At 32.6% G+C, this 72089-nt stretch overlaps 5 protein-coding genes across 7 annotated transcripts in view; 2 read left to right on the top strand and 3 right to left on the bottom strand.

The window, feature by feature from the left end:
* LOC114397510 overlaps positions 1–3227 on the top strand; it is an 8643-nt gene extending 5416 nt beyond the window's left edge. For 2 of the 3 annotated variants that reach the window (XM_028359572.1, XM_028359573.1), the window contains exons 3-6: positions 291–942; positions 1066–1265; positions 1354–1598; positions 1801–3227. In XM_028359572.1, coding sequence (XP_028215373.1) covers positions 291–942; positions 1066–1265; positions 1354–1598; positions 1801–2594 — 1891 coding nt within the window. In that variant the 3' untranslated portion in view covers positions 2595–3227. Of the gene's footprint in view, positions 1–290; positions 943–1065; positions 1266–1353; positions 1604–1800 lie in introns of those variants that run through there. The other variant, XM_028359574.1, reaches the window with a different exon arrangement.
* A 22354-nt stretch (positions 3228–25581) lies between these two features.
* LOC114396193 lies at positions 25582–26959 on the bottom strand. Its single transcript, XM_028358101.1, has 3 exons — positions 26913–26959; positions 26422–26826; positions 25582–26340 (listed from the first exon to the last, which is right to left on the bottom strand). The coding sequence occupies exons 1-3, from the start codon at positions 26925–26927 to the stop codon at positions 25657–25659; spliced, it is 1104 nt and encodes a 367-aa protein (XP_028213902.1). The 5' UTR covers positions 26928–26959; the 3' UTR covers positions 25582–25656.
* Positions 26960–27089: 130 nt separating this feature from the next.
* On the bottom strand, positions 27090–27926 carry LOC114397277 (serine/threonine-protein phosphatase 7 long form homolog; the record flags this gene model as incomplete). Its single annotated transcript, XM_028359362.1, has 1 exon — positions 27090–27926. A coding segment is annotated over exon 1 (837 nt), but the record flags the coding sequence as incomplete, so codon positions are not given.
* A 2745-nt stretch (positions 27927–30671) lies between these two features.
* LOC114397612 (oxysterol-binding protein-related protein 3A-like) lies at positions 30672–35093 on the bottom strand. The gene is made up of 10 exons (XM_028359730.1): positions 34705–35093; positions 34156–34249; positions 33540–33656; positions 33359–33431; positions 33139–33257; positions 32799–32920; positions 32296–32472; positions 32003–32147; positions 31238–31416; positions 30672–31134 (listed from the first exon to the last, which is right to left on the bottom strand). The coding sequence occupies exons 1-10, from the start codon at positions 34821–34823 to the stop codon at positions 30891–30893; spliced, it is 1389 nt and encodes a 462-aa protein (XP_028215531.1). The 5' UTR covers positions 34824–35093; the 3' UTR covers positions 30672–30890.
* A 30186-nt stretch (positions 35094–65279) lies between these two features.
* Positions 65280–69272, top strand: LOC114395696 (RHOMBOID-like protein 1). Its single transcript, XM_028357528.1, has 6 exons — positions 65280–65740; positions 66357–66520; positions 67181–67344; positions 67452–67711; positions 68437–68569; positions 68916–69272. Exons 1-6 carry the CDS (start codon positions 65394–65396, stop codon positions 69036–69038), a joined length of 1191 nt encoding a protein of 396 aa, XP_028213329.1. The 5' UTR covers positions 65280–65393; the 3' UTR covers positions 69039–69272.
* Positions 69273–72089: the final 2817 nt, after the last annotated feature.

Genomic DNA, 72089 nt, shown 5'->3' with positions numbered 1-72089 from the left:
TTTTGTAGTATATGTTTAGCATTTTCTTGCTTGGTGTGTTTCTAGTTTATGTTTTTATAGAACATTGGAACTTGGAAGTGTGAAATCATATTTCTCTTGTTGAAAATTTGGTCCTTGTTAAGTTCCTTTATCTTAAACTTGTTCATAAGTTCAAATCATTTCCTTGTTGCTATCTGAATTTTGAAACCAACAGCAGACTAGCAAATGAATGATTTAAAACTTAAGTGGTGATCTGCACAATTAGGTTTCTGATACTTATGTTGTGTAGTTGAACTTTGTTCTCTATGAAGGTACTGGTGCTCGTTTGGCCCTGAAAATTATGGGGAGGGAGGAGGTATATTACCTAGTCGAAGGTATCGACTTAATACTCGAAATCGTGCTGCTAGACCTCAATCAATGCGAGGTTGTACTTGTCATTTTGTTGTCAAACGTCTTTATGCTCAGCCATCACTGGCACTTATTGTATACAATGAGAGGCGTCATATTAACAAGTCTGGTTTTATCTGCCACGGACCACTTGATAGAGATGCCATTGGCCCAGGCGCCAAAAAAATTCCGTATATTTGCAATGAAATTCAGCAGCAAACTATGTCCATGATATATTTGGGCATCCCAGAAGAGAATATCTTGGAGAAACACATAGAAGGAATTCAGCGATATTGTGGTTCAGATGCAAAAGTCAGTAGCCTTGCTTCTCAGTATGTCCACAAGCTAGGGATGATTATCAAAAGGTCTACCCATGAGCTGGATCTAGATGATCAAGCTAGCATCCGCATGTGGATTGAACGCAATAGAAAGTCTGTATTTTTTCACCAGGATACTTCAGAGTCTGACCCTTTCATCTTGGGGATCCAAACAGAATGGCAGCTGCAACAAATGATTCGTTTTGGTCATCGAAGTGTTGTTGCAGCAGACTCTACGTTTGGTGTGAAGAGACTTAAAGTAATATTTGTTTTTCAATCATCACTTTTAAGTTATGGTAGATCTAAAAGAAATACAATTATCTTGTTCGTATTGCAATATATTTTCAATCATCCTAACTTAGTTATCTTTTCATATTGGCAGTATCCCTTGTTCACACTACTTGTTTTTGATTCAAGACAACATGCACTTCCTGTCGCATGGGTCATTACACGTAGCTTTACAAAGCCTGATGTGTCTAAGTGGTTGAAAGCTTTAATTGATCGAGCTCGTAGTGTTGAGCCTGGATGGAAAGTCAGTGGATTTTTAATTGATGACGCTGCAGCTGAAATTGATCTTTTGAGGTAAGATTTATTGCTTTGAAATGAGTTTGGTTAAAAATTTTATAGTGCTGCTGTTTAATTTTCTTACTTCTATTAATTGTTTTTACAGAGATATATTTTGCTGTCCTGTCCTATTTTCACTATGGCGTGTTCGTAGATCATGGCTTAGGAATATTGTTAAGAAATGTAGTAATATTGAGATTCAGCGGGAGATTTTTAAGCGTCTTGGGAGAATAGTGTACAACATTTGGGGAGGTATTAATGCATCGCTTGCCTTGGAACAATTCTTGCTGGATTTTGTTGACCAAACTGCTTTCATGGAATATTTCAAAGTCATGTGGTTGCCCAAGCTTGGTTAGATCTTTCTCCTTTTCTCTCTTGCATGCACATAAAATGTCTGGTTTGACTGAAGGCATATTCACATGCATGCATGCAAGCCCAATATTACGAATGAAATGTTCCTTACCATTTTACTTCCGAAGTTATGGGTTAGTCAGTTTGTCATTGATTTGATATATTTACTCACTTTCTCCATGCCCTTCCTTCTGTTCTGCAGAAATGTGGCTTTCAACGATGAGAAATTTTCCATTAGCAAGCCAGGAAGCTTCTGGAGCATTAGAAGCCTATCATGTTAAGCTGAAAGCCAAACTTTTTGATGATTCACATCTTGGAGCATTGCAAAGAGTAGATTGGTTAGTCCACAAGTTAACAACTGAGTTGCATTCAAGCTACTGGCTTGACCGGTATGCTGATGAAAGTGATTCTTTCCAGAATGTGAAGGAAAAATATATAGCTTCTACATCATGGCATCGGGCACTTCAAATTCCGGACTATGCTGTTTCCTTGGATGATAAAGACCACCTCTTTGCCAAGGTTGTGAGCCAGAAAGATAGTAGCTTAACACATATAGTGTGGAATCCAGGATCTGAATTTGCATTCTGTGATTGTTCTTGGTCAATGCAAGGTAACCTTTGCAAGCATGTTGTCAAAGTAAACATGATTTGTGAAAATCTTAAAGGTTATCAACCATCCATGTCTTTCCGGTCTTTTCAAGAGGTTTTGATGGATCTATGGAAAAAGCCAGTGGATGATTCTTTTGCGTTGGATCTGTCATTGGCTTGGACCCATCAGATGCTAGATCAAATTCAAAAACAAGTTGAACTGAATAATTCTACTGATATTGGCACTGTAGTTAACAATATGCCACTGAAATGGGTTTCTAAGAAAGGCAGAACCTACATTGGCAAACCATCATCAAGTTTGGCTCTTCCTCATGGTAGCAGTAACACAAAAAGTGTGGTTGTGTATAAGAAGAATCGGAAACGGAAAAGATTGTCTCGATTAAGATGACCAATTTGGCTGGTACCAGTAGTCATCATGTTTGATCTAGAATGTTTGGTCAATGCAAACTGGAATTCATTTCAAAATATTCTGCAACTTTTTGAATATGTGGCACTCTAGTCCTGTTGCCTCTTGTCTTTGAGGTTGCAGCATCTATTAAAAGATCAGCATATGCTCTTACGCTGATCAGAGAACAGTTATTGCTGTAATTATATGAGCATGGTTGGTAGTTGGAGATCAAATGGAGGAAGCAAAGAACTTCTTGTGCGTATGTTTTGTTCAGCCTTTATACCTGGCAATAGTTTTAGGTGATCACCTGGGAAGGGTTAGTTGTCAAATTTTCTTAGAAAGTGGAAGCCATTCCAGAACTTTTCAATTTTTATGAATTTCCCCTCACTTTCATAGTCAATAGTCATGCTAGAGTAATCATTTTTTTTTTATATTTTTTTACATTGTACCATCTTTTGAATTTGAAGTCCTTTCAAGTACTCAGTTCATTGTAGAGGATAGATCATTCCATGGATCATGTCTTTTCTTTTAGTTTTTGGCTTTGATATTCTCGTTCTTTGATTTATATGTTATGTACATATACTATTTACTGACATTATTTGGAATAAGTTGCAAGGTATTAATATACTTTAATTAGTGAGGATTTGAAACTTATTTTATTTGATATTTAGTTGGTAATCTTCATAGAAAAGTAGTGGAATCGAATACATCAAGGAGCGAATACCTTGCTCTACTTGTAAAAGAAACAATTTGACTGCATTGTAAACATCTGTATTGAAAATTTGAATAATTAGATTAAAATTATTCAATTTGACTGCATTTAAACATGCATTAAACAATTTGACTGCATTGTTAAATTTATCATAAATAATAATTATAAGCTAATTATTATGAAAGTAATTATGAAAAGTATTTGAAATTTTGAATAATTAGATTAAAATTATTATCAATCTGATTTGAAATTATGAACAATTAGTTACATATTTTTTTAGTATATATTCTGATTTGAAATAATTAAATTAATTATTTATATATATATTTTAATTAAGATGATTAAGATTATTTTAAATTAGGTGAGGTGACAGGCAAGACATTGAATAACGAGACTTGACATTCAAACAACAATGTAAGAAATGAATTAACATTATAAATAAATTCATATTTGGTGTCTTAATTTTTAAAATAAGTAACAATTGATGAAAAAAATTAAGATTTTTTAACTGTGTAAATAAGTTCATAATATTACTAATTAATTAGGAAATATTAACATAATAATAATATATATCAGTTTTCTATTTTTTAATTCTTGAATTTTCTTTATGTGAAATAATTTTAAAATAATTAGATATATGATAAGAAACTAAATTAAAACATTTTTATTAAAACAGATTGAAAATTTTAAATCAATTATGGAAAAACATTATTCAAAATAATTAAAATTAAATAATTGAAAGAAATTAAAAGCAATAAACCCAATGCTAAATAGTTGCTAAAAAACACAAGCCCAAATATGCGCTCCAGCTACATCTTTCTAACTCCAGATACTTAGATCTGTTGTCGTCTCTCTTGTGATATTCTACTCGACCCACGAATAGGTTATTCCTAAACGAGTCATGAAAGGTATAAAGAATATACCCTATCTCCACATTTTATCAAGAACAAGGTCGAGGAATAAAGAAAACTGTTAATTCATATAGAGCCATCGAACCGATCTAACCAACAACTAGAGTTGTGTGCATTATATAAACAAAAAACAAATGGCCTAAATCATTTAATACAACAGTATGAACATGATACCAAGGTAAACCCTTGAAAATACCCCTTATATCAACAAAAAATAGACACTTGTGTAACTTTATTGCACTTAAAAAATTTATATCATGGACTCTAGCCTTTCATTAGTTTTTCTCATAAAATGGAACAATCATATTTAATGAAATAAAAAGAAACAGATATATACCCTGATGAGTAACAATATGCAATGGTGGGAGCCGATTGTGGTTTACACTTTTTCCTGTGAATATTTAAGTAAGTAGTAGAAAGAGAAATCAATGGTCATTGTCATTATCATCAATTTAAAATGATTTAAATTTAAATTAAAAGATAAATAAAATCAATGGTATAAGTAAAAATAAATAATTAAAAGAAATTAAAACCAGTCGAAACCAATTTTTGTCATAGTTGTCATAGATTTAAATTAAAAGATCAATAATAATTAATGGATCAAAGGTTAACCGATCATAAAATAAATGAGAGAAGGCTGCAGAAACTAAAAGAAATCAATAAATTAAAATTACTAATTTAAATATTAAAGTAAATAATTAAAAAATTAAAGTTAGTAATTTTGAGAAAATTTAGTAAGTAAAAGAAATCAACCAAAAAAACAATTAAAATTAGAAATAAATAATTAAAAGTAGGAAAATTAATTATCATTCATACTTATTATCAATCTAAATTTAAACTATTGAATCAATAAAAATTTAAGGATAAAAAAATTTAAAAAATAAATTATAATATAATAAATGAGACGAGAATGCATTAAGTAAACGAAATCAATCATTAATCAATCAAAATTAAAATGTATTAAAGAATTAAAAAGATAATTAAAAACATTAAAGGAAATTGTGATAAGAATTTAAGATGAGATGGAATATGTAAAAGAAAGACTTTTGTTATATTCATTCTCCTTTTTTTTTTCTTCTAAACACTCCTCTTACTATCATAAATACTCTCTACACCTAAAATACCCCTATATCATTATTCTAAAAATTACTTTTCAGAATAATGTTTAAATTTGTGGCTTCCGGAAAGTACTTTCTTGAATACAAAAATTTAAACATTCTGAAAAAGTAAATTTTGGAATATATAACAACATGTTCTAGAAAGTACTTTCCAATATAATGTTTAAATTTTTGTATTTCAGAAAGTACTTTCCAAAAGTATAAAATTTGTAGAAAATACTTTTCAGAATTTAATAAAAAAAAATGTTTTGCATTTGTTCCAAGATTTAAAAAGATAATCATCTCAGTAAAGTGAAACACAAAGAAAACATTCTAATGTGTTTATACCCTACCTCTTGAACCTCTAACCAAAGTACACAACATGTGCAAACTATATGTATAGAGATTTAAAGCTTATAAGCATTTTTCCTAGTTTGTGGTAGGAGAAAAAAGCTAGCGGATAAGTAAAATGAAGAAAGTGAGTAAAAAAGGAAGACTGAAGCAAGATGTCAAATTGGAGTGACAAATGGAGTGAAAGAGAGGAAGGATTCTAATGAAATAGAGGAGGAATATTTTGTTGTCGTGGAAGGAATGCATTGTTGGGAGGGGAGTGTGCGAATGTGTGAAGGAATGAAGAGGATTTAAAATAAGGTCATTTAAGTAATTTGAGTTTAAGAAGAAGAAATGGTGTAGTTAGAAAAAATGGATAGTGGATATAGCAAGTGACAAAAGAAATCAACCAATACTAATGACTTACCAAGACCCTATAAGGCCCAAGCAACACTGATGATTGACCGATGTCCAATTAAATCCAAGTGTGACACTAATGATTGTCAAAGACCCTACTAGGCTAAATTGTAAAGTTAAAGACTATTTAATGCCCAACAAAGCTCATTGTAACACTAATAATTAAGTTAGGCTCAATTAGGTTAAAGTTTAGCACCAACAATTAACTAAGGCCAAATAATGTTTAAGTGTAACAACCATGGTTTCTCAAGGTCCAATAAGGTCCAACTATAACACTAATGACTGGCTATGGCCCAAGTGTAAAACTAATGACCTACTAGCTCCTGTAATGCTTAAAGTGTAACATTAATGATTAACATTGTCCCATAATTTTGTAATTTTTGTATTAGTCTAATATAAATAGTAAGCTTGCCACTTGGGCTTTATTGGGCTTGGTTAGACATCACTAGATCACATGGATTCATTGAGCTTGGGTCAAGCATCACATGATCACTAGACTTAAGTCAAACATCATTAGGCACTACCATTGACACTACCAAATTTGTTATTGACATTGCCAAATCATGAGAAATCCCTCTTTTTTCCACTCACCAAATTATTCTCACCCCTTTTCCTTACCCACACCAAAATTACACCAATCCCACAACCATCAACCTTCATCACCAAACTGCCCAAATGGGGGTGCGCATGTGTAGAGGGCTTGAAAGCTTGAGGTCGAATGCAAATTTGGCCTGGTTGTTGTAGTTAATGGTGAGATTAGGGAGAATTTGGGTGTTATAGGTTGCTAGTGGTGAAGGACATTGATGTTGCTGGTACAATTGTGGTCGCACTGGGATGGTGTGCGTACAATGAAGTGGTGTTGGTGGCAGTGTGTCAATGGCAGGGTGACGCAGAGGTGTTGCATGCATAGATTTGTCGGTGAGGGATGTCGTTTGGGACATTACAAAGGTGTGTGAGAGAGAGAGAGAGAGAGATGCTAGCGATGTGATGATGTTGCTGGTATGGTGGTGATGGCGGCACGACACACGCTGATATGGTGATGGCAATGCACAACGTAATGATGGTCTGGGAGACTAGCGGCATCGATGACGTGATTGGCTATTATTTCTTATTAATAAATAAGTTCTATATTTAAAATTTTTAAATTAATTTTAGATTTTTTTCAATAATATAAGAAAATAATAAAATTGTTAATATAATTTTTTATCCAATCCTAAAAAGTCTTAATTATTCCAAATTTACGTGTGCATCACACTAGTATTATCTAGCTACATAAAAAAAAAATCCTATTATCAAACTAAATAAATCATAATTAATTAATTCTAATTAAGATTGACTACTACTAGAAAATATCATGCATGAATTCAAACCAAATTGAATCACATGTAACTTTTAGTTTGATTTGGATGACTTTTTAAGTAAATCAAATCAAACTACACCTTTTTAGTTTGGTTTGGATGATTTTTTAAACAAAAATTGAATCAAACTGCACCATGAACACTCCTATTATATGAATACTTGAAAAGGAATTTAATGTGTTATTCTATTTTTAAAAAAAATTAATTAAATTATTTTGAATCATTAGATATATTATAATTCAATGATTAATATATGTAATAAGTCTGTAGAGTAAAATCGTACTATTTATTAATTATTTCTAGAATCAAAGTAATTATAAATATATAATTTTCATTAATAATTAAAAAAAATCAAATAATTTAATTCATTAGTTAAATTTAATTAATTGGTTTGCACAAATGTTAAATTATTATTATTATTATTATTATTATTATTATTATTATTATATCAACTTCACTGCATTCTAATTTGTAATTGTTGATTTCTTTTTTGAAATTTATTTATAAAATCTGTTGGCAAAGAATGCCAAGGAGAATACATTTGAAGAAAAGATGGAGCAATTGATGCAAAATCATAAACAAGAGATGATACAACAAAATGAGCGAATGCGTAAGCAAGATGAGTAGATGCAACTTATCTTAACTCATTTTCAGATTAAGCTTCTCTTCTGAGGCCCTACTGTACCTACTACCTCTGTAGGTGACACTCAACTAGATGATGTTTATGACATACTAGATGACCATTGATTGCATGCACTGGCGGGGCTATAGGGACGGGGAGCCAAGGCTCCCCCAAAGTTTTTCAAAATTTTAAACATATGTCTATAATAATATGATTAATACAAAATTTAATTATTTATAATGCTTAGTTTCTTTTACCTTAACTCAATTAACTTACAATTTAGGACAAAGATTCTTTCTTTTCAATGAAAATTCAAAGCCCGTCATCTCTTTCGGTCCATTATAATTTTAACATTTTTAAGGATTTTTTATACTTTTTTCTTAACACAAACTTACATATTAGTTGTTTCTCTTAAATTCACATTTTTTATTCTCTGAAAACCTAATGTGTAGCTTAGTTTCAACAATACCAACATACTTGTTTTTTTATATTTGCACGATTTATCTTCATAAGAATATATGTGTTTTCATTTTCAATCTTTAGTTGTTTTTAAATATATATTATTTCAATTGTGTTATTGACTTTTTTTTTTTGTTTTGATGTAAATCTAGTGATCCACTAACTTTTATAAGCATTGTTATTGCTCTCATTTTTCACTTTGATGTTATTGTTGTGCAACCTATGCTTTCATAAAATAATCACTTTCCTTCTAAAATATGTAATGCCTAGCATATAACGTTTTTTTTTCTATCTTAATGCTAAAAAATTTTATGCATGTTCAAGTAGGTGATTATAGATTTTATCTATTTTTATTCGTATTAATTATGTAAAAAATTTATCATTTTATATAATTGATTATTTTTTTTCTCGACTTTGTATTTATATAGCAACTTAATATGATATTGCATATTAAAGATATGCATTAAAATTTATTTTGGCTCCCCCTAAATTTTAGTTTAAGCCTCACCACTGATTGCATGCTTAGTTTTATTTTATGATATTTGATATTTTTTATTGCATGCATGTTGGTACTTCTTATTTTTTGCTTATGGTATATGTTGGTACTTTTGTTTGATATTTTATGTTTTTGTAGTTTATCATACATTGTATTAGGGTATCATATCTTGTTAGTTGATACTGCGTTGGATAACATATTTTGTTAGTTGATATTGTGTTGGATATGATATTTTCATATATATATATATATATATATATATATTTATTTATTTATTCAGGTACATTCTATTTTATAATTTTAGGTGTTATTCATAATTATAAAGCATGTCAAGAAATTTAAAGAAATAAAAATTAAAAAAATATACTACTGCAACGAAATTAATGACAAAAATATTTGGAGCTAAAAGCTTAAGCAAACATTAATCAGCTTAGCGATTGTTTCCAGCAACCGATAATTATTATTGAAATAATTTTTTTTCTTGCAACAATTTTTTGGAGACCAAGTAAATTTGGCTGCTATTGGCAAACATGTTAACGACCAAAATTAACAACTGAAATAAGGAAATAATATTTTGAAAAAAATCATTTTAAATCTAGAGATGGATATGGAGACCGCCTAGTCGGTATCTAATTTGGTCATAATGGAAGGAAGACGACCAAAAGTAAGGTGACCGATATTTTTGGCATATGCGACTGAGTATGTAATGGCTATTCCATGACGGACTAATATTCGGTTGCTAAATGACTAGTGTTTTTACCCACCATTTTTATGTTGCTGTTTCGGTCCCTAATAAGAATTGCAAACAATTTGGTCAATTTAGAGACAGATTTAGGTGGTCTCTAAAATGACTTTTTTGTACTGAAGGTAAATAAAAAAGTTGATTTTTTATATGTATTTATATTAAATACTCATAAAACAGTTTTGTAACCCAAATTAATCCTACCTAACTCAAACATGATTCTCTCCCATGAATGACTCTAGTGGTCTATGTAATTACCAAAAAATTAAAACTAATTCAATTTATTATATTATTGAAGAAATAATTTAAAATTATTTTGTAACTACAATATATTTAATAAACCAATTTTTTGTATATTTATCTAACAAATATAAAAATTATTATATAAACATTAATCAACACAAATTTCATTTAGGATTTTATTAATCATAGAGTAAAAATATTATTTTATAATAAACATATTAACTAACTATATTTAAATATATACTCAGAAAAAAGTTTTTGTCACCTATATCTACTTAACTCAAATGGATTTTTCTCACGTGAATGAAATTTATAGTCTCTATCAAAAAAAATTAAAACTAAATTAATTTATACTATTAATAATGAGTCAATTTAAAAGTATTATGTGATGGGAATATATTTAATAAATAATTTGTTATATATCTGATTATATATCAACATAAAAAAGTTATAACTATTATATAAATATTAATCAACATTAATTTTTTGTGTATGTACGTAGTTTGATGCATACATTAAATCAACAAAAAAAAGTTGGTAAAATTATACAATAATAACATAAAATTATATAAATTAATAATTAATAAATAATTATACAAATTGATTAATATGATAATTGTATTTTTATATAATAAGAAAAATATATATTAAAGAGTGAGGGAAAGAGTTGGAAAGAAGAGTGAGAATATTTTTTTTCTGAAATGAAAAAATGAAAGAGGGAAAAGCATGATAAAAGAGGAAGATAGTGGGGCGAAAGAGAGAGGAAAAATTGTGAAACATGTATAAATAAAAGAAAAAAATCAAGTGTCTTTGAGATATGCCTAAACAAAGAAACATTGAGAATGGTTAACACTAGTGAATACATGTCTCAATTCAATGAGGTTGGGAATTGTTACAAATATTATCTTATTCGTAATACGTAAATTTTTTTGTTAAATGAAACTCAAATTATATTCAAATTGGTTGCAGGATATGGCTATAAATAGAGCTCAGTAATCTTTACATGAAAATCATCTCAACCTCTACAGACACTCTCAGGCTACTACCAGTTTGATTTCTATGATTTAGGAACAAAATCAAGTGACAACGGCTATAGCAGCTTCATCATCTAGAATAGTTCAAAACTAGCTTGCTAATATACATGATGATGAAGATATCATACCTTCTGATGAAGACACTTATGTTGATGATTTGTAGCTCATCTTTAACAAAACTTTGCTCATTATGTACTTATCAGCTGCACTTAAGTTTATGTTTCTATATTTTGAGTATGCTAAACATGTATCTTTCAAGATACAAATGACTTAAAACTTATGATGATGCTATTTTTGTGATATTTCCTTAAGATTCATGTCTTTCAAAACAAGTTTGCATATCTTGAAGACTTAATTTCTAATGATTTTAAAATGATTACATCTACAATCTATAAAGTATCAAAGACTATTTTTCAAAAAAACAAAGGGAGTTCAGTCTAAGCCACAAACTTGTATATTTTTAAAATCAAAGGAGTTCAATTTATTTAAACACTTTAAGACTTAAATAAGTGTAAGAGGTATCTTTAACCTATGGAATGTTGTCACATTGAAGAGGTATACATTGTGTTTAAAAATTTAGAAGGAACCAACTTATTGTCAAATTTAATTTAACAACCTCATTGGAAATTAAATATTTGCGTACTTTACTGTAAAAACAAGTTTCATCTCATATTTCTCAATAAAAATAACAATCTGATGAAATTACGAATTACAAATGATTCGAATAACAATTTAATTATACAAAAAATATACTTTAATCTTTTCTAATTTTGTATAGCAATAAGCAAATTGTGATTATGCACACACTCACTATAGTTTCTTTTTCCTTTTCTTTTTAAGCTTGAACACGTGACAACAAAATTCTTACTTCCCCTTAATGATTACTAAAGTTGCTGGAAAGAGAAACAAAATAGTATTTTATTCTTGGATGTCTTGAAAGAATAAACACTTATATTGTATTCCAATTGCACTTTTACCTTTCCAATCTCTCACTAGCTAGAACAATTTGTCCTTGTACTTCCTCTCTCTAGAACAATTTGTGCTTGTACTTTCTTTTTTATTGTGTATATTCCTAACACCCACCGCATCCAGTACAGGGAACTCCATCCAAGTAAGTGCATATTTTCTTCGGAAAACACCTTGTTTCCTATAATGTAGGCACTTCTATTTACTTAAATACTTTTTTCATACTCTTTCAATGATATTTATGTAATGTTATCCATATATTTACATTTCTCAACACCTTGTCATTTTTTTTCTATATGTTACAACAATATGGATAAAGAGCTTAACAAGAATCTCACAGCAGTTGCAATGTGTTTCAAAAGAAAATTATTTTTGCTTTAGAAACATGTTAACAAAACACAAATATCAAATGAAAATCTTCAACTTTGGATATAAATTTAAATTTTATAAGAAGTCTTAGAAAAAGTTGTTTATATACTCAGTTGTTATTAACCATGACATTCACTATCAATAATCACAAATGATCAATTAATTCATGACCCAGATGATGATATTGACAATGAAAATTTTGATGATCCACTTGATGTGAACACAAATACTTCAAATGTGGATAATGCTAATCAAGGTATTTGACATCACTTGATTAATGTCCTTCACCCACTCAAATTTGTATACTTATAGGTTCTTTGCTTTCCCAGGATACATTGATATTGGAGATCCACACTATATTTGTCAATATTGTGGGACTAACATGTGGTATGAAAAAAAATAAAAATAAAAATAAAAAACATCTAGCCCAAAGTTTTATCTCTATTATGGGGTTGGAAAGATACAACTTCCAAAAAAATATTAAGCAAATCTACTATGATTTTCACTTTCTTCAAATAATACTAGTGATACAATATAGATATATGAGAAGTAAAAAGTAAAAAAGAATATATATATATATATATATATATATATATATATATAATAAACATGAATATATAATATATAATTATTTTAATTTGAGTGTTTCTAATTAGTAATTTTTAAATATGTTTACTGTAAAAATTAAATTTTATTTTAAATTTTTTGAAATAGTGTGATTTTTATTAAATAGATATGGTTCTTAGATATTTGATAATGAAATTTTTTAATCATGTCTAAGATATCAATTTTAATGATGTAATGTAAATAATGCAATGGTTAAAATAAAAATTATAATATGAAGTTGTCACCTTTTAAGTGACAAAAGTTAGTATTTTTTTAAATCAAATTTGATATTTGATTTTAGTAATTGTTAGTTTTCCCTATTATTATCTCGATCATGTTAAGCTATTATCCACTTTTCATCATTCTAATATTAATTAATTAAAACAAAAAAAATGTTATTCGTTGTGATGATAAAGCTTATAAATTCAAATATGAGAATCTAAAATTTTCATGATAAACTAATGATAGGATCGTTAAAGATTTTTTTTTCTCCTACCTACATAAAAAGTGTCACTGCTGGTTGTAAGTAACTAAGACATAAGCAAGATTTCTTTTTTCTCAAACTGCAAAACCATAAAGAGGGAAAGAAAATAAATAACTATCTATCAAAGAGTAGAAACTATGTTAAAAATGGTGACCTCATAATCAGTAGTTATGTAATGTTAAAGTAATGTGTTGGTTATCCGCCTCCCATTCATCGCTAAATTTGTTGGATGATGCATTGATGTAAGAGCTTTCCTCTCAAGCATGCACAAAAAAAGTGTCATTTGCTAGTTGTAAGTCAATGAAGAACATAATGAGGAAGATAAAGTGTTAAACTAAGAAAATAAATAATGAGCATATGAAAAATTACTGAAAGAATATATATAAGAGAGAACAAAGTGCACTAAATAAATTCTTATTGATAATAATTTGTATAAACAGTTACAAACTTGTATGAACGGAAACTGATAATTGATTTCTAATAATGATTTTTTCAATCATGCCTTCATTGGTTACAAACTTAATTTGAGACAATAAATTAATTCATTACAAATTTGAGTAAGTCCTATATGCAATAATAAATAATTAATTGTGCGGTAAAAAATTAATGATTAAATTTTTTTTATTAAAAATATAGAACTACCTCTAAATGTTTAATAACATGTAACGTTTGTATAAAAAAAAAAGTAAATAGTTTATTTGAAATTATTCACTTTTTGATGATATAAAATAAAAATATATTGATGATAATAAAAATTATTCAATAAAAAATATATTTTAGCTTTTCTCATTTAGATGAAAGTCAAATTATTTAAAAGTCAAATAAAATAAAAATATAATAAATAAAAAATATATTAAAAATTTGATTACAATAATTATTGAATTTTTTTGTTTAAAATAAGAAAGTCTAAAATACATTTTTTAATATAATATTTTTATTCAAAAATTTAACTTTTATTTTATATCTTCACTTGAAAACATCATATTTCTTAACAACCTGAATAAATAATAATTAAATATTTTCATTAATTATTTTGTAATTAACATTTTTCATTAAAACATATGACAATAAATGAAATTTTACTCTACATTTTAAAAAAATAATCATTAATTTAAAAATTAATCATAAAAATTAAAAATGAAAATTTATTTTTTTATTTCTTGACCTTACAATATTATATTTTTAAAAAAACTTGATTATTTAATAATTTATATTTTTATTAAAAAATAATAGTTAATGTTTTTCTTTAAAACATGAAAATAAATGAAATTTTACTCTACATTTTAAAAAAAATCATAAAAAGTAAAACTAAAAAGTTGTTTTAAAAACTAATTTTCAAATTTTTTGGTAAATTAATAATTTTTAATTTTTAAATTAATACTACATATCTCTTATTTAATGCAATCCGTTTTTTTAAAAGGTTGTTAAGATATTTTGAAAATGCCCACAAATGTTACAGAGTATTTTCAAAATTACCCGCAAAAATCATAAAATTTATTTCTAATAATACTCCTCCTACTTTCTTTTATAAATATAAAGATAAAGATTATTAAAAAAAACACTAAACAAATTAATAAATCTGCATTAATGATCTATGTCTGCCATTACATTACATTTGAAAATTTATTTGATGAAATTCCTAAGACATAACTTATGAGTTTATGATTAAATTAAAATTAAGAAAAGGAAAGAAAACTCGGATACAATATTTGCGCATGTCACACACATATAATCACTAGTTTACCATTATCAAACAATGTTAAAATCATGCGTACTAAGAAAAAAATGTAATTAAATATTATCTCATTCTCTACAATAAAAAAATATGTTTGGTTCAATGAAAAAAGTGGAAGGATAGAAAATAGAAGGAAAAAAGATAATATAAAACAATATGGTTTTTTTTAATTATTTGGTTGGAGAGAAAATGAAAAGCAAACAACCGTATAAATTTTCTTTTCTCCTATTTGAATGAGTAAAAAATGAGAGAAAAAGAAAATGTATATTTGTAACATAACATAAATACCCTTAAAAACAAAAATTAAATGTAATAAAATTAAAACATAAAATATGCTATCAATAATAAACAAAAACTAGTCGAGATACAACATAAATTAAAAGAATATTAATAAATTGAAAAATTATTTATCACTTTAAATAAAATAAAACAAAATTAGTGATATTTTCAAACATCGGAAAAATACTTTCTCTGTGTGTGCGTGCATGAGTGTAAGGGGAAGAGATCAACTATTAATTTTAATTTTTACTATTAAATGAAAGAAATATGCAAACCTTTATTAAAATAATTTTCTTCTCAACAAGTTCTAACAACACACCATTTAATGCATTATTTCTAACATACACTTTACTATTGTTAAAATTTATTAAAAATTATAAAATTAAGAGACTCATTATCTAAAAAGTAAAATCCATGAAATTATTAATAAATTTCAACAAAAAAATAATGTTCAAAAAGGTATGTTACAAATTAATATGACACTAGCAAATTCACAAAATAAATAAATGTGGTCACTGATATTTCTCTTCTCAAAATAATCATTTATACTACATGTCCATCATATGTATAACTTATTGGATGAATTTGTTTAAATTTATTTGTTGAAATAAGTGTTTATTTTAATAAAATAATTAAATTTTTATTTTTTTAATAAGTTTGTCTAAACTATTTTTACTTTTAAAAAAATTGATTATTTTAAGAAGCAAATCTGATATGTTTTTTTAAGAAAGTGTTTATATAAAAATACTTATTTTAAATTTAAACAAATTCATTCAGGCTAAAAAGGGTGCTTTTTATGAAGATAGATTAGTTAGTCTAATCAACTACTCCCTCCTCCTCACATTGGTGATTTGCTTTTGGAGATTTTCTTCCTGAACCGTGCAAAATTATTCTACACTTAATGTTTTTATAATTTCTAAAACTAACCATGTTAACTTCTTTCTTTTTATTCTCCATACACCATTCATTGTTGTGAGTCATGACCGAGCTCCTCCTTCGTTATTGTGTCTGGTTTGGTCAAGCTCCTCCTTCGTTATTGTGTCTGGTTTGGTCAAGCTCCTCCTTCATTGATAGTTTGTGGTTGTCATGGTGATTGGTGTTGCTATGTAACGGCGGAGGTATATTTTTTTTTGCAACTTCGATCTATATTAATAAACATACGGATTTGCAATCCATATAAAACTTACACATTTGATACGATAAATGTCTCGCAGCCAGGATAGGCGAACATATGCCCCTCTGCATTGAAATGTCTCATCTTTTGCTTCTTCTATACTCACTTCAAGCAACTCAACTAACAACTTCATGACTTGTTCTACATCAGGAACATCAAAGGTATGGAAGACACCTATAATGGACAAGGATGCCACATCATCGAGGGTTATAGTTACCTCTCATATCGGTAAATGGAAACTACTAGTTTTCTTGTGCCACTTCTCCGCAAAAGCATATAAAAGTCCTCTGTCACCAGTGTCCAGCGAACATGTAATCAGAGAACTTAATTCTGTAGCAGCTACTATGCCTTCAATCTCAAGTGTAGGCCTTTCAAATTTCTTTACCTTCCTCCCATGAAAAGCCAACTTCAACTTAGTATGTTTCTGAAAAAAATTAAAATTAATTAGTTCAAGTAAAATGATAAATAGTTATTCAAATATTATATAATTCAACAAATAATTACATCTCCTACCCAAACTTTGACTACCACATGATCAGCATATGACATCAACACTGATGTATCATGGGGTCCCTTGGAAAATCCTTTGTATCAGCACCGACATGATCCGTAACTGGCTCTTGAGGCTGCTCATGAACCTTGTCAGCTGCATGATCCATATGATCAACATCCTCAGCAATAGTTGCAGTTGCCCGTTGCCTACGTGCAAATGTTGTCAGCCTTCGATGCTGAGAGGTTTTTTTTTCACTTCATCACTAACCTGTCTCCCTAAGGTTCTTCCTAAAACTCTACCTAAAGTCTGACATAATTCTCTGGTTCTAACCCTAATCTACAAATTTAAACAGTAATAACAATTAATGGCGTTCAAATAATAGTTGACTTTCATATATCTGGTACAAATTTTTTGTCATTCTATTAATCAAAAACTAACTAACAAATTCACTAATAAATCTTCTAAAACCCTATTGTATTATACAATGTAGTATATTTTAACAAAGGTAATAACAACATTTAAATTAACATTAAATGATTAATGTAACAAACTAAAATATATCATGAAAATCAAACTACAATTTAATTTAAAATATTTTATAAATTACTATTTAATAATTCTTAAATACATATTTTATTATTTTTAAATAATTATTTTAATACTTTTACATATTCATAAATCAATATAGAAATTAATTTTTAAAATTTTTATACTTCACATCACTAATTCTAGTAAACTAAAATATATGATTAAAATCTAATTACAATTTTCTTTTTTATTTCTAATAAATGACTACTTCATTATTTTACAAATAAGTATTTTAATACTTTTAAATATTTATAAATAAATGAAAAAATTCTTTATTTTTATACTTTCAAACACTATTTATATAAATATTTAATACTATTAGTGTAATAATATTTATACGAGTATATCAGGAAAAAAAAAACGTTTGTCATATAATATTAACTTTTCTTGTTAAAATTAATTCTACAATATATTGTTATAAAATATTGAAATTTTTTTTATTTAATTTTTTTTATAAATAACTATGTAAAATATAAAAATTAATTAAATTATTTATTTTAAAAACAATTAAATAAAAATAAAATTTATACATTGATTTTTAAATATAAAAAATTCGTAAATAAATTATTTATTAAATGAGTTAATTATTAAAAAACAACTTAAATAAAAACAAATATAATTAATTAAATAAATTTTTAAAATAAACAACAATAATTATTTATAAAATAACAACAAAATTAAAAAATTATTTTTAAATAAAATAATTAATTCAAATAATAATTCTTTATTAAACAATAAAATAATAAAAAATAATTATATGGATTGAGAATCCGTATGAATGCGGCAAATTTCCTGCATGGGGTTACTTTTAGAAACATTTTCCCGAAATGGGTCTGTTTCTAAAGTAATCCCTGCATGGTGCTCTTTTTTACGTAGAGACCATGCAAATCGCAGGAGGGAATGACGATTTCGTCGTCGACGCGACAGCTGGCACCGGTGTCGCCATCTTCAATGGCGTGTTGCAGGAAGCTTGGACTCGCCAGTTTGACTGGCGAGTTGAGGGTAGGGGACTGTTGTCCTCAGGCTACGTGCAGCAGCTTTGCAGGAGGAGGGACAACTTTTTGGCAGTGGAAAGCGCCAGTGCTACTGGCGATTTGTGCTGCAGGTAGGAGTAGCCAGTAGCACTGGCGATTTGAGCATGAAGTAGCCATTCCCAATGGCGATTTCAGCTCCTTTATAAACCAAAGCTCCGCCCATTTGATGTGCGTTTCTTGTGCGTTTCTTGAAATCATCTGAGAGTTGATATTTTATGTGCCTTTTCTAAAAAATAGTGAGTTTCAAATTGTTTTATTATCCTATTTTGTGTTGAATCCTAAAAACATTGTTGAAGGCAGGTTCAAGGTACAGCTTTAAGGTATAAAAGTTCAAATGTGTATAGTTATTTTTAAATTATATTAAGTTGGTGTTGGTGTAAAAAAAATTGTATTGAATATGAAGTTTATAGTTATTTTATAATTATATTAAGTTGGTGTTTATGTTTTATTAGTGTCTTAAAAATTTATGAGTGTTCTTTGAAGTGTGTTTATGTTGGTGTTTTTTTAAGATGAAGTTATAATATTTTTTAAATTAAATTAGATTAGGTTCATTTGTTGGTGTGTTAAAAATTTATATGCGTTGAAGTTGAAAGTGTTATTTATTTTAATATATTTGTAGTAATAATTTTGTAATTACCTATTTTTATTATTGTGAAGATTAACTATTTATATGTCCGCCTAATTGAGATATTGTACAAATGATTGATGCTATTGATATTTAGACACTTACAAATTACAGACACCATAACAATACGTTTAAATTTTTGTTATATTTTTTTCCGTCAAATCATTTAACGAAATACACCATAAAAATTTATTTGACGATGCTTTGTTGTTTCTCGTATCATATTTATTTGAATATATTTGTAGTAATTTTGTAATTACCGTATTTCATTTTGAAGTTATTATTGTTAAGATTAATTATTTATATTATTAATTTCGTTCATGAATTTTTTTATTTTGTCTTTAAAATTTATTAGTTTGAAATTATTCATTTTTTTTAAGTGTGTCCCATGAAATTTATTTCAAGTTAATTAAATTATTTTAAAAGACAAATTGAATGTGAAATTCCAATAAAGGGACCTTTTGTGATTAGATTTTATTAGTTTGAAATTATTCATTTTTTTAAGTGTGTCCCATGAAATTTATTTCAAGTTAATTAAATTATTTTAAAAGACAAATTGAATGTGAAATTCCAATAAAAGGAGCTTTTGTGATTAGATTTTATTAGTTTGAAATTATTCATTTTTTTAAGTGTGTCCCATGAAATTTATTTCAAGTTAATTAAATTATTTTAAAAGACAAATTGAATGTGAAATTCCAATAAAGGGACCTTTTGTGATTAGATTTTATTAGTTTGAAATTATTTATTTTTTTTAAGTGTGTCCCATGAAATTTATTTCAAGTTAATTAAATTATTTTAAAAGACAAATTTAATGTGAAATTCCAATAAAGGGACCTTTTGTGATTAGATTTTATTAGTTTAAAATTATTCATTTGATTTAAGTGTGTCTCATTTTATAATTTATTTGACGTGTTAAAATATTGTTTTTGTAGGTACACGATGAATTCGATTATAACAGTGTTGTATTTCAATGGAAGGGTATATGAAGATAATGATGGTGTAATATTTGAAGGCAGTAAAAAAGCGATTCAGATTAAACGTGGAATTAGTTTCAATGCTTTGAAGAAAAAAATTGGAGATAAGGTAAAGTTAAAAAATAATGAAATTATTTCTGCTATCAGCTGTAGATTTTTAGTGTCAGGAAAATATATTGCCTTGCAAATTTCTGATGACGAAGACGTTGAGACGATGCTGGAAAGTTTTAAACAACAACAAGAAATGTCAGTTCTAGAATTGTACATAGAAAAGGATGTGGCTGGTGGTTCAATGTTTCATTCTGCAAATTCCCTTACATCATGTGGAAATTATGTATCTAACGATGACACACAACCGCCAACAAATATGAGCAATTTAAATCTTGACGAAGATCATGATGATGATGATGATGATTATCTTGTGTCTAACTCATACGTTGAAGAGTCTTTAGACAAAGATGACAGCGTTGACGGTATCTCTGATACAGACGATGAAGTCACCGACATTCCTCAACCAGTAAGAATTGTTCACCCAGCAGAAGGTATAATTTGCTCAATTAAAAAATTAGACAATACATTTATTATTTGATGTCAATTGAATTTAATGCTAAATAAGCATTATTTGAATTTTTTTTTGAACTGTTAGGTGCACAACGAATTGAAAATCCATTTTGGAATGATGCTTTACATTATAACAATATCAACTGGAGTTATCCTGATGAGGAGGACATTTGCGGTTTGGAGATGCCATCGACCTTTAATGTTGGCCAAGAATTATATGTTGGCATGGAATTTGATAGTAAAGATGCGGTCAAAAATGCACTCAAACAATATGTGATGAAGGTGCATCAAAGTTTCAAAGTTGTTGAAAGCAAATCGAACAAGTATGTGGTTTGTTGCTTGAATAAAAATGCAGAGTCTCCTTGCCCTTTCTATATGAGGGCAATTTTATCCAAAAAAACAGATACGTGGAAAGTCACACAATGGGGTGGACCACACACATGTCTCAATATGACCATGACACAAGATCACGAAAAACTTGATTCAGATTTAATTGCCACTTGTGTAGTAGGTACGTATTTTATGTTCATATTATGTTAATTTTTTTGTTAATTGTCATTTAAATTTTGTTATGTTATTGACAGGCATGGTCAGAGAAGATCCATCAATAAAAATTTCTTTGATTCAAGAGAGGATTAATAGTGAATTTGCGTACAAGGTGTCGTACAAAAAAGCGTGGTAGGCGAAACAGAAAGCCATTGCAATTGAATATGGCGATTGGGATGAGTCATATGCGAAACTTTCGTCGTGGCTAACACACATGCAAAATCATTCTCCTGGATCATATTTTCAAGTACTACATGACGATTTTATCGTTAGGAATACGGTTAGTCGCGAAACCGTCAGTTTCATAGAGTTTTTTGGACTTTTGGCCAATGTAAAGAGGCTTTCAAGTACTGTAAGCCAATCATACAAGTTGACGGCACACATTTGTATGGCAAATACCGTGGGACCCTCTTAATGGCCACATCACAAGATGGAAATGGTGGTGTCCTTCCTCTAGCATTCGCGGTGGTTGAAGGTGAGACGTTGACAGCGTGGTCATGGTTTTTGGCACACTTGCGTGAACACGTCACAGATAAAAATGGTATTTGTCTGATATCTGATCGACACGCGAGTATAAAGTCCGCTGTCGCTAACGAAGCACTTGGTTGGCAACCTCCCCACGGTTATCATGTCTACTGCGTGCGACACATAGCAAGCAACTTCAATCGAAAATTCAATAATGCAAAACAAAAAGAAATGTTGAAGAAATTGGGTAAGATTTCATATTTGATGGTCCCGTTTATTTACCTTTCATATATACTTGTCCACGTTATTCATAACTAATTTTATGCAGCCTACACTCCTTGCAAGCACATATTTGATCAAAATTTAGAAAAATTTCGTGAACTGAGTCCAGCCGTAGCAACATGGATTGATCGCATTTCAAAGGAAAAATGGACGATGGCTTATGATAGAGAAGGACGTCGATATGGCCACATGACAACCAACCTCTCAGAATGTATCAACAAGGTTTTGAAGGATTGTCGCAACATTCCCATAACAGCATTGGTCAAATCAACGTACAGTAGGTGTCGAAAGTACTTTGTTGAGCGTGGCCGCCAAGCGCAGAGACAGTTAAATGAAGGGCAAGTTTATTGTTCAAAGCTTGTTAAAGAACTTAGAAAAAATCAAGAACAAGCGTGTTCGCACATCGTTCGTGTGTATGACATCCACTCCACAAGGTTTGAAGTAGAGGAGACCTTCAATCCTATTACGCAACGTGGCGGACAAAAATGCGCAGTTAACTTGAATGATCATTATTGTCAATGCGGAAGGTATTCTGCGCTTCACTATCCATGTTCACATATTATTGCAGCTTGTGGTTACGTGAGCCTGAACTACTACCAATATATAGATGTTGTTTATACAAATGAGCACATCTTAAAAGCTTACTCCCCACAATGGTGGCCTCTTGGGAATGAAGCAGCTATTCCTCCCTCTAATGACGCATGGACACTAATCCCTGACCCAACTTTAATTCGTGCGAAAGGTCGGCCAAAATCAACAAGGATAAGGAATGAGATGGATTGGGTCGAACCATCTGACCACCGACAAAAATGCAGTAGATGTGGAGCCGAAGGGCATAACAGGCGTCGCTGTCCAATGCAATCTGAGCATGGGAGTTGTTCAAATCATTGATTTATGTATGTTAGTCGAGTGAGTTGTATTTGTTTAAGTTCTCTTCAATGTATTGGATTTGTGGGGTTGAATAAATTTGTTACTTAAAAACATTACTTATTTTGGTTTGTGTACATTACCTATTTGTGGGTTTCAATGAATTCGTTACTTAAAAACACATCCATAAACCCTAACCCTTAAACCCCTAATCCAACCCTTAACCCTTAAACCCCTAACTCTAACCCTAACCCCTAACCCTAACCCCTAATCCCTTAACCCCCTAACCTCTAACCCTAACCCCTAATCCAACCCCTAATCCCTTAAACCACTAACTCTAACCCTAACCTCTAACCCGTAACCCCTAATCCCTTATATGAATGATTTCTCTCTAGTGCAGGATTGGTCATGTTTAAATTTTTTATTAAAATATAAATTATAAATATTTGAACTAATATACTTAAATTGTACAATAAGAAATAAATACAATTTAAACATTCTTCCATATTTAAATTTGACATAAATGTATATAGAGCAGTAGAAAAGTATGTTTGCTTTGGGTTCTGACAAGAGATGCTGCCTCCTGGTGTTTGTTGTACAAGGTCTAATTCATTTCAGGTAATGAACTTTTTTCTTCACAAAATTTACCTTAGAGAAAAATAAAATCGCAAGCATTAATTTGTAGATGCAAAATGGTAGTATCACGTGGGAGAGCTCTATATTTAGCACTAATACCAAATTAGACCTCTACTAAATATGTACGTGCAAGTCTTGGGCACAAAATAAAGCCAGAGGAAATAGGAAGTATTATTATTTGTGGATTATTTTGTTTCCCAAGTGTAAAATACTCACTCAGACTACTTCACCAATTGCCACAGACGTGGATGATAGTGGCGACCTCCGTGTTCTTCCTGCTTTAATTTTTCTTTCTTTCTTTCTTGGATTCATATTTTTTCTCATGCAATGAAAAGTACAATAGCAAGTGGACTTGTGCCAGTGCCAACTCAAAAGCAAGGGAATAAACTCAAACTCCAATGGGGTTATTGATAAAATTCAACCGTTTCCCTTGCTTTGATTAACAAATTATGTTAACTTCACAGCCTTTTGTGTTCAGCCCTAGCATATTCCGCTCTATTAAAAATCAAAACAACAAGAAAATCCAGCTGCTATCTGCGTTTTTGCCCTGGTTGTTTTGCATATATGAAAGGTTCTTTCTATCACACACATATCAGTACTGATTGTCACAAATGAAGTTAAAACTATTAAAACTGACATGTGAGGGAATAGCATATACACACCTTGATAATTTTCGTACTGCTTCAGCAGCAGCATAGATAGCAGTACCATAGGGTGAGCCTAACGTGTGTAGGAGCCTAGTGTGCACCATAATGGAATGGTGGTCTCAGCTCTGTGGCATAGCAGTGGTGGTGGTCCCACCAAAACTTCTTCTACTGGTTGGTTAGGGATGACTCTGCCATGTCTTTCTTTCTTCTTCAAATAAGTCTTTTTAGCTAGTGAGAGAATTAAGGAAGGTGTTTGTGTTGCTAATTACAACGACATTTAGCTTATTTGAGAGTTAAAAACTTTTCGAAAAAAAAATTCATTAAAGCATCAACACCATAACCTCTAACCCTAACCCCTAATCCCTTAACCCCCTAACCTCTAACCCTAACCCCTAATCCAACCCCTAATCCCTTAAACCCCTAACTCTAACCCTAACCCCTAATCCCTTAACCCACTAACCCCTAACCCTAACCCCTATTAACCCTTAAACCCCTAAACCCTAATCCAACCATTAACCCTTAAACCCCTAAACCCTAATCCAACCCTTAATCCCTTAAACCCCTAACCTCTAACCCTAACCATAACCCAAACCCAAGCCACCCAACCCTATCCCTTAAACCCCTAACCTCTAACCATAACCCCTAATCCAACCCTTAACCCTTAAACTCCTAACTCTAACCATAACCCCTGACCTCTAACCCTAACCCCTAATCCAACCCTTAACCCTTAAACCCCTAACTCTAACCCTAACCCTACCCCAAACCCAAGCAACCCAACCCTATCCCCTAAACACTAATCCTATAACCCTGGCCCCAAAACCTAACCCCTTGCCCTAACTCGAAAACCTAATCCATAAACCTAAACCTTTACCATAATCCATAAACCCCAACATTAAAACATATCCATCAACCCTAAACCATAACACCTAACCCTAATCTCTTAAACCTACCCATAAACCCTACACCCTAACCCTAATCCATCAACCATAACCCTAAAAACTAACCATAATCCATAAAACCTAACCATAACGTAAATTTAGTTTTATTATTTGTAAACTTAGTTTATTATTATAGTTTGGTGCGCCACATAAAATTTATTTGTAAACTTATTATAGTTTATTATTTGTAAACTTAGTTTATTATTTCATTTGTGTACTTTAGTTTTATTTGTAAACTTAGTTTATTATTATAGTTTGATGCGCCACATAAACTCTATATATTAGTAAGGCATAATAAATCAAATGCGATAGATTAATTGTCAAAATCAAATGTCTTACAAACAACAACAAAATTACAAAGATACATCAAAATCAGTCATTATGGTGTCCGTGATGTCGTGAGGATGTGCCACATGGTCGATCCCATCTTCGCGCTTGACGATCAGGATTTCTTCTGCCGCCGCGTTGTCTCCCCGCTTCTACTTGCTCAGCCTCTGCAGAAAACTCCTGACGCAAATCAACACCTAATAAGTTGCCCATATCAGGTATTGCTCCGGGTACATTCCATTGCGAAGCAAATGGGGCGTTAGGTGTTGCCATGGGGGCATCGTGCTGCTGTGAAGGAGTCATAGTGGGCCATGAAAAATGAGGTTGTGTTTCCACAACACCACCGAACGAATGTGAGGTCTCAGAAGTATCAGTATGATGACCTGCAAAAGGATACTGATACATCTGTGAAGGATATTCGGAAAATGTTGCTGGCGTGTAATACATTCCATGACCACGCTCCATCATTTGTTGGGAATATTGTTCGGCTTCAACAGGCTCCCTTCGTCTGCCTATGCCCCGAGTTTCAACACTTGACTGAAGAATGTGAAACTTTGGGGCTGGGAATTCACGCTCTGATGCTGGACCATGTGACACTGGCTCAGTGATTCTCTCTTGCTCTTCAGATATAATCGCTAACTTATCGACGTAAGGCACGAGATCATCAACCGTCCACGTGTTCCTCCCTTGTGGTGACACCATATATTGTAAAGTCTCCACAACTTCACCCTGCAATTAGTAGACTCAACAAATTATTGGTCATGCTTAAGAAATTAATTAAAAGTTAAACATTGAAAAACAGATAAATACCAATGCAGCTGTGTTTGCATTGTTTGGGTCGACAAACATCTTTGTTTTACGCCTATACCACACCATGTAGTCTGAGTTATAACCCAGTAGGCCCTCCTGTCGAGGATAAACGTCGACCCTAAACTCTGCTTGATTGTTCCACTGATCAATGATTGGGGCCAACAGGTGGAACCAATTCTCATCTTGTTTTCCTTTGAGCGTTATGCCATGGAGATTCTGCGGTTGCGAAGGACACCCGGGAATGGGTTGTTGCAATCCAAATTGTCGTAAAACTCTATCGGGTTGGTGCCACTCAACAACATGGAAACAAATCAGTGGCACCACCGCAAACCAGGCTACACTTCCAACCACACAAATTGGAGGCAACGCTGCCATCACAGTTGCTGTGTATGGCTCCCAGACAAACTGCATATAACAACACACTTGTCATTTTTCAGTCAAGTGGCTACATATTAAAATTTCATTTAACCATTACATTACGATGTTCTTACCTCATGTCGTTTCATCAGATCCAATTTGCGACGGAAAACTCTAAGATCATCATTGCCAATATGCTGATTTCCACGTCGCAGCCACCTACAATAAAAATGAAATCATCATTGTCAACACGTTCCATCATTAAATATTTTTAATTCAAATCTAATTTTTTAAATGACAAACCTGTGTCCGAGTGGTTTATTTTCTATGATGGGAGGCGTCCTCTTTGGAGCTAAAGTTGTACATCGTTCCCATGCCCACATTTGGATTAAGATGCACATACCTCCGATTGATTTAACTTTGTAATCGGTGGCGCTGCACATCTCTCTATATAAATACGCAAGCACGGCAGGTCCCCACGCATACGTGCTGCACTGTTCGAAGTCACGTAAAAATTGTAGGTACCTTAAGGAAACTTTGCTACTACTTTTGTTAACAAAGAGGACACCTCCTATGAATCGAAGGATCCACGCACGGGTAAACCTTTGTAATTGTTCAACGTTACCCTCATCAATATTTATGTGAGAAAAATGGTGAGCCAGCCAATTTAATTTGACGACACTGCCTTCAAGTTCGCCTTCCTGTGGTCGGACTCCTAATAATTCTTCACATAAGTCGGTCCAATCAAGATTTGTTGAACCAATTAGTGGTGTCCCGTCAGTACGAAGACCTAATAAGACTGACACATCTTGGAGAGTAATGGTAGCCTCTCCGCATCTCAGGTGAAACGTGTGGGTTTCAGGCCTCCATCTTTCAATGAACGCACTAATTAAGGCTGCATTTATCTTTAGGTATCCCATCTTAATTATCCAATAAAACCCACATTGCCGAAGCAGAGGAACAATTTCCTCTGGTATTTGTTCTTCACCTTGATACGTCGGCACTGCTCGTCTGATGTGTAGTTTTCTGTCTGCTTCTCCATTCCAAACATGTTCTGAAACATGCTTGGGTTGCATCCACAAAACGTCACCCTCAATTGGACCAGACCTCGTTTGTATACTTGATGTGCATGATGACGAAGATGCCATTGATCCTACACAATAAAATATAATACAGTAAAATTAATAATAAAAATTACACATAGTCTCCAAATTTCAAATAAATAACAAATATTATAATTATCAATTCTAACTAAAACTAACTTAAGATAAAAAAACTAATAACACATATTCATAAAATTATAATTATCAATTCTAACTAAAACTAACTTAAGATAAAAAAAAAAAACTAATAACACATATTAAATTATCAAATTAAATTAAATTTATCATTTCTAACTAAAACTAACTTAACATAAAAAAGCTAATAACATATATTAAATTATCAAATTAAATTAAATTTATCATTTCTAACTAAAACTAACTTAACATAAAAAAAAACTAATAACACATATTCATAAAATTAAAATTATAAATTCTAACTAAAACTAACTTAAGATAAAAAAAACTAATAACACATATTAAATTATCAAATTAAATTAAATTTATCATTTCTAACTAAAACTAATTTAAGATAAAAAAAACTAATAACACATATTCATAAAATTATAATTATAAATTCTAACTAAAACTAACTTAAGATAATAAAAACTAATAACACATATTAAATTATCAAATTAAATTAAATTTATCATTTCTAACTAAAACTAACTTAAGATAAAAAAGCTAATAACACATATTCATAAAATTATAATTATAAATTCTAACTAAAACTAACTTAAGATAAAAAAAACAAATAACACATATTAAATTAAATTTATCATATCTAACTATAACTAATTTAACATAAAAAAAACTAATAACACATATTCATAAAATTAAAATTATAAATTCTAACTAAAACTAACTTAAGATAATAAAAACTAATAACACATATTAAATTATCAAATTAAATTAAATTTATCATTTCTAACTAAAACTAACTTAACATAAAAAAGCTAATAACACATATTCATAAAATTCTAATTATAAATTCTAACTAAAACTAACTTAAGATAAAAAAAACTAATAACACATATTAAATTATCAAATTAAATTAAAGTTATCATTTCTAACTAAAACTAACTTAACATAAAAAAACTAATAACACATATTAATAAAATTATAATTATAAATTCTAACTAAAACTAACTTAAGATAAAAAAGCTAATAACATATATTAAATTATCAAATTAAATTAAATTTATCATTTCTAACTAAAACTAACTTAAGATAAAAAACCTAATAACACATATTCATAAAATTCTAATTATAAATTCTAACTAAAACTAACTTAAGATAAAAAAAAACAAATAACACATATTAAATTAAATTTATCATATCTAACTATAACTAATTTAACATAAAAAAAATAATAACACATATTCATAAAATTATAATTATCAATTCTAACTAAAACTAACTTATGATAAAAAAAACTAATAACACATATTAAATTATCAAATTAAACTAAAGTTATCCTTTCTAACTAAAACTAACTTAACATAAAAAACTAATAACACATATTAATAAAATTATAATTATAAATTCTAACTAAAACTAACTTAAGATAAAAATACTAATAACACATATTAATAAAACTATAATTATCATCAGCATACAAATAAAATAAAAAAATAATTAAATAAACTCACTGAAAAATTAGAATTGAAAATTTTTTTTCAAACACAAACAGCACAACAGCAACAATCCTTCTTCACAGCACCAGCAAGCCCACCACCAAGCTTCTCTCTTCTCTATCTTTTTCAGGCGTGAATGGCCTACGGGGGAGGGGGGATTTAAAAACCCCAAGCAAGGCAAATCGCTGATCGTGCTGGCGATTTTGTCCAACCAAAACGCCATTGGAGCTGGCGACACCCTGCACCTAGGAACTGCCCATTGCAGGTTGCAGACTGCAGCGTTGGAAATAGCCTGCACCTAGGAACTGCAAACCCCTCAACTCGCCAGTCAAACTGGCGAGTCCAAGCTTCCTGCAACACGCCATTGAAGATGGCGACACCGGTGCCAGCTGTCGCGTCGACGACGAAATCGCCATTCCCTCCTGCGATTTGCATGGTCTCTACGTAAAAAAGAGCACCATGCAGGGATTACTTTAGAAACAGACCCATTTCGGGAAAATGTTTCTAAAAGTAACCCCATGCAGGAAATTTGCCGTATGAATGCTATGGATTCTCAAACCGTAAGGATGCTACGAATTACCAATCTGAAAGGATGTTATATCTTTTCATTTTCTATCAACACAGACAAAATAAACTCACAAGGGGGCTCACGGTGACGACGGGAGACAGGGACTGACAGTGCAACGCAAAGGGAGGGATGAAGACAGTGCAACGCAAAGGGACAACACAACACAAAGGGAGGGATGAATGGCAGGGACTGACAGTGCAACGCAAAGAGAGGGATGAATGAAAGGGACTGGCGGTGCGACGCAAAGGAAGGGACAACGAAGATTGAAACAGCAGGCACAGACACAAGATAGGTTGGGTGTAGGGAGGAGACTTGTTTTAAAATCTTGTTGGGTGCACAAGAATTTTACGCAGTGTAGGAAGAAAATCCCTTTGCTTTTTCCTGACTCTTGGTGTGGCCCTAGTTTTCTTTTTGTCGTCTTTTTTCATTTGTCACAAAAAAATATAAAATTTCTTATGATAATTTAACAGAAGTAATGAACTTGAAGCAACATTATGCAACAACAATAGAGCTGTCTCGTCAAAAGAACAAAGGGAGTAACTATGCAATACTTCTACATACTTAAGGGAGCAAGAAAGGTCCCAAGGATAAAGGAAGATAACTTTACTTTCTCTACTGACATTTATCCAAGCAAAGTGGACTGATGAACTAACATAGCTACTATTAATTAATCAAATACTACAATAACTACAATTATAAACAACCCAAAAACAAAACCAAATTTCAAGCATTCCAATCAAGATACATGGCAAACTTAATAACAAAATGATAGTTCAAAGAATAGAAAGAATTCTACAAGGATGCTTATTATTCAGCATCCAAATTATCATATTGCCAAGGGTTGAATTCTGTTCTGCTGTCAGGCACCTCTATGCACTCAGAACTATCAACAGCAGCGCGATGTTCGGTATATTTACCATTGTATTGGTAAACTTCCAAGTCACCCCAAGGGGTCGGAGTTACTTCATCAGTTAAATCAAACCATCTAGGAGTGAACTTATGGCCCTTGGCCTCTCGGTTTCTCTTCTCAGTTCTTTGCCTCTCCTCCAAACTGAATAACAAGTTTAAGCACATATGGTAAGAGTTAAGATCTCTTAGGTGATGCTCATAGAGAAATATTAACAAACTTAAAACCTTTTTTCATCATTTCTTACCTGCTCTTCTCATAACCAGATGTGGATAGGTCACCCTTCTCAAGGGCCATTCTATCGGGACGTAGACGAGAATCAGATGCCAACAACTTCTTGGGAGCAGTGTCAAAGCTGTTAATCTTGTGTGCAAAATGCGTGTACTGGAATTTGTCCTTCTTGGGGGCATCAGCAACTCTCCAAATCTGTGCAGAATGGGAATGGTTACTTCAAAAAAATAATTCAAATTGATGGAACAAAAGGTGATGACAACCCAACCAAGCAGAAATCATAGAGTGACACTAAATGCTGCCATCTATCCTGAAAATCATACTATTTTATGTGCAGTGAAGCATAAGAAGTTGAGGACTCAAGTGATGGCCGGTATTAGACCACACCTAGAAAAAGCAAAGGTTAAATGCTCCCTAAACACACTTTTTATAGTTCATTTACTAATTTCCACAACTAAGCATTCAATTGTATGAAGTTAGAGCTGACTATTGTCAGAATTATTGCAGTTGATGCAGTACAACCATGTGAACCAAACCAAACCAAAATAATTCAAATCATGTATAAAACCAATAGATATGTACAAAACTTTTAAAAGTATAAATCTTAGATATGCTTACACGCAGTTTTGGATAAGTCACTAATCTCTACTAAAATTTCAGGAAGAGTTAAAATGACATAATATATAGAATAAATTGGCATGCTACTAAGTCATAATATATCATATTTATAATAGTAATCAATAAAATCTGGTGTAACAGTGACGAAAGTTGAATTACAAACCTCTTTCAGCTCTGTGCCTGGAAGTGGTTCTCCCTCTGAGTCACAAAGTTGATAATTCATTGCCTCGTTCCATTTTCCAGTCATCAGTATCTTAGGCTCGTCAGCAGAATTATACACAAATCCATCCACTTCATATCTACCAGCTCTGCAAATGCAAAAATCTTTTTAAGTTGATAAGATATATAACAGCAGCACTGAATAAATTATTAAATTAAAAGTGCACAACTCCACATACTGAGCAAGAAATAGTAGGTTACGAGTGAACATTTGATGGCAAGAGAAAGTAGTCATACCCAAACCAGCCGCATGGTTGAAAATACAGCACCACTTTGTCCCCTGTAGTCAGATTTGTCAGGATCATCTCTCCTGATGAATCAATCCAAGTTCGTCCAAAAATCAAGTTGCTAACTTTTGTAGGAGGAGGCACCAAATCAAGGACCACACCATCTCTTTTGAGAGTAACACGCGTTCTGCATCCAAGTAACAGTATGTTACAAATGAATACAACTTAAAAAAGGTAAAATGTTTACTAATGAACTTTGTAGACATCCATCACACAAAAAGAACTACAAACTAAATTGAGGTAAAAGCATATGGAACATTCTTAAGCATAAGATACACAGTTTACAGTTCATGTCACCTATGTGTATTTTACTTCTATTTAATTACAAGGGAAAGCCATAAACAATACCCAGACTAAGATAACAAAAGAGGACCGAATGGGAGTGTAAAAACATTGAGTTCCACAAATCTCAGTAAAAATGAAGTGTCGTGGAAAAAGGTAGGCAAGTATTACCTTCCAACAGGATATAAATCAGCTGAGTTGCCAAGAAATTTGGTTTTCAATTTTGATGTTATATCATAAGTGAAATGTTCAGTTTCAGCATGCCCAGCACTCATTGGAGGGTGATGGCTGACCTATAGAGATTTGAATCACAAGTCAGAATCATACATAATATAGGAGCATCGTTGAATAAGTAAATAACAGTGAGAATTATGAATACTTCCATTATAATATGGATATCAAGAGAGGCCAAGCACCCTCCCACCCCCCCAAAAAAAATAAAAAAGGCATAAGAAACATGGGAATTTTCTTGATTTTGTTAAAAATAAACAGCACCTTAAACGTAACTCACCTGCTCTGATATAAATGTAATGCCACCATGGTTAACCATTTCATAAGTCTCACCAAGAATTGGATTGAATGGCTTCCATGTTCGTTGATAGGCATAGTAGATGGATATAAAGAATGATGCTGCAAAAATAATCTGTAAGATCAAATTCCATGCAATGTATGCACAAATGACAGAGACGGAGACGAGGGAGAGAGAACAAAAATGTGAAAGTAATGCTTACAAGCATATACTAGTCTCATGTATGGATCCTCAGTCTTATCTGCCATATCTAACAGGTAAGAGTACTCCATAAGCTGTGAAAATGTATTATGACCAATGAGATTGTACTGACAGAGAATTTGCTAAATAGTTTGTGTTAATGTAATAGCAAAAACAAATGCAGCAAAGTATATAAAACAGACCTCAGCCATTTTCTGAAGTATTGTCATTGGCTCAAAAATGATAACCGGAAGTGTCACCATTGATGTGATATCAGAGCCAACATACTTTTGCATCATTTTCCAGTAACCATCTCGCTCCTATTAAGTGTAAGTAAAGGAAATAAACATGCAGAATTGATACATTATAAATATGGAGGAAAAGAAATTCTCCAAAGTTCACCATGAGATAAAATAAAAATAAACTTTTATACCGATAATTAAAGAAACCATTGGTTTACATTGCATATTATCTGTAGACCATAGCATGACTTAGCAAGAAGCTTGCCCCAACATGCCAACCAGACCATAAGATTGACTAAAGTGGAAAACATCAAGGTTCAATAAGCACATTCCCATCCCTTTTAACAAAAATAACAAGCGACAATTCTTATCTATGAATCTAGATTGTTTCAATCAGTATAGAGGAATAACTGCCACGCATGATAAACTTTCTTTGACTTAGATGATTCTTTCATCCCCTATCAATCATCATATTTTGTTCAGACAGTCATGAGTGCAAGCCTTGTGAGTTGTGACCTTTAGTTTTTCTTCACTGCAACTTGCTAATACATTACAAAGATAGTGATAGGTGGTATACCTCTTGTTTCCATCGTCCCTTTTTTGCTTCCTCTTCAGCATCTTCAGTTCCTCCTTCTGGATTAATAACCTCCAGCCCCTCGTAGCCCACCAAACTGAGTAACAACATCAGAAATGGTCAACAAAAATAAACCTTACCAGCTCATGAAACTGAATGAGAGTAACACAAGCTTCAAGAAATAAATCAATCAATTACAAGCCATGTTTCAAGTGATGCTGAAACTGAAAAATGAATACGAAACCACAATTCTGAACATGATCAGAATACATTAAAATAATCAAGAATCTCATAAATTAAACCATGCATCAATAAGTGTGAAACAGCCACAAGCTAACACACACAACAGTGAAGACCATATATCATAATAAATCCAATCAATAAACAAACAAAACCAATTGAGAAAGATGAATTTCCAAAGGAAGCATCATCTAGCAGTGTTAAAAATTTTGATAAAAGGGGAAAATCGATGATCTTGGGACACCCCTAGAGAAAAACATCAAAAATGATAAATTTAACAACTTTCAAAATTCAACTCCAAAGGATTCATACCCATTAACGGATTTGGACATGGCACTGCCAAAATTGGACAAACTGGAAGCAATAGAAGCAAAAAAGCCACCCCCACCACCAGAAGCAGCAGCAACTTGCTTGGGATCCTTTGGAGCCATGGCAATGAAATCCAATCAAAGATGGAAACCCAATTGAGAAAAGAGAAGGGTTTCGAAAAAAATTCGTAGCCAACCCGATCTAATGAGGCAAATCAAATAGGTATACTTCACTTAAATATGGGTTTATTATTTTCTTAAAATGAATGAATGAATAATGAATCTACAAAAGTAAAAATAATATATAGAGAACAGCAAAGAAAGCAGGGATTTTGGTTGGCGGTTCTCGAATTTGAAAAGTCCAACGAGACTGAATGGAAATTGGAAAGTGGGTTGATATTTCTTCGTAGAGGTGATGACACAAGACAAATCAAAGAGGGTTTGTTCTGCACGCGCCAATAGGGCGCGTGGGGTGAGAAGTTGAATTGTGTTTTATGTTCAGAAAATCCAAATTGGCGGCTTTACGAGGAACATGTAATGCTGTTTTGGGATTGCAATCGTGCCCGGCAACTTTGTTTGTGTCATCATGTCGTCTCCGTACATACATACCAAGTGCTTTTTTCTTTTAAAAAAAATGTATATATTTTTTAATCAAAGTACATATAATATGAGTGATAAATAAGGAATAATAATAAGGATCATCCAGTTGAGTGTGTTAAAAATATTTATTAAAAAATTTGAAAAATTATAATATGAGTATATTAAGAATTATGGTGAGAGTATTAGTGCTTATAATTTAGTGATTTTTTTTATTTTTAGTCTTTATAAAATTATTTTTTTATTTTTATTTGTTACAAGTTATATTTATTTTATTTTTCGTCTTTATAATCTTTTAGGTGTCATTTTTTCACAGTTCAAAGTGTTATCTAAAGTATTTTAAAGGCTGATAACAAAACATATTAATTTGCAATGACTAAAAACAAAAAAATAATTTTACAATGACAAAAAAATGTTTATTGAAGTACAAGTGTGAGGTAGAGTTCCACATTAGATTCAAATCGGAAGGTTAAGAACTATATAAGTGAGGATAAGACACACAGACCTGAACCTTAAGATTTTGGGTTAAAGTGTGGTGTCAAGTTCACTCATATGATTTGCTCATGGTCCATTGGTGAAAATCTCTCAAGTGTTTACCCCTTTGGATTTCCCAACAATTGATATCAAAGTCAATAGTTTGACTTGGTGACTTATCAAAAGTTTTCCTGGCGTCTGAGGTCAGACAGCAAATCTCGCAAGTGTTGCGACGGTGCAAGGTACTAGAGCATTAAGGTTTTGAGTTAAAATGTGATTTCAAGTTCACTCATATGGTTTGCTCATGACCCATTGGTGAATATTCCCCTAGTGTTTGCCCCTATAATTTCCCAACAACGCTAAATTACAAGAACTAAAAAAATATTTAAATGATAATAATACTTTATAATAATTATATACTTTTAATTTGGAAGACTTATTAATATGCTTGAAATGAAAGTTGGCTTCACTTAGTCATGATAATTAATATGGCTTCACTTTGTCATCTTCGTCATAACTCTTCTTATAAAGGTAATCACACCATAAATAAATAAAAACTCACCAAAATCATTATAGAAGAAGGATTTCACCTGATGGTTTGCGAATGACTTTATTTCCATATCAATCACTATCCACTTTTCCTATAAGAAAATTCAGCATGGGGTAGGCATTCATCCCAAGCTTTCAAATTCTTACCTACCAAGTACCTTATAAGTTGATATAAAGTTTGATTTACTGAGATGACAGGCATAGCACATGGGCTCAAGCTTTCTCTCACCCATCCTTTTTCCATCAAGCTCTCCACTTGCCTTTGGATCTCTTTTGTCTCTTACGGATTGCTTCTATATGTTGGCTTATTTGGTAAGGAAGCTCCTGACACGAGATCAATTTGGTGCTCTATCCCTCTTAAAGGAAGAAACCCATGAAGGGGTCTTTGTGGAAGACATCTCCAAACTTCTTCAATATTCCACACCTAGTGGAAAAGAATTAGCAATAGAAGACAAAACGCTAATCATGAGGAATTAGTAAATACATAGGTTGCCTAGCTAGCATCACTCATTTCACCTCTTTTTCTCTTATGAATAAGCTCTATATTTTTCTCTCTCGATTTTCATCTTTTTTTTTTTTACAGTTTCACTCTCTTTTTTTCTCCTTTCATGTTGCTTTCTCTTTTTATCACTTTTTCTTTTCTCTTTTTTTCTATCATGTTCTCTTTTCACTCTCATTTTTATTTGATCCTCACAAACCTAACTTGGAGACAAAGGTGTGAGGGTAACCTTTTTCGCTTTATGTACAAATGAATTTTTTTTTATGACTCCATTATGGACAACACCCTTATCATACTACTAAGGCCTTCCAAGAAAGATCCTCACAAACCTAACTTGGAGACAAAGGTGTGAGGGTAGCCTTTTTCGCTTTATGTACAAATGAAATTTTTTTTATGACACCATTATGGACAACACCCTTATCATACTACCAATGCCTTCCAAGTAAGAGATGACTAGCCTCTATAGGGACTACATCAAACAATATTTCATCAACATATTTTCCAATGGAGAAGCATATCAAAACTTGTCTATCTACAACTAGCTCCCCATTCTCACTCAACCATTGTAGTTTGTAAGGCCTAAGGTGAAGGGAAGTTTTCAAAGCTAGCTTTTCAATCAATCTTTGGCTAGCACATTAGTGCAACTACCCCCATCAATAATCAAAGAGCATATTTTTTTCATGACCATGCACCTAGTATGAAAAATATTCTCCCTTTGAGTTTCATCTTTATCCTTACACACACTGCCCATTAACCTCCTAGCCATCAAAAGATCACCTTCCAGGGGTTGTACATCACATTCACTTTCACTTTCACTAGAAGAACTAGAAGAGCTAGAAGAAGATGCACTAGTGATATCCCCATTACCCAACACAACCATAGTCCTTTTGTTAGGACATTGTGAGACAATATGACCATTTCCCAAACACTTGAAACATTTAATAGAACTCGTTTTTGAAGAAGTGGGAGTAGGTTTAGAATTATTTTTACAAAGGGCAGCATCTTTTTCATGAGATATGAATGAAGTTCCTCCCTCCTTCTTGAATGTCTCCTTATCCTTCCAAGTTGAAGTGTCATAGGAGGACTTCTTGTATATTTGCTTCCTCTTCAATTTCTATTCTACCTTGATAGCTTGATGAATGAGATCCTCCAAAGAGGTATAGTGGTGTAACTCTACAATGTCTTGGATCCCCCTATTGAGACCATGCAAAAACCTTGCCATGGTGGCCTCTTGAGACTTCTCAATTTGAGCCTTAATCAAGAAAATCTCCATTTCTTTGTAATACTCATCCACACTCCTATTTCCTTGAGTTAGTATAGGAAGCTTGTTCTGAAGGTCTCTCCCATAACAGGATGACACAAACCTCTCTCTCAAAACTCTCTTCATGTCTTGCCACATATTAATCAAAGGCCTTCTCATCCTCTCAACATCACTCATCATTTGGTTCCACCACAATAAAGCATATCCCTCAAACTCTAGTGAGGCCAATTTGATCTTTTTCTCTTCATTGTAGTTGTAACAAGCAAATACTTGCTCAACCTTCATCTCCCACTCAAGATACACTCCTGAATCACAATTCCATTTAAAAGTAAGGATCTTCACCTTTAGTTCCTTAACCCCTTCCTCTATTTGCATACCTCTATATCTTCTATGATTTCTTCTCTCCTTGTACCTCCCATTCCTCATTCCTCCCTCATCCTCTTCATACCCCTCATCTTCTCCATGAAAAGAATTAGATGATCTGTCATCTCTTCTTCGCTCTATATTTTCACTACTCCTATGTATTCTTCTCAAACTCTCCTCATTCTCCTTTCTCATTCTTGTCATCCTTTCTTCATTTTCATAACTCATTCTTCTTATTTGATCACCAAGTTTAATCATCTCCACCATGAGCCTTACGGTTTTTGGAGATGGTGGAGTAGCATCTCCACTTGTAGAAGCCATACCTACAAGGAAAGTTAGTGCACAAGTAATAAATAAAATAGGACCTCACCACTCAAACTTAGTGTTTTACTCAAGTTCACTTGTGTATCACTCTTTCAAGGCTTTTTCTGTTATAATATGCACTCTTGCTCCTCGTTAGTTCTTAAGCAAAACCTTCAAGCTCAAAATCAAGAAGTATTCAATGTGAAATATTTCACAAATCAAAACTCAACTCAAGAAGTCAAGAATAGAAATACTCTAAGAGAAAACTAAAAAATTTAAAGAACAAGCAAAAATAATGAAAGAAATACTCAGAAGGAATGACAAGGAAGACAACAAACTAGAAGACTCCATAATCAAGAAAAAGAATTGTCCAAGAATTGAACTATAATAGATGTAAATAACCAACAAGACACAATTTTTTTTTTTGAAATATAGGTATGTAAAAACTAGAAGGATTTTGAATGCAAAACTTTTTTTTTGTTTTTTTCCCTCCTTTTATTTATCTCTACACGTTTTTTGGGCACAAAATTCAAATTTGAATGCAAATATGTGATTGGGCAGATCCAAATCTAGACTGTAACAGAATTTTGGCTCCAAATTTGAAAACTAAATTTCTTTCTTCTTTTACTTCTTTTTTTTCCCTTTTTTGCACGAATTTTGATACTATATAGAAAAAGAAGATAAAAAGATATTGATACTAGATAAAGTTCCGAAAAAAAAGAAAGATAGACTCAAATATATAAAACAAAGGAAGATGAAATAATGATATAGAGTTAAACAAAAGGGAAAGAACTAATAAAGAAAGAAACACACAAGAAGAAAGGAAACATAAAGGATAGATAACACCTGGTTCAAGAACCAAATCTTTGATACCAATCGATGAACCCTAGTTTGCGGATCCAATTTTTAGGATTAGCAAACTAGGGAACCTATTTGAAACTCTATGAGTTGATGATGATTTGTCACGGAGAATATAATTTTTTGATAAGAACCTAAGGTTTCACACAAGAACAAGAGCACACTTTCTTACTTAACTGTATTTAATATGAAATTTCATAAAAAAAAACTATCAATCAAGCGTTTAAGGAGTTTATTTATAACTCCTACTAATAACCCTAAAGTAGGTCCAATGCCTCATAACTAATCTAATAATTAAAAGACTCCAAAATAACAATAAAAGGTTGCAGCCTATTATAAGTTTAAAAATAGGCCCAAAATATAATTTAAAATGAAAATAAATCTTATTTTAAAAGTTGGTTAAATTTTTATGAGCTCTTTTTCTTCTCTTTTTTTCATGAGAGAATTTAATTTCTTGTCAAACCTTTCTTAAAATCTCTTACTCTTTGCTCAAAGTGATTGGTCCATCCATGTTGAACTCACTCAAATGAAACTTTTTCTCTCTTTCTCCTTATATAGTCCTCTATCATTTACCAAAGGGGATCCCCTCAACTATTAAGGACTTTATTTGTGTTTCTTTTCCTTTCTTACGAGCATTTATCGCCTTTTGATATATCTTTGAATTAAACTACCGGATCTACTAAAACAAAATAAAAGGTCACTAAATATTCCTATAACCCCAATCAAAATAGATAAACAAATCGTACCTGCGTAATTAGAAAACTCAGTCAAATTACACTCCAAGCTTATTTAAACACATCCTTCAAAAACCACATAGAATTTGAATTTGTCATCTGGTTGGGTTGCCAATACAAAGGAAACTCATTTACAAAAAATGCCCAATCATCCAACTAAGACCTTATCTTAAAAGATCTATTCTCGAAACTTTTAAATGAGACCGTGATTAGCATCAAGATTCTTTTTTGTGGTTATATATTTGTTATTTAGAAATTCTATTTTATTTTTATATAAATATTTATTAGACATTTTTGTTTTCATGCAAGACAATATTTGTGAATTGACTTAAATATATTTTTTATCCCTAATAAATTTTTTTAAATTTTTTTTATCCTTTAATGAAATCTGTAGGAAATTTTATGCTGATTTTTTTGTAAAAAAATTTGCGTGAAATTTTCTCGTGAAAACAAATCACAGGAAATTTTTTCGACAAATTTTATTTTCGCAGGAAACTAGTTATCCATGAAGAAATTACCTACGGACTAAATTCCTAGGAAACAAAGAAAGTTACAGTAGTTATTTTTTTGTCGGCGAAAATTATAGTAAAGTTAGTATTAATTATATCATCACAGTTAATTATTCATTTGGTTATTGTATATACAATTTGTATATAAAAATTCAAAAAAATAAAAACAAATGTGAATTACAAGCATTTAAAAGTATCAACAATTTCGCCAAAAACTCGGATTAAAAATCGCCTAAACGTTTCAAAGCAAACTGTTTTTCTCTTTACATATAATTTTTTTTATAAATGATAGTCGTTTTTATTAGTTAATTTGTTATTATTTTATTTAAGTAAAAAATTTAAAATTTAGACAATTACTTATTATTCTTTTGGTTTCTTTCAATTTTAGGTATCGTATTCGAATACGATAATGCTTCTGAAAATATTCCCTCACGATAGGATGGTTAAGTGTGCTAAGAAAAGTAATGTACAACATGTTATTTTTTAATATATCTATTTTTTACAGTTTAATATATCTTTATCATTAATAAATTTCTTATAAAATCTATTAAATAATGTCAATTTAGCGCGTTACTGCTAATGTGCCTGGAGCCTTGGAAGGGCTTGAGTTGAGTTTTGACTCCGTGTCTCCTGTGTGTATTAAATACTTCCTTCTTAAGAAAAGCATAACACCAACTGTTTATCCAACATACATTAAGTAAATGTACATAAAAATGTTAATTTATTAAGAATTAAAGTATAAATTATGACGAAGACTTAAAAAAATGATGAAACTCCCATTGTTTTAAAACTTCGGGGTTTTTTTTATGCATGTAAAACAACTTAAGTTTTTTCCCCATATGCAAATTAAAATATTTTTATGTCAAAGCAATTTCTTTTTTGTTAAAATAGATTGCATTGATAAGTAATGTTTTTTCTTCAACGAGTTTGAGTTTCAATTGCAATTGTCATCAGTTTTTCTTACAAGAACATTCAGCAAGTCAATTTGACTTTTTACATTATAAAATATGTTAATTCGGTCATTGAATTTTAATAGAGCAAATTAAAGTGACATTTGGTGAAGAGAAGTTTGTTGTAATTACACGTGCACCCTTTTGTCTAAAAGACATTACTTTGACAAAGGTTAACTTTCAAAGTTCATTTACAAAGATGTCCTTCATCTATTTTCAGAAATCCAAAATTGCCCTTGACTTAAGTTTGGAACAGTTCCAACAATCCCTAAATCGAAAATGAATCATAGGGTTTGGTGGTTGTTGTTCAGGCTCCATCTATTCTTCGCATCTGCATGGGGAGGTTGAGGGGGGTAGTTATGGATTTCGCGATGGCATGACGATAGCGTCGGCAAATAAGAGGGTGACGTCTTTGGCACTAAGACATGCCACCACTCTTCACGGACCCTCTCCCTTTTCTTCCTTTGGATCCTCCAAAATTGCTTTGTACTATTGCTGCCTCGGTCTCGACCCTTGAAAACTTGTTGCCCAATTAGTTTCTCCCACAAAGCTGCAATCTTCGGGAATAAATTTGTTTCATCAGGGTGGGTGCCTAATTTGAAGGAAAAAGCCACAATATGATGAAGAAGAACCGTTTTGAGAAGTGGTGTTGATAGGGATGGTAATGGATAGGATCTTCTGATCTTTATATGACTCATTTTCATATACATAGAGGGTAAGCGGGCCGGCCCGTCTTGTGTAAGTTCCGCTCGTATCTACAGCGAACCAAACTAGTCCACTCCATACTTTTACATGGATTTAAAATATTAGTCCGCCCTGTTTCGTGGACCCCGCGGGCCAAGTGGACTCATCGTGGACCTATTTTTTCTTTTAAAACAATGTAATTTTAAAATAAATATATATTTTTCTCTTAAAAAAAACCAATTACACTCAATTATATATATATATATATATATATATATATTAAAAATAATTCTTAATAAATCTCTAACAAATACTTAATTACAAAAGTTTTAACACAATCAAATAAATTTTTAACATAAATGTAAAGAAATTTCAGACTGAGCTTTTAAGATTAATTGAATTTAAAAAAAATTGGTTCATAACCCGTGCGAATCGCAGGCCGATCCATGAACTTAAGCCCGTTTATCTACCTTTATTTACTTATATATAAGGTTAATAATAATAAGCTAATTAAAAATTAATTAAAACAACTACTACAATTATAGTTAATATTAAAAACATATATACATAATATTAAAAACAAATAAACATAATAGTGATTCGTCCAAACTCAAATCATAAATAAATAAAATTACAAAGATAATTATTTAAAGTTAATATTCTAATCATTTAATAAAAACTCTAATTAAAGATTTAGTATTTTATACTCTCTGATAATGATATCTGATAATGATATTGTTAGATATTAGTGATTTAGAATATTAATCATAAAAATATAATTTTTTTTAATAACAAATTATATATATATATATATATATATATATATATATATATATATATATACCCACATAAATTTATGTATATACTCCCGCTCTAATATTACTAGTAATTATTCGTCCTACATGAATATTCTTACGATTATAGGATCTTTGTATACTTTCTCATCCCTAGGTTGTACAAGAATAATAGCAAGAGAAGTTATGATGAACAGAAATGGAGGAGTGACGATGGAAGAGACATTTTTTGGTTAAAATTAGACCAAATTTTAGGAAATGTCACCAATAATATGTTCAATTTAATAATTAATATGAAAAAAATATTTTTTTTAGATGTAACACCAGATTTTAACTCAGTCCCTTACGAAAATTACAATACAGACCAAGAATGTCTATATGAAAAAACATTTTGATCATTGAAATTAACATAATCAATCAATTTAAAACTTACTATTATATAGTTTTTGGTGTATAATAATAATAATAATAAAATTTAAACTTTTAAATAAAATAATAAAATTTAAACCTAAACCTCGTGTATATTATAAACCCTCCATACCTGATATCAACAAACCATTCATTAACATTTTTCAATAAATTCTCTTAAGTCTTAATCATCCAACGAACTTGCTAAATGCTAAGTTCTTCTAGAATCTCTGGACGGTAGGGTAGGCTGTATCATGCATAGGTCCACACATGCCAACGCAAAGGAAGAGAAATTGCCAAAAGAAAAAACACTTCTGTGGGGTTATAAAAGTCCGGCTGGTTTTTATAAAATTGAAATTCTTCAAATTGTTCTAGAAAACAAGGATATTTTTCAGAAGAAGAGTTTTTTTCTTTTATCGTTGAATGAAGAATTTAAAATCAACTCGTCGAAGAAGTTTGAAAGAAAGTCAATAAAATCCACGTCATCATCCACTGAAATTATATAATAGAATTTATTATCTTTTTAATTCTTAATTTTTTAGAATTTTATTTTTAGTTTCTTATTTTTTAACTAATTAATGTCTTTTAATTTTTTTTTCGTTCTTAACTTTTCTCCCTTCCTAGTTTTCGGACCTTAACAGGGATTACAATTAAAGAAAAAAAAATTAAGGAACTAAAACCAATAAAAAGAGCTCAAGGACTAAAAATAAAAATTCTAAAAAATTTAAAACTAAAAACAAAAATCTAATTAAATAATGATATTATTTTCCCCCGGACCTCAGTATTGAAAGGTTCTTGTAGTCTTGTTGTTTCAATGGCAGCCAGGACTATTTCCAGAATTTTAATAATATTTTTCTACACAACAAAACATAGTTTTTCTTCTGTTAATAAACAATTAAAATGCTACCTAAAAATACAATTGTATAATACTGTACGTAGTTATTAACGTAAGGGTAGACACTTTATAAACTAAGGGAAAAAATGAATTTTAAAATACAAAAAATATAATATTATAAAAGAAAATCATAAAAAATTAATTTAAATTCAAGAACATGGCTTTAACAAAAGTAAATTTTCTGTTAAAAAAAAGTAACATTTTTCTGTAAAAAAAAGAAACATTTTAATGCTTTTGTGCTTTCTTGAAAATTTAATATTAATTTTTATTACATGTAAATTTGTTTTTTAAAAACTAAGTGATTGAGTATAAATGATTAATGTGCTTAAGCTTTTTGGCAAAAATAATTATTGGTCAATTTTTACTTACCTCCTGATCGATATCTAGATGAGTCATGATCCATTTCCTCTGATGAACTGGATATTAAGACAAAAAAAACTTGTTTTTGAGATAAAAAATTTCAAACATAAATAAATTTAATTATTTTTTTATAAAGTCTTATTTAAAATAAAATTTACAAATAATTATCCAAATACAAATAAATTTAATTATTTTTTATAAAATTAAATGAATATTTCTTAGCCTAAAAAATTTGCTATCTAAGCAAATCACATTTTTGGGGTTGGGATTGGAGAGCCATATAAGAGCTATAAACCACAACTTCAAGCTCTTTGATATTTTTTAAGTCATGAAAGGTTTTAGGATTTGATACTTCTTCATCTTCATAACTTGACTATTTGCCATTAAACATAACTTTATTATATCTTTTTTATCCTCCTCCTAGGTAGATGAGGTTTTTATGTCATTTCATGTAGCCACTATAACTTGTTCTTCTTTTGAGCCTTTTTTTTTCTAGCTTTTGTAAGCAGGAGGTACTGATGCTTGATATGGTTGCAATTCATTATAGATGATCTTACCTTTTGGTTCTTTCATCCTTTTGAGTGTGTCCTTTTTGAAGAGGAAGCTCTCTCCCTTTCCTTTTCTTTTTAGTGTTCTCTAAATTTTTTTTATATGAATTCTAGTCCATCTTCCTTATAAAGTAGGGAATCATCATCATCTTCATGATTATTAAACTTTCAAGTTATTTTGCTAACCCTTACGAGTTTACGAACTCATTTATCCTCTGCGAGTTGACTCATGTGCAAACTTTCTTTTTAGTAGACATGGTAGACTTGGTACAAACTTGATAGACTCTTGAGTTTACCACCAAGTCAGCGAATTAACAAGTTAAACAAAATTAGACCAAAGGTTAAGGTCAATTTGGGTTGTTTTTTGTGTGTTTAAGGTTTAACATATGTCCACTTGGTGTGTTGTTCTTGAATCGAAGAATGTTCACCTCTAACAACATTAAATCCTTATTCTCTAACAACAACAAACCCTCGAAGTAAATGTTCTACCACTATTATCACCTCCACAAGTTATTATCTATTAGTAATGCATTATCAAACTTGATTATTTAAGTATTGTGGAGTTTATGGTTTACTATTTTGCTTTATTATGTTGTTGGAATCTTTAATTGTTATGCTATTTATAGGTATTTTGTTATTATTTTTTATATGAAGTAGACTCCTACAAGTCTATGAGTTGAGTCTATGGAGATCCCACAACTCTACATAAATTCTCGAGTTTCATAACTATTTGTTGGGTTGTAACATCAATTGTACCATGGTGGAGGCCCAGGTGGGTCAAGTCACAGTCAACTCGTGGCTCTTGGGCTGTTACACTCGTAAGTAGAAAGAGTTGTGCCCTAACTATCAACTATAGCTTTTGGCCTAGTGGTAAGCGCTCGATCCAATAATTGGTATTAGAGTCAAGGTCACGAGTTAGAGTCCTAGTAGGGCAATTGTTGAGGGGGAGATTGTTCGTTGGGTTAGGACATCAATTGTCCCGTGGCAGATGCTTAGGTGGGTCAAGTCACAGTCAACTCATGGAGCTTGGGTTGTTACGCTCTTAAATAGAAAGAATTGCACTCTAATTATCAGCTATAGCTTTTGGCCTAGTGGTAAGCGCTTGATCCAACAATAACCTTGACCATCTTCACTATAATAATCAAAATCAATGACAATATTTAGTGTAGAAAATGATATGTCAACTTTTAGAGTTGCATTGAGTGTAATAGCTTTGCCTATCTTAGGCAGGATTTTATACACGAGTTCTTGTTCATCCACTTCGAGAGTTCCCATTAGTTCATCCATTCTAAGAACAAACAAGTCTCTAGCTTCTTGGATAGTTGTAACTTTGGGTTGAAACTTTGGGAAGGATTCTTAGGATTTTTGTGATATGCTCTTGGTTGGTATAGGTCTTTCCCGATGACTTGAGATCATATGTCTTCCCCAACTACTTGAGATCATCAATGATGACAATGAATATGTTGATAATCTTTTTAAAGGACTCATGCACACTAAACAACTTGTATTGGTGTGTCAAAATTTTGATTTTTTACTTACACACTAGTTAGTCCTTTCACGAGCATTTCACATTGTTCAAGATTTCTTGAGAAATTAGACAACCTATTACCTTGTCATATTCATTTTTTCTTAAATTACAAGTGAGGAAAAATTTGGCTCTTGAGTCCAATAGCATCTTCTACTTCTCTTCAACACACTAGTTGACCAAGCTTGACCTCTATAGTTTCCATTAATTTTGGTTAAGAAACTTCATTAGTGTGTATGATTAGAAGCATAGTTAAGAAGGTGTCTCCAGACAAGGGATATAAGATTTAAGATCGAGCAAGGAATAGGACATGATTGTCTACATTGTTTAGAAGCACACACTAGAAGTAATAAATGCAACAAAAGTCAGGCAGAGTGCTCAAAAGCACCAATTTATAAGCAACAAGCTCTTAAAGAAGACGTGTAAGTATTCATAAGAATAAAATAACTTGAATGAGTTATCAAGTCCACATGAAGGCAAAGCAACTAGAAGCAAAGAAGAATTATATATAATCATTGCAGTAACCAAAAGCAACTCAAGAAGTATCTTGCAAGAGAAGAGTCTTTAGAAGATAACCAATGATAGTAACTAGAAGAAGTCATAAGGTATCCACTAAGACAAATAACAAGCACCAACAACTACAATTCAAATTTCAAATTGTGCTAACTACACATAGTGGAGAAAGAGTAGAGAATGCAATAAATAAAGTTCAAAAGCTATAGAACTTGGAGGAAAAACAACCAACACACATTCAACCAACACACATTTGTATAAAAGGGATAACTCATACAATTTTGAATGTGTTTGAAAATCCCTCTAATAGGAAAAAACTAATAGCTCGAAGGACCTTCATCTGAAGGATCTCATTGCAAAGGAAGGAGGTCCAACAAGAGAGGACAATGTTAGAAGAGTCGAGCTACTTAAGAACACACTTTAGAATTCAAAAGATTTTCCTTTGCCAAAACACTCTAGCTAGGATTAGAGCCAAACCTTTTCTATCTTAAAGGGTGTACATAAACACCTTAACCTAAGGAACCTCAGTGAAGAAGACATCCTAAAATATGTAGTAAAATCTATCCAAATAAATCCCCCCAAAAGAGGGAAACTTAGAAGAAAAATTAGGGAATTGTTGCTTCTAAAGTTATTTGTGAGCACAACAAGGTTGTTGTGAGTGTTAACAATAGGAAGCTGTTTGGGTTTGAGTCTGGAAAGGCTTGTGAAAGAATATTTGAATTGAGTGGAAACTTGCAGAGGCTGAAAATACTAGTGAAGGGCATGCAAATACTAGGAGAATACTATTGAAGGGCCTATAGAGGTTAGAAGTATATAGAGTGGAACATGTAGATGTTAATAGTACTGGGTTGAGAAAAAGCTTGCAGAGACTAGGAAAGAAATTTTTTGGTAAAATGAGCCTGAAGAAGCTTTAGAAGAACATATACCTAGTATAAGTGTGTTTGGTCTTAAAGGAAAATCCTAAAGTGTTGATGCTGAATGTAGTACAAGCTTGAGGTAAACTAATATAAATTTTCTCAGTGTAGTATCCCTCTTTATTGCTTCTCATATTTTTATCTTTGTTGCATACATGCTATAACTTTTGAAAAGAAAAAAAAATCTGATTTTACTTAAGCATAACATTATCCACAACCAAAAGGTTTTACAAATTTGTTTTGATCATCAAAAGTAGTATTTATTTTTCACAAAGAAAGAAAATTAGAATCTGTTTTGAAACATAGTATGTCAGTTTGAATTATTTTTTTTTAGAACAACTTCTTATTGCATAACCTTAATTGTTTTTTATAATTGCTATTTATTATATAACCAAGTATACAAAGAAAAGTATCATTGCTCTTAACCAAACTTCTAATATTAGAGCATAAGCTTAAAAAGCCAAATATCATAAGCACAAATTGTTTATGCAGAAAAGTCCAAAGTCAATTGAATATCACCATTCAATCCTTTTTCTAATGATCATCTGATTTACTTCATTAAGATGATTGATAATTACTAAAACTAGAGATCAAATTAACACGCCTCTAAGGTCAAGGGTTAAAATCAATATATGTTAATTTTAGGAATTAAAATAACTTATAATTAAAGCATGGCTTTCATTTGAAATAATGTACTTTAAAGAGTGTTTTAAAAATTAGCTTGAATCAATTAGTCTGACTGGAAATTGGTGGTATAATGTTATGGCCGAATTCCCCTTTCCTCCAATTCCTAGAGTTCGAGAGCTAGGACTCTCCAGAAGCAAGATGAAGAAGATGAGTTTTATTCATTTTGCCCTTTTTGATTACATAGTAATTGCTTTATATAGTATGTTTGTGAATTGTTACTAACAAAATTGATAAATTCTGATGCTAGGGCCTAACAGAAAAAAGATTCACGAAGATTTCATCCTAACAGAATTACAAGGCTCGTGGGATAATTCCCTTATGGACCACTCTATGCCACGTCAGCTTCCTTTCCCTTTAGACAATAAAGTCCTTCAGGTACTTTGGTTTAGTTCTCTGCCTCTGATTCCTCTCTGTTAATGGTTGCTCTGCTTGTGCCTCTGTTAATGGTGATTGTGGAGCTTCATTCATAACATTCCGCTGTGCTTCGAAAAGCACCTTGTCCTCAAGGTGGTATTCTGCTTTGAGTTCTTCCCACGATTCCCATGTAGCATCATCTGGGTGTAGGCCTGCCCATTGAACCAATACCTTCAGCTTTGGAATACCCCTTTCTGAGTCCCATTTGGTGTTGAGAATCACAAGTGGTGAAATAATAGGATCATTATCAATCGAAGATGGTGGTAGCTCTGCAGTGTCGCCGGTGTCGGAGGGATTATGGCATGGTTTGAGAAGAGAACAGTGGAAAACTGGGTGTATGCGCGAGTGTGAGGGAAGTCGAAGTTGATAAGCTACTGGGCCCACTCTCTGAGTAATCTGAAAGGGACCAAAGAATCTCTTGGTCAACTTAGGATGGGAATCTCCAGTTACTGACACCTGTCGCCGTGGTCTGAGCTTAACAAATACCTAGTCACCCACTTCAAACTCGATATCACGTCTGTTAAGATCTGCAAAGCGCTTCATGTTATCTTGTGCCTTAAGGAGCTTCCTTTGGAGTTTCTCGAATAATTCCTCGCGATTGCTTAAAAAGTCGTCCACTGCATCCACGCTAGAACTCCCTGCAATATATTGAGGAATGGATGGGGGTGGTTTGCCAAAAGTCACCTCATATGGAGTCATCTACGTTCCGGAATGAATGGACGTGTTGTAGGACCATTCGGCCCACATGAGGTACCTACCCCACGTCGCCGGCCGAGAGTGTACGAACGCCCGAAGGTATTGCTCCACCACCCTGTTCATCACCTCAGTCTGCCCATCAGACTACGGGTGATAGGCCGAACTCATGGGGAGTTTCGTGCCACTTAGTCTGAACAGCTCTTGCCAGAAGCGGCTGAGGAATAACGGGTCACGATCGGAAACAAGACTGTGGGGCATCCCATGGAGCTTCCCTATGATTTCCATGAAGAGATGGGCAACATTGAACGCAGTGTGGTGGGAAGGAAGTGAGCCCAGGTGGATTCCCTTCGAGAATCTATCCACAACAACTAGCACCACTGTGTGACCCTTGAAGGCTGGCAATCCTCCGATGAAATCCAACGATAAGTCTTCCCATGGTCGTGCCGGCACCGGTAAGGGGCAGAGTAACCCTGGTGACTTCTGATGGTCACTCTTAGTTTGTTGACAGTCTTTGCAGGCGAGAACAAACTTACGAACGTCGTCCTTCATCCCTGTCCACGTGAAGTTGTCACTGAGGCATGCCAATGTTTTTGTTATACCCATATGTCCCCCTGTTGGGTTTGAGTGAAACTCATGGAGGAGGGGTTCAATGAGGCCGAAGGACTTTGGTAGCCAAATTCGCCCCTTGTGCATGATCCAATCTTGAACAATGATACTATCAGGGTGTTTCTCCGGTTCCTAGTCAATCGAAGCTCGAAGAGTGATGAAGTCTGGGTGTTGGCAGAGTTGCTTCTTAAGTTCCTGCAAAAACACGAAATTTGGTGTTATTAGCAGAAGTAATTGTCCTGGAGTAATGTCTGGAATGCGAGACAAGGCATCTGCCACCGCATTGGCCTTGCCAGAGCGATACTGAATTTTGTAATTATATCCCAATAGGCGCGCCAAGTAGAGTTGCTGTTCTGGAGTTTGAACTACTTGTGACATTAATTCCTTTAAACTCCGATGGTCAGTGAGTATAATGAATTGGTGGCCCAGTGGGTACTGGCACCACTTCTTCACGACATAAGTTATGGCGGCGAGCTCACGAACATAAATCGAAGCGCAGAGCAACTTGGGGCAAAAAACTTTACTGAAGAAGGAAATGGGGTGATTCTGCTGAGAAAGAATGGCCCCCATTCCAATTCCCGATGCATCCGTCTCCACTACAAATGGCAGAGAAAAATCCGGCAGCCGTAAGACTGGGGCGCTGCAAATGACGGCCTTAAGTTTTTCAAAAGCTGCTTGAGCTTCCGGGGACCATCGAAACTTGTCTTTGGCCAAAAGCTGAGTTAGGGGTGATGCAATTGAAGCATACCCCTTAATAAATCTGCGATAGAAGCCGAATAACCCGAGAAAGCCCCTTAAGGCCCTGGTCGAGGAAGGTGTCGGCCATTGCTGAATTGCGCCTACCTTCGTTGAGACTGGTTGAACACCAGACTGAGAGACCACATGGCCCAGATACTCCACCTGTTGTTGTGCGAAAGTACACTTGGAAAATTTGAGGAAGAATTTTTCGGCAAGCAGAATCTGAAAAGCTTGTTCCAAGTGACTCACGTGCTCCTGAAAGGTTCTGCTATAGATTAAGATATCATCAAAGAACACGATGATAAATTTGCGTAGATGTGGCCCAAAGATACTATTCATCGTCGCCTGAAACGATTACGGCGCGTTGCAGAGCCCGAAGGGCATCACGCGAAATTCAAAGTGACCGTTGTGGGTTCTGAAAGCGGTCTTGCCGACATCTTCCTCCTTCATCAGTATCTGATGATACCCTTGCAATAAGTCTAGCTTCGAGAACCATCATGCACCACTTAATTCATCCAGCAACTCATCGATGGTTGGTATCGAGAACCGATCCTTAACGGTGATGGCATTCAGCGCCCGGTAATCAACACAGAAATGCCAGGAACCATCGCGTTTCTTGACAAGCAAAACCGGGGAAGAAAAAGGGCTCGTGCTGGGTCTGATTATCCCTTGTTGTAACATGGTCTTTACTTGGGCCTCAATCTCGCATTTATGAAAATAAGGATATCTATAAGGCCTTACATTTATGGGTTCTGATTGAGGAAGGAGATGGATGGAATGGTTGATGGTGTTAGACAAGTGGCCTCAGATATCTTAAGAAGGGGGGGTAAAATTAAGATATTCCAAACTACTTCCCTAATTTAGAATCTATTTCACTTTCTATTCAAGTTATAAATTCCCTTAACAATGAACTTCTTAAATATTGATTCAAATAAAACAATTTGAATATGAATATAAAGCAATAATAAACAAAGGAGTTTAAGGGAAAAGAAAGTGCAAACTCAGATTTATACTGGTTCGGCCACACCCTTGTGCCTACGTCCAGTCCCCAAGCAACCCGCTTGAGAGTTTCACTATCTTGTAAATTCCTTTTACAAGTTCTAAACACACAAGGACAATCCTTCCTTTGTGTTTAGAATTCTTTTACAACAAGAGATCCTCGGTCTCTTAATCCCTTAGAGAATTAGAAGGAGAAGAAGAATGAATCTCTCTAGAAAGAGATAGATTTTACAGATTGAGCACTCAAATAATTCCTTAATGAATTGCAATTGAATTGGCCAAGGAATTATTAAGAGGACAAAATGATTTTGCTCTTTGAGAGGATAAACACTTGTTGTTCTGAAAAACTCTGAGCAATTTCGTGTTATAAGTCACATATATATAGACCATTGGTGGTCATAAAAAGTCCTTTGAGAAGTTGTGACTCTTAGAAAGATTTTTCTGAAAATCTTGTCTGGTAATCGATTACAGGGTTTGTGTAATCGATTAGAACTTTTAAAATTTGAATTAAAACGTTTATTAACTGCTGGTAATCGATTACCAAAATTGTGTAATTGATTACACAGTCTAAAATTTGAATTCAAATTTTTAGTAGCTGTTGTAAAGCATATTTGGCCACCGGTAATCGATTACATCCTCTGGTAATCGATTACCAGAGAGTAAATCCTTTGAAAAATACTTTTTAATTTAAATTACTTGGCCAAACCTTTTGCTAATTCAATTAGGAATTCCCTTCCTAATATACTAGTGATCATCTTGATGTTGTGACTTGCATTCTTGAAGTACTGTCTTTAAGTTAAACTTGAAAAGCCCATTTGCATCAATTGCATCATATCATCATGATCATCATCAAAACACCAAAGGCATTTGCATCTACAATCTCCCCCTTTTTGATGATGACAATACAAGTCCTGAAATCAAGATTCAAGAGCAAGCAACAAACAATTGTATATATATAAAAGTTACGTTTACTCCCCCTATGTTTCGGAATTTATGATCACTTGAGATTACTTGATTTCAAAATTTGTTAAGCTTTTCTACATACCCCATTTTTCTCCCCCTTTGGCAACATCAAAAAGCCAAAGTACTCGGGAATCAACACAGATATAATAATGGAGTAGAAAGATATAAATATCAGAGTATAAGGCATAACCAACCAAACTCACAAATAAGAAATAACCAAACTAGAATCCTAATAATTCAAAACTTCAAAACCACATAATGTCAAAGCAGAAAAGTCTGAAATCCAACTACGACAAGATAAATAAAGTACTTAACATAATAATTTAAACTTCTAGGAAACTGAATAGCCAAAATACATGGCTTAAAAAAACATATAATTAGAAACTAAAGTCTAAGAAGGCGAAGGTGGTGGTGGAAGATCGAAACTCTGACGAATATAACCTACATCCTCTTCAAGCTGTGTGAGGCGAATGTCCATGCCGGCAAAGCGTGTATCTAATGAGTCAAAACGGTCACCAACATAAGAACGAAGACCCCGTAATTCGGAGAGGACTTCATTCATGAGTGCTGAATCATCGCGCTGAGGAGGAGGTGAAGGAGTACGTTCATCTTGAGGAGGGAGTGCATCCTTCTTCAGCCATTGACCATTCTGATCTTTACGGTACCCAAAGGAAGTCACAGCACCAGCACCAATTGCAAAGGAATGCTTGACTTGAACAAATGGTTCATCATCAAGCGGAATTTGAAAATGACGCAGAAACAGAGTAATCAAATGTGGATAAGGGAGAGGTGCATTGGCCCGTAATGCCTTATGCATTCGGTACCGAACCAAATGAGCCCAGTCGATCTGACGATCGGTAAGAAAAGCGCACATAAGAATCAAATCCTCCTCAGAGGCTTGTGCTAAATTTGAAGACCGAGGAAGCAAAATCCTAACAATTATATAGTGCATGATGCAATTATCAAATGTTAATGACCCAGCCAGCAATCTACCAGTCATTTCAGCCTGATCATTGCAGACCATGCGGCGAGCATCATGACTAGAATAATCAAATTTCCAGTCATCAACAATGGTGCCCTCAAAAGGTGCACCTTGACTGGGTAAATGAGTCAAAGAAAAAAAACAATGACTGATCAATGACCATAGAAATACCATGCACCTCAGAGATAAGAATGCCATCCTGAATTTTTAAATTGTAGTAGAAGACCTTTACAAGTTCAGGATAATGTGGCAGTTTTAATGACATGAAATCAACAAGACCAGAATTTTGAAACACTTGATAGCAATCAAACGTTTCATCATTAAAGAACTCTACATCTAGGTACTTAGGGTCTAAGATGATCCTAGAAGAAAATTGAGAGAGGTACCGTAGACGCTGATCATCAGAAGAAAACAAAGTTGATGATCTTGGAGATGATAAAGATGGATGAATAGGTGTTGTGGATGCTTCAGATGGTTCATGGCGGTGATGGGCAGCAGTAGCAGCGGTGGAGGATGATCCCTTTCTCTTCTTCGATGGCTCTGCCATTTGATGAAGTTTTTGTGGATTTTAATCGGTGGAAGTGAAAGAGGAGTGAAAAAGAGGAAGATTGGGCTTTACGGGACGTGATTTGGTGAAGAATTGAGTGAGATTCGAAGATTTGAAGATTTAGGTATGGAGGAGACGTAAGGAGAGGTTGTGGCTGCGCAGCAGCTCTGATTTCGTGCATATTTATAGATGAGGACGAGTTGTAATCGATTACAGGGATTGGTAATCGATTACAGGACCAATAATCCTTTTGGTAATCAATTACAGGATGTTGTAATCGATTACAGGCTGCCTGTTCATGTGTAATCGATTACACTGGATGGTAATCGATTACCAGAGTCTATCCTAGGCTAGTTTCTTAAGAAAATATCTATGTTTATGCTAAAACACATCCAATATGATTAATTATCACTACTAATGCACTTTATTCAATCATTCAATCATTACATACACAAGAAATCATAAATTCTATCATAATAACAAGAATTCAAACAAGATAAATCAAAATAATCTATAAACAATCAATCATAAGATTAAATTAATCAATCAATCCTTATTTTTCTAAATCTCTAACATCTAAGAGGCCTAATTCTCTTCTAATAGAGAAGAACACTTCCTTGGGGAGAGGTTTTGTAAAAATATCAGCAAGTTAATTCTTAGTATCAACAAACTCTAATACACAATCTCCCTTTAGGACATGATCTCTAAGAAAATGGTGTCTAATCTCTATATGTTTAGTTCTAGAGTGTTGAACTGGGTTTTTGGATAGATTTATGGCACTAGTATTATCACACATAATAGGTATGCGATCAAGAAGGATGCCATAGTCAGATAATTATTGCTTCATCCATAAAATTTGTGCACAACAACTTCCGGCAGAGATATACTCCGCTTCAGCAGTGGATAAAGCAACACTGTTTTGTTTCTTACTATGCCATGAGACAAGAGCCGATCCAATGAATTGACAAGTTCCACTTGTGCTTTTTCTATCAGTTTTAGATCCGGCAAAATCAGAATCAGAATATCCTATTAAGTTACATGTTGAATTCTTAGGATACCATAATCCTAAATTGATTGTACCTAATAGATATCTCATGATTCTCTTTACTGCACTCAAATGTGATTGTTTGGGGTTGGATTGAAACCTAGCACACATGCATACACTAAACATAATATCAGGTCTACTAGCAGATAAATAGAGAAGAGATCCGATCATACCTCGATATTGTTTTATGTCTATAGACTAACCAGATTTATCTTTATCTAAGTAACACCTAGTGCTCATCGGTGTAGACATGTGTTTTGCACTTTCCATCCCAAATCTTTTGATCAATTCCTTGCAGTACTTGGATTGATTGATGAATATACCTTCTTGAGTTTGCTTGATTTGTAATACCAGAAAGTACTTTAGTTCTCCCATCATTGACATTTCAAATTCACTTTGCATATCAAGGGAAAACTCCTTGCACAATGAATCATTAGTGGATCCAAAAATTATATCATCAACATATATTTGAACCAACAGAATATCATTATGCTTTCTCTTTATGAACAATGTGGTATCCACTTTACCTCTAGAGAATTCTTTTTCTAGAAGAAAATTGCTTAAGCGTTCATACCATGCCCTAGGGGCTTGTTTCAAACCATAAAGAGCCTTTTGTAATTTATAAACATGATTTGGTTTATCCGGAATTTCAAAACCAGGGGGTTGTTCAACATATACCTCTTCTTGAATTAAGCCATTTAGAAAAGCACTCTTAACATCCATTTGATAAAGTTTAAAATTCATTATGGATGCATATGCTAAAAGCATTCTAATGGCTTCTAATCTTGCAACAGGAGCATATGTTTCTTCATAGTCTATTCCTTCTTCTTGATTATACCCTTTTGCTACTAATCTGGCTTTATTTCTAATAATTATACCATGTTCATCTAATTTATTTCTAAAAACCCATTTTGTTCCTATGACAGGATAATTTTCAGGTTTTTCTACTAATTTCCACACATTGTTTCTTTCAAATTGATTCAGTTCTTCTTGCATGGCAATGATCCAGTTATCATCTATTATGGCTTCTTTTATATTTTTAGGTTCAATCATAGATACAAAAGCCATATTATTGCATAAATCTTTAAGAGAATGTCTAGTTGTTACCCCTTTTGAGATATCACCAATAATGTTATCGAGGGGATGATCTCTTGAAGCTTTCCATTCTCTTGGAAGTTCATCATTGGATTTGACTTCTTCTGGAGGATCTTCATTGTTTCCTTTATCATTTCCTTTGGAATCTTGTTCATGAATATTCATATGTTCTAAAGAATCTGCAATATCATCTAGCATATTCTTTCTTGACAAGATAGCGTTAGATTCATCAAAGGTAACATGAATGGATTCCTCGATATTCATAGTTCTTTTATTATATATCCTATATGCTTTGCTTTGTAATGAATATCCAAGAAAAATACCTTCATCAGATTTTGCATCAAATTTTCCTAGATTATCTTTACCATTATTGAGCACAAAGCATTTGCAAGCAAAAACATGTAGATGAGAAATATTAGGTTTTCTACCATTATATAACTCATATGGGGTTTTCTTTAAAATGGGTCTTATTAAGGCCCTATTCATGATGTAACATGCAGTATTGACCGCTTCAGCCCAAAAATACTTTGGAAGAGAAGTATCATTTAATAAAGTTCTAGCAATTTCTTCCAATGACCTATTTTTCCTCTCAACAACTCCATTTTGTTGAGGGGTTCTAGGTGCAGAAAAATTGTGTTCAATACCATGTTCATCACAGAATAATTCAAAGTCTTTGTTTTCAAACTCACCCCCATGATCACTTCTAATGGATGCAATCTTAAGATTTTTCTTGTTTTGTATGACTTTAGCAAGTTTTCTAAATGCTTGGAATGCATCACTTTTATGTGTAATAAATAATGTCTAAGTATATCTAGAGAAATCATCAACTATAACTAGGGCATAGTAATTTCCTCCAAAACTCATGGTTCTAGATGGACCAAATAAATCCATATGTAATAATTGTAAGGGTTGAGTGGTTGAAACAACATTTTTAGGTTTGAATGAGACTCTTGTTTGTTTGCCCTTTTGACATGCATCACATAGTTTATCTTTTTCAAATTTCAATTTAGGCATACCAACTACTAAATCTTTTGAAATTAATTTATTTAAGTGATCCATGTTTATGTGAGCAATTCTTTTATGCCATAACCATGGATCATCATCTTTGCTAAGAAAGCAATGATTGTTTACTAGTTTTATGCTTAAGTCTATCATGTAAACATTATTGACTCTATGTCCTACATGCTTTATATTAATGTCATGCTTATGTTCTATAAGACATTTCTGAGAATCAAATGATACTAGATAGCCTTTGTCGCATAATTGACTAACGCTAAGCAGGCTGTGCTTAAGGCCTTCAACAAGTAGAACATTTTCAATGGAGTTTGAAGAATTTGTACCTATTTTACCAACTCCAAGGATTCTACCTTTGTTGTTGTCACCATATGTTACATGCCCGCTTTTCTTTGGAGAGATATGTGTAAAATTTGATGCATCTCCAGTCATATGTTTTGAGCATCCGCTATCTATGTACCACTTCTTCCTCAAAGACACCTACATAATCAAGTTTTTGACTTAGGTACCCAAACTTTATTGGGTCCTTGCATGTTAGTATAAACTGAGGATCCTTTTGGGACCCATATCATTTTAATGTTACTGTAATTTTTCTTGAAGTAGCAAGTTGATATTCCATGTCCTCTTCTTTCACAGTAAAAACAAGTGATAGAATTAGAATTACATTTTTGTCTGGAAGTAGAAAAGTTTTTATGAAACTTTTGTTGTTTTTCAGATTTATACCCTAGTCCATTCTTATTGGACACATATCTTTGCTTACTTAATATAACATCTAAATTATTTTTACTATAAGAAAATTTTGCAAGTGAACTTTTCAACTCTTTAATTTCTTTTTCATATTTATCACAACAACTACAAGAATCTGATATTTTCTTGTCAGAAATAGTGGCGATATTAACTTTTTCATTTGTTTTAGAAACTGAGACTTCATTTCTAAGAAGATCTAATTCTTTGTTTAATTTTGAAATTTCATTTTCTAAATTTGAAATTGTTTTCTTTGAAGATGAAACTAACTTTGCAAGTTTAATTGACTCTTTATGCAGATCAACAAATGCTTCTTGCAATTCATCAAAAGAAATAGATAAGTTGTTTGAAGATGTTACCTATTCATCACTTTCATAACTTCTAGCCATAAGGCAGAGATTTATCTCTTAATTTTCTGAATCTTCAGAAGATTCCATGTCATTTTCATCCTATGTGATGTATGCTTTCTTCAGTTTCTTTTCACTAAGATTTTTCTTTTCAGATTTCTCCATCTTTTTCTTGAAAATGGGACAATCAACCCTCAGATGTCCAGGTTGATTGCATTCAAAGCATTTTAAAGTAGTGGATGAAGTTTCTGTCTTTCTCTTTGATTTAAAATTGGGTCGCCTCTGATTTCCTCTTACTTTAAGAAACTTGTTGAATCTTTTTACAAAAAGACTTAGATCATCATCATCATCTGGATAATTTTCCTGATCATTTTCTTCTTGAATTGAGGATGATGCTTTAAGAGCAATTCCTTTCTTTTTCTTGTCATTTTCTTCATGTTGGTGTAATCTCAATAATTCCATCTCGTGTTCCTGCAACTTTCCAAATAAAGTGGCAAGGGACATGTCAGACAAATCTCTTGATTCAGTAATAGCCGTTACTTTGGGTTGCCATTCTCTACTTAAACATCTTAACACCTTGTTTATGAGATCCTCATTTTGAAATTCTTTACCTAAGGCTGCTAGATGATTTACTATATGTGTAAATCTCTTTTGCATGCTTTGAATATTTTCATTTGCATTCATTCTAAATAGTTCATATTCATGAGTTAGTGCATTTATCCTAGATCTTTTAACATCTGTAGTTCCTTCATGTGTTAATCGAAGAGTGTCCCACATTTCCTTAGCACTCTTACAATTTGAAACCCTGAAATATTCATCCATTCCCAGGGCAGATGTTATTATGTTTTTGGCTTTTAAATTGTATTGTACTCATTTTCTATCCTCTTCAGACCATCTATCTCTAGGTTTTTCTATAGTTATACTTTCACTTGATGAACTGCCATCTATTGTAATTCTTTCTACTATGGTGGGTATATAAGGCCTTATTTCTATGGCTTCCCAAATATTTAGGTCTATTGCCTCTATAAAAATTTGCATTCGGGTTTTCTAGTAGTGGTAACCCTCTCCATTAAAGATTGGAGGTCTATTGATAGAATTCCCTTCTGGAAATAAGGAGTTTGCTGAGGCCATCTTTTTCTTGAAGCTTCTAAACTTTATACAAGAATGAAGCTCTGATACCACTTGTTAGACAAGTGGCCTCAGATATCTTAAGAAGGGGGGGTTCAATTAAGATATCCCAAACTACTTCCCTAATTTAGAATCTATTTCACTTTCTATTCAAGTTATAAATTCCCTTAACAATGAACTTCTTAAATATTGATTCAAATAAAAAAATTTGAATATGAATATAAAGCAATAATAAACAAAGGAGTTTAAGGGAAAAGAAAGTGCAAACTCAGATTTATACTGGTTCGGCCACACCCTTGTGCCTACGTCCAGTCCCCAAGCAACCCGCTTGAGAGTTCCATTATCTTGTAAATTCCTTTTACAAGTTCTAAACACACAAGGACAATCCTTCCTTTGTGTTTAGAATTCTTTTACAACAAGAGATCCTCGGTCTCTTAATCCCTTAGAGAATTAGAAGGAGAAGAAGAATGAATCTCTCTAGAAAGAGATAGATTTTACAGATTGAGCACTCAAATAATTCCTTAATGAATTGCAATTGAATTGGCCAAGGAATTCTTAAGAGGACAAAATGATTTTGCTCTTTGAGAGGATAAACACTTGTTGTTCTGAAAAACTCTGAGCAATTTCGTGTTATAAGTCACATATATATAGACTATTGGTGGTCATAAAAAGTCCTTTGAGAAGTTGTGACTCTTAGAAAGATTTTTCTGAAAATCTTGTCTGGTAATCGATTACAGGGTTTGTGTAATCGATTACAGCTTTTAAAATTTGAATCAAAACGTTTATTAACTGCTGGTAATCGATTACCAAAATTGTGTAATCGATTACACAGTCTAAAATTTAAATTCAAATTTTTAGTAGCTGTTGTAAAGCATATTTGGCCATCGGTAATCGATTACATCCTCTGGTAATCGATTACCAGAGAGTAAATCCTTTGAAAAATACTTTTTAATTTAAATTACTTGGCCAAACCTTTTGCTAATTCAATTAGGAATTCCCTTCCTAATATACTAGTGATCATCTTGATGTTGTGACTTGTATTCTTGAAGTACTGTCTTTAAGTTAAACTTGAAAAGCCCATTTGCATCAATTGCATCATATCATCATGATCATCATCAAAACACCAAAGGCATTTGCATCTACAGATGGAGCACGAAGGGGGTAGTGATGTGGGTGTCTGAAAGAGAGTAGCGAAGGTATTAAGCAAGGTGTCAATCTCTGGGTAGTGTGTTTGGGTTGAAGGAAGCTCAGGTGGGATTAGGCTGATATGAAAATAGGCATTGGCACTCACAGTTCGAACGATACGGCGGAGTTGTGGTGGTGTTATTGCTTGCAAGGTATCATCAGTATCGCCTTTTAATTCCACCATGTGTCCGTTTGAAATGAATTTCATGGTGAGGTCGTTGTAGTCTGTCAAGACTGGACCTAAAGACTTAAGCCACTGGACGCCGAGAACAATGTCAGCACCGCACAAGGGCAATGCGTGAAGGTCCATGGTGAAGTCCTGGTTCTGAATTGTGATTGTCACCCCCGCGCAGAGCTGCTGATAGAGCACCTCATTGCCATTTCCGACCACCACGCGAAGTGGTTGTGTGGCCTGTGCCGTGAGGCCCAATGGACGGACGAGACGGGTTTGCATGAAATTGTGCGTGCTCCCGCCGTCGATTAACACAACCACGGGTTGGTTAGCGACCCGGCCCACCATTCGTAGAGTTTCTGGGGCTAATTGACCCGATAGGGCGTAGAAGCTTATCTGGGCCTGGAGCGGGTCAGGGTCACTATTAGTGGCTTCTTCTTCAATAGGGTTTGAGCTTACGGCCGCATCATTTGCTTCAGCGATGAGAAGGAAGAACTTGGAGGAGCACCTGTGCCCTCGCGAGAACTTCTCATTGCAGTTGAAGCATAGCCCCTTTTCACGGCGTATCGCCATTTCTTCTGGGGAGAGGCGTTTGAGTGGAGGAGGGGGAGGTTTAGCTGGTGGCGGCAGAAGGGCAGGAACCACTGGTGAAGGCACAACGATTGTGGATGCGGGTGGCACGAACGACGACCGTGGTGGCACGGGTGAGCCAAACCTTCCGCAGTTCGCGTGGTGCTGGTCTGCCAACTTTTCCTCATGCAGACGAGCCAGGGCCGCGACATGTGTGAGGGTGAGGGGTTGTGAAACCTGCACCTCACGGCATATCTCCGGTATTAGACCGGAGATGAAGCAGCTGAGTAAAAAGGAGTTTGGAAGCCCTATGGTTCTGTTGGCAAGGGTCTCGAATTGAGATAAGTACGTCACGACCGTACCGGTTTAGGTGAGCTTCGAGAGGAGCCCTGTGGGATCTTCATACTGAGAAGTCGCAAATTGGCCTTCAAGGGCTTGCAAGAACCCCAGCCACGAAGAAATTTGCTCGCTCCGCGACATCCATTGGAACCATGCGAGGGCGGGTCCCTCCATGGCAAAGGCAACGACGGTGAGGTGATCTGGTTCAGGGGTGGAGTGGTAAGCGAAGAACTGGTTTATCTTGAACATCCAGCTTGAGGGATTAGACCCATCGAAGCGGGGAACGCCTAGCTTCATGCGAGGTAAAGGGTTTGTGGTGTGAGGAGGTGTCGGGTTAGCTGAGGAAGATGAATGAGAGGGGGTATTGTGTTGGTTGGCTTCAATGGCAGAAACTCGATTAAGTAGATCGTCAAGTTTGTTTGAAACGTTAAGGTGGTTGGTGGCTAATTTGGCAATGGCTTCCTCAATTCGTTCCATGTTGGACTTGGATCGAGTGGATTCAGCCATGGACAACTCTCAATGAAAGCACCAAAGTTGTTATGGCCGAATTCCCCTTTCCTGCAATTCCTAGAGTTCGAGAGCTAGGACTCTCCAGAAGCAAGATGAAGAAGATGAGTTTTATTCATTCTGCCTTTTTTGATTACATAGTAATTGCTTTATATAGTATGTTTGTGAATTGTTACTAACAGAATCGATAAATTCTGATGCTAGGGCCTAATAGAAAAAAGATTCACGAAGATTCCATCCTAACAGAATTACAAGGCTCGTGGGATAATTCCCTTCTAGACCACTCTATGCCACGTCAGCTTCCTTTCCCTTTAGACAATAAAGTCCTTCAGGTACTTTGGTTTAGTTCTCTGTCTCTGATTCCTCTCTGTTAATGGTTGCTCTGCTTGTGCCTCTGTTAATGGTGATTGTGGAGCTTCATTCATAACATATAACCTATCTGAGCCACTCATTAGACCAAATATTCCTTTGACCTAATTTGATCCAACTAATTCTACAGTTAAACTGGTGAACCAGTTCAATTGAACTAGTGAGCCATGGTTAAACCAACATTTACTATTATTTTAAATATAAGCTTTAATGAAAATAACATAAAAATTATTTAATAAATTAACTTACCACCAAATCACCACAATTAATTAATTAGTAAACTTATCATGTCGTTTAACTATATCTTGATGAAGTCCACAATAGGTAAAACATTGACTTTATGGCAACAATATTTATCGAAATTCAACATTTAGAGTTAGAGATACTGATAATTAATATGGATAAAGAAGTGGAAAAGACGTGGCAAGAGCGTGGGCACAAGGCGTGATTTGAGCTTATAATTAAAATAGATCATATTTCTTTAAATTGAATAGAACATGCTTGTTATCTTTCAGTATATGGTTTTATTAAATAGAATATTATTCTTATAAATTGAATTGAAAGTGTTATGTTATCTTTTTTAACAATAAAATTATCATTGAATGTTATCTTTGAACGTCTTATCTTTCAATGTTTTTTGTATAACCATGATCTTTCAATGTTATCTTTGAATGAGTTAAGATACATGTTGTATATTTGTTTTTATTTAGTTGTGTATTTCTTTATTCATCTTGTATACGAAATGAGTTTATTAATATGTATAGTATTGATTTATGTTGAGTATAATTTTTAATGTCGTTAAAAACTCGTTATATATTTTTAAAACAAAATTATGAAATTTGATCACAATTAATATTTTGTTATAGTAATTATAATGTAAAGGATAAAATGAGTCAAAATTTAAAAGGTTGGGGCAAAATGTGTTAAAGAAAAAGTTGGATGGTGTGAAAAATATTAGGTTATAAAATGTGTGAAAAAGGTTAATAACAACGCATGAAATTTTGAAAGCAGAGTGCAAAATGTGAAATTTAATTAGTTTGTCACATTAACAAATGTTGGTTACTATGTCAACCATCATGTGTACCTTTATATTATTATATGTATGTCAGTTCATCATTTATATTAACATTACTTGACACATCAATGATCGTTATTAATTGTGATCAATTAACAAGATGATAAAATATGCAAATAAAATAGTTGAGAAGCAAAATTTGTAAAATCATGAAACATAGCTGACAAAATATGCAATTAAGCCAAATTATTTAACTCTTGTGGGTATTTCTATTTCACTACAGTATATTTACGTCACTCAAACAAACCCTATTTTTTTATCAGTTGCAGACCCAAAATTTGTTTTGTTATGGGTGGAATCATGGAGTCAGCCTGTTTCAACTTTTATCTCATCCTGTGTATCTTTGTATATGTCGTTTAATCCAGTGACAGAGATTCTATTTCGAGAACCTAAAGCATCCAAATGTCAATTGGGCAATAACATGTTTTTTTCAATGTTTTGTTTTTCCAACAAAGTCATGGGACATTGGTGTGTCCGTATTCTGGTTCTTCTTCACCAAAAGAAACCTCCAAGCAGAACCCTCCAAATGTGGCACTAAATAACGAGAAGTAATTGACAACATGATTGTGCAAGAAAAAAATATATAAACCAATGTGAAATTATGAAATGAAGCCTTTGATCAAATCAATCATCACCTTCATTACATTATTCCCACTTGGCTATGCCTAGAGTTTGATCAAATTTGGCTAGAAAAAAGTGTTCAAGAATTTAATCTTTTCTTTATTTTCTCTCTATGCATATTGCTCCACATAGTTCAATGGCTATGGAGGGAGAGCTACAACCATCACAAGTTCAACTCAGGGTAAACTCTAGGCAGTGGAGGAAAGTGGTAAATGTACATTCAATGGAGATAGACCCATCTTTCACTTCAAAAGTTGAACACAGGGAAGTGAAGCATTTCAAGGAATGGTTTCCTTGGTTGATTCCCTTCTTTGTCATTGCCAATGTTATTGTGTTCATCATCACCATGTATGTCAATGATTGCTCCAAGACTTTGGCCACTTGCATTGCCCCGTTCCTGGGTCGTTTTTCCTTTCAGCCTTTCAATGAGAATCCTCTTCTGGGGCCATCATTAATAACGTGAGTTGTTGTTGTCCCAGTTCCAGTTCTGCTGTCGAAAATTTATTTATCTCTGGTCGTGTAACTTATGATCAGTTATCTTATCCCACAATCACACTTTAACTTGGTAAAATTATTTCAGATTCCGAATAGTTTTTTTAGGTATAGTACCAGTTAGATATTTAATGAAACATAAAAAGATTCATGTGTCTTAATAGATGTAGTATATCATATATATTCTGTCTGAGATGAATGTTTGGAACATTTGAGCATAGTAGAGATGAGATATGGATTGAGCATAAGCCCAGTCCGTAAACATATGGTTTATTTATGATGTGATCAGAGTCTTTTGATCCATAGTTAGAAATTTCTTTCAATATAGGACCATTTTAGTTCTAATAAGGTCTATTAATTCCAATATAGGACCATTTTACTAAATAGTCTAATATAGGACCATTTTAGTGTCTTTAACTAAATAGTTTAAGCTTGAGATAGTAGTTGGTAACAAGTACTGCTGACATGAAATTGCTGTTATAAATGGTTTTGGTGAACTGGTAGAAAATACAGATTGTGCTAGTTGTAAATTATTTGTTGCCGTAATAAAAATTTAAGAACTTTGTGCTTGTTAACTGTTCAGGCTACGGAAAATGGGGGCTCTGGATGCGAACAAAGTGGTTCACAGACACCAGGGTTGGCGCCTCATCACTTGCATGTGGCTACATGGTGGAGTATTCCATCTAGTGGCAAATATGTTTGGTCTTCTAGTGGTTGGAATTCAGCTTGAGAAAGAATTTGGGTTCGGTATGTGTGACATTCATATTTGTCTTGCAAAATAATTAACAGGTTATTCTTTTCTAGAGTTATATATAGGCCTAAAGAATCCTAAGATAAATTTACAATGACAGTATATTTTTCTTTTAGCTTCTTTTCTAGGAAGTATAACTTTGGTCTTAGTTGGATAAACTTCTTCATATTGTAATGTGTTTTTGAGGGACAATTTGTTTGTCTGTCGGTTGGTTGTTGCTGTTTGTTTTAATCTTCATATTGGTTTTTTTATAGGCAAAGAGAATATGTGTTAATAATCGGGGGACAAGGGAAGAGCAAAAGATTTGCTCCAACCAAGATTAATCTTCATATTGTACCAGCAACAAAAAAGATAAACTTCTTCATAAACAATTATATAAAAAAATAAGAAGGTGAAATAAATTGAGTTTCATCCATAAACTAAATTCAACTTATACACTTCAGCTTTTGGAGAAGTTAAAGGAGTGAACTTCTTTAAAAGAGAAGTAAATAAGTTGATTTTAATTTATGAGAGAAATTCAATTCATTTTATCTTTTTTCTCTCTCTTGTAAATGTGTTTATAGATTAAGTTTATCTAAACATGGTTTTTCTCATTAGGATATTATTTGCATGTTTTGTAAACATTATTTCCTAATTATTGTGTAGTTGTATTGCAGTGCTTATTGGATTGCTATTTGTCATTTCTGGATTTGGGGGTAGCTTGCTTTCTGCTCTTTTCATTGGGGAAAAAGTCTCTGTTGGTGCTTCTGGTGCTCTTTTTGGCTTACTAGGAGGCATGCTTTCAGAACTCCTTACTAACTGGTCATTGTATGAAAAAAAGGTGCCTTATTAAATTATTCATATTTGAAATGTGAATATCACAAAAGGAAGAGATGTGCTCTTGAAAGCAATCTATTAATTTGATTTAGATTTTCTTGTCATGTGCAGCTAGGAGCTCTCTTCACTTTTGTGTTTGTCATTGCTATCAATCTAGCAGTGGGGGTTCTCCCACATGTGGACAACTTTGCTCATATTGGAGGGTTTCTTTCAGGATTTCTTCTTGGATTTGTGTTCTTGATCCGTCCCCAGTTTGGATGGATTAAGCAACGAAATGCTCCTCAGCCATATTCTCCAACATTAATTAAACCAAAATTCAACAAATATCAGTGCATCTCCTGGATCCTAGCCCTGATCCTGTTAATTGTTGGGTAAGCCGTGACAAAATTCAACTTGAATGTAACTAAATTTACAGTTAGCATAGGTAGTTATACTGGTTTACATTTAGTAGTTAGTATAAGTCGTTAGTCCTATTAGTTGGCTGTTGCAACCACTTAAGTGTATGAGTGCTTGCTAGTTTACTTCATTCACTCTACATATACTTGCAGTACTTCTATACTATCTCTTAATCAATCATTTTACACTATGTTATTATACGGTAGACCTCTTTTTATTTTGAGCTCTATGGTGTATGGTCACAATACGTTGGTGTGACGTGTATTTTTTATCATAGCATCTCATCTGAGAATTCTGATAAGCTGAAGTCTCATATTTCTAATATATAAGTTGCTCTAGAAAGAGTATATGTAAAGGTACTTGGAAATTATTAATCATGTTGACACATAGCATGATCCAAGTAGTTAAGGTAGGCAAAGTTTTGGGAGTTGCTTTTTGATTCACCTTCTAAAGCATAACAAAATATAATGAGACCAAACTTCTATAACTTAATAAAGTGACTTTGGTCAATCTTCTAGTCACAAATGGACTGAAGATTATAAATAGGGTGTGTTGTGGCACATCACAAACTCTAGGCATGCTTGCATTGCAACTTTTGCCTGGTCCATCATCTTGTACAAACCATTACTTTTCTTTTCACTTTCATTCTGTCATTTTGATTATTTAGTTCAGTTTATGCATAACAGATTATACTTGACAGGTTTACCACTGGTCTGATTGCACTTCTCCGTGGTATTGATGCAAATGATTACTGCTCCTGGTGCCATTATCTGTCTTGTGTTCCAACTTCAAGATGGAACTGCAATCCACCAAAATCTTCATCTTGTGTTGTGGTAAGCATTTGTGCTGAAATATGTTCATCTGAATTGTCAGTTAGTAAGGAATTAGGAGAGAAAAAACAACAATGTTCATCATGATGTTATCCTTTAACTTTTATGGTTCTTATAGTGCGTTTTTTTAAGTGTTATAACGCATATTATTGTTGTTGTGATACTTGTGTGTGGATGTGTGTATTATGGTGTGTTTGGTAGAGAGGAGAGAAATAATATTATAGAGAATTTTTGTACTTTTCTTTGGGACTCACATTTTTTACATTCAATTTTAGTTCAAAACAATTTCTTCTATTTTCATCCTCTAAATCAAATACACTGTTAATATTTGTTAAATACCATATTGTAGACAGAGCAGATTGGCAACCAGCTGAACTTGATATGCTCAAGCAATGGAAAATCCAGTACATATTATATGCAAAATCCGACCGATCCCCAGATCTATGAATTGTGTGCTCAACTTTGTACTTGAGTTTTGATAAATTCCTTCTGCTTTATTATATGATACAAAAGTCGTACATTTTGTTTTAATTAATACATTTGTTTATATCATTTTGTGTAAGTACTAAGTAGTACCGATTGATTTGCTACTTATTGTACTGCTATAGGAAAATGTTACTCATACAGCTGATTTGTATTATAAAAAATTGGGTTCAAAACTTCAAATTGCTTTGATATGGAATCACTTGATTATTTTATGAAGTTATCCTAAGAGCAAACGATTAAAAAATGTTTTCATTTTGCACTAATTTATTTGTAGCAAGGAATTCTTTTACATACGGTGCAATTTTGGTCTAACGGCCTTGATATATAGAATTTTCACAATGAAACTGCCTCCATAGAACTGAAAGTTCCTTAGTGGCTATAGAGTGAAGACAATTCCATTTAGCCAATGATGATGAAATCCAAGGTAAACAAGAAGCCTAATTTTGCCATGACAATAGAAGTTGCTGGCACATCAATAACAAATTAAATGACTCGGTCTCAGTGAACTAAATCCGAATAACTTTATTCGGGGTAAACACCAAAAATGATGTTCTTGCATACTATTCTCTGAACAAGGAGATTTGTGGGTGGAAAAATTAGTATGTGTGTAGAAAACGTTGTAAGACAAGATGCTACATGGTGGAAACTGTGCATGTATAAGGTGATTGTGTCTGCACATTTTCGGGTATCAAGGTGCCTGATTTTTTACGGCTTTTCAAGACTATCTAAAGCAGGTGTGCTCTACTAAACATTTTAGAGACTTAGTTATTGGCTTTCCCAAGGAATATTTTTGTTAAAAAAAACAAAAAAAAAATTGAATGAACGATAAGTGAAGTTTAAAATAATTTTTTTTATAAAAAAATTACTTTAAATATGTTGAATTTTTTTACTAATATATGTGATTTTTTTTATCAATATATGAAAGATTTTTTACTTTATAAATACTGATAATAATAATTTTTTTTACCGATGGATCTAAAGTATAAGTTTTAGTTGTTTTAGCTTTGACTTATCCTTAAAAAGATACTAAGAAATTAGGAGGCATATTATGTGAGACACAAGTAAGAAAAAAAAACCTTTAAAATATAACAGTTTTTTTGGACACCACATGTATTCTCTATAAAAAGAATGTTGTTTGAGTTAAATACAACTATTATAAGCAATAAAGTTTCCTTTTTAAATATTTAACACAACACAATTGTATGATAGAGTTCAAACTTGCGATAACAGGCAAAATTAGAACAATCCGGCAACTGTTTAATTGGAGCGCTCTATTTAAAGTTTATATTGATATATTATATGGACCAAGCATAGTTTTTGTATATGCTGAGATTAACTAGATTTTGCGGCCCAAAATTTTCATTTAATTTGTTATTTGACAAAATAAACCAATAACAAAGTCTTATGAAGTTTAGGACCTTCCTTCTCTTAGCCTTGATAGACTATTGTAACAAAAACACGCTAAGTTACTAGGAATTACAGAACTAAGAGTGTTCAATTTTGGATTCTTCGGTTAATTTCAGAGTGGAGGTTAGGGAAGTGCTCATAAATGCAGGAACAGAAAAAACAGAATGTATTTAACAATTCCATAGTTCTCACCAGATTTGCGTAGCCAAAACAAGCATTGAAAGGTGCATTTAGAAGGTTGGTCTCGACAAACACTGAGATTCACATGCACAATGCACGTGGTGTGCTTGTGACTAGTCTAATATGTTCTTTATTTGCGGAATCAGAGGTTTGACTAAGTGATGTTATGATCACCCCTAAATTTCTTAAGTTTATTTAAATTATTATGTAATATATAAAGATATTTTATAGTTCCTCATCTTATTAAAAATTAAAATTGTATTGATTTAATATTTTCCTTCTCATATCTTATTCTTAAGCTACCCCTTGTAGTCAGTATATAGTTATATATTTAATTTATTTATAAGAAAATATTAATTATATATTAAAATTCTTACATATGTTATGAATGTCAAAATCTTTTTTGTTTTTTATACTAAATCGTGTTTTTTGTTCTTGGCATTTGGCGTCCCTTTAAGCCAAAGATGCATTAATCTCCCATATTAGAGTTTGTCTCAATAGCTTTCTGCTGATATGAGCGCAAAATCTTGTGGACCTCTATCCATGATATGAAAGACAATTTGCACTTGTTGATCTGCAAAAGTCCAAACACCATAATATAGGTTTGGACTGGCCTCAATTCACTATGTATATATTCTCTTACTATAATAATTTTAATGTAATATCACGAAAATATTGAATAAAAAGTAAATATGTTAATATAAAAATTAAGTATTTAATACGTACTTCTTATTTGATAGGTAGAAGTATAAGTAAAAATAAGTTGTAATATAGAATTATTATTTAACAACAAAGATATGCCTGCCCTAGTAGTTAGCAGCACCAAAGAGTTAATAGCTAGGGATCACAAACATTTGAAGGTGGCCTTAAAGTAGTTCTTTTTATGTATAAGGTCTTGAAGGTTTATGTCTTTACTTTAAGAACGAAAAGAGCACACAACATATTACACACGTAACCTTACATAAAAAAAATGGATATACATCAAACTAGTTTTTAGAAAAAGGCAGAAATATGGGAGAAGAAATAAAATACTAGTAATAAAAAACGAGTGCTTAGTTGAAGGATAAAAACATAATAAAATCGGATCATGTGTAATTAAGAAGAGGTAAAAACAAAAATGAGATTTAGAAAAACTAGAAATTTATGATTTGTAGTTATCGCTTTAAATTCAATAATAATTGTATGTTTCTATGAAATTTTAGAATAAATTAAAGACTTAATTGTAAATTTTACTACCACATTTTTATTATTTTAATAATTTTATCACTCAAATTTTATTTTAATGAATTTTATTACTCAACTTTTAATATTTCATAAACTTTATCATCTAAATTTCTGTACAACAAATGTAAAATGTACAAAAATTAAAAATTTAGATGATAAAATTTATAAAATAAAAAAATTGAATGATAAAATCTGTAATTAAATCTTAACTAAAATAACATATAAC

The sequence above is a fragment of the Glycine soja genome, chromosome 18, assembly GCF_004193775.1.
Source record: "Glycine soja cultivar W05 chromosome 18, ASM419377v2, whole genome shotgun sequence".
Taxonomy (NCBI): domain Eukaryota; kingdom Viridiplantae; phylum Streptophyta; class Magnoliopsida; order Fabales; family Fabaceae; genus Glycine; species Glycine soja.
This window is presented reverse-complemented; position numbering and strand designations above follow the sequence as displayed.

Coding starts and splice junctions, on each gene's coding strand:
- LOC114396193 (XM_028358101.1), bottom strand. Junction 26,341..26,421: donor ATGCAAACACAGCTGCATTG/GTATTTATCTGT, acceptor TACTAATTGCAG/GGTGAAGTTGTGGAGACTTT.
- LOC114397612 (XM_028359730.1), bottom strand. CDS start 34,823: ATGGCTCCAAAGGATCCCAAGCAAGTTGCTGCTGCTTCTGGTGGTGGG. Junction 34,250..34,704: donor ATGTCCAAATCCGTTAATGG/GTATGAATCCTT, acceptor GTTGTTACTCAG/TTTGGTGGGCTACGAGGGGC. Junction 33,258..33,358: donor CATGAGACTAGTATATGCTT/GTAAGCATTACT, acceptor TTATTTTTGCAG/CATCATTCTTTATATCCATC.
- LOC114395696 (XM_028357528.1), top strand. CDS start 65,394: ATGCATATTGCTCCACATAGTTCAATGGCTATGGAGGGAGAGCTACAA. Junction 67,345..67,451: donor GGTCATTGTATGAAAAAAAG/GTGCCTTATTAA, acceptor TGTCATGTGCAG/CTAGGAGCTCTCTTCACTTT. Junction 68,570..68,915: donor AATCTTCATCTTGTGTTGTG/GTAAGCATTTGT, acceptor ACCATATTGTAG/ACAGAGCAGATTGGCAACCA.